Genomic DNA, 60,948 nt, shown 5'->3' with positions numbered 1-60,948 from the left:
TCAAAGGTCGTATGGGACCCATACAACCAATGTAACACTGTATCCAAGGTACCATGGTGATTGACGAAAGTAAAAACATGTCTGTCATAATCTACATCATATAATTTAAATGTTGCAGCTATGATGATGAGGTGTATGTAGATATTGTGACGAAAAACATTGCTTGTATTCAAGAAACTCGTAGTTCTGACAACCAACCTCTCAGTTACATACATATTAAATGTTACTTCATGCTCTAAGTAATTTTATGTTTACAATGCTCTGCTTTTCCATCAAGTACTTTAATTTCATGAAAAGATATCTGTATGCTTCGGTGTTATATATATGTGTGTGTACATATATATATATATATATATATATATATATATATATATATATATATATATATATATATATATATACCGGTATATACACGTACATACGTACACACATATATACATACACACATACATGAATACATACGCATGCATGCATACACACTGTTGAATTTCAATGTGGAGGACATGGACACTCATATCTGCATGCATACATGATTCATAAGTGTACAGTACACTCATGCATGGTATATTGGTGATTCTTGTACATGGAAATGAGAGCATGAGCGGTGATGAAAATGTCAATGTCACTTTCAAATTATCCACCACTGATTGGGTTACAGCTGCAGTCATTGTTGAAGGTTGTCATGGCAACTGATCTCATTTTTGGCTCCCTTGGACAGCGGTGCCTTCTCTATAAATATCATCAGGTTCAGACTGGAATGGTAGCTTTCGCAGTTTATACAAGAATGAGATCACCAAGGCAACTAGGAAGGCCTAAAACACAGATGAAAGAGACAGCCTGTTAATTTTGCAACCGACAACAATACAAGGACAATCTCGCTCAAATGTGTTACCCAGTCCGAGTTTTTCTTTAACAAAAACATAGAGAAGATATGTGTTCTCTGAGAATTAATTAATGTATTGTATTGTATTGTATTGTATTGTATCGTATCGTATCGTATCGACTATCGTATCGTATTGTATTGTATTATGGCGCTTTATGATGGGAATATGTCAATAATGTTCTTTCTTGTAGCATCTTGTGTAAGTAGGAAAAAGTTTTCTTACCTTAGATGGGTCCACGATGAAGGCCGATAAAAATAAAGACGTGCACTCAGTAATGAACCATTGTCTTGAAATCACCGGACCCCACTGTCGGCTGTACAGAATAACGAAGAAGATTGACGCCGATGACGAGAGGACCACCAGAATCCAGGCAGTAATTCCAAAGCAACGAGATTTTCTACTCGGCGATTTCTCTGTGCCTGCGTTTTGATCATCAGTCGGCGTTCCGGCAGTTTGAACGCTGGTGGAGGGAACAATCTTCAGATTCCTCGCCGACTTCTTGAACAAAGCAACCATTGCAGATGAGGCCGGAATGGTAATGAGGCTGCTGATGAGCGCGACATACACCGTGCCGAAGGAGAACGCACTACTGCCGATATTTACCGACTTGGTCGCCTGCACGTCATCCTCGGTGCCGTAGAACATGGCATTAGAAATCATAGCAAGGCACAGGATGGCCATGCAACAAGACAGGCGTTGGACTCGGGTGAAGTTACTGGGCATTTGTCGGCTGATCAGGGAACCCCAAAGGTATTCATCAAAGATTTGAACACGAAGATGGCTTGTGAACAGGTGGGCATATGTCACCATTGTCTTTTCATCAGAAACGCTGATTGTCTGTACTGCTCCCTCACCGACAGCGCCCTCTCTGATCCACTTGTAGTGAAAAAAATGATACCTGTAAGAAATATGAAAAGGTGAATCGAATGAACCGATGTCGTTGCATTGTTAGAAGTTACAGCATAAATTCAAAGTTAGTCTGCATGGCAGGGCTGTATGTTACCGGCTACGCCTTCCACTACACGCAAAGCCCGTACCATACCATCCTGCCATGGTCATGCTGAGGTGTTACTCAAAGTATGCCGGTCCTACCATAGCAGCTGGCATCCTCTTATTATATTGGAGAGCGAATCCAGTACTATAAGGACAAACGACACTCATCGTTGGCCAATGAAGATACATTTTCCAGAACCTGCCCTTCTCTTTCCAGGTCTGGCATCCCCATCTAGTTGTCGTATGGAGATCATGTAAACTGATATTTCAACTTTTCAGTCGTTGAAATAGCTTAACATGTGTTTCTATGGTTGATCGTCGTTATCGACATAAAGTGATGCCATGCTACGATACAAACGTACACAACATCATGGAGGCACTCTCCAGCTTGTCAAGTCGCCCGAACACAAATGATGTTGTATATTTTTTTAATGGAATCAATCAACAACAAAAACATCAGTTAAAGCTATCTAGGAGACATTGTTCCGCAAGAAACAGGATAAAACATGGCGTTTTACTGTATCTACATGAACAAACGTACCAGAACGACGACAACCAGCCCGGGAATGTGAAAGTCTACGTTTCACTTCTCAGAGCCAAGAAATCGAAAGATAAAACATTCAATAGTGGATGTCGTGAGGCCTCCCATGACTACACAGAAATTAAGAAAGTCTTGATTTGTCATGCCAACAGAATCTTGTTACAGAATTTACCAACCTGTCTTTAGTTAACATGTCGACAACTTCAATACTGTCCAGGAACCATTTGCCGTCATCCGCACCTTTTTCTCCAAGAAGTCTGATTTCCACAGACTTGATACCTTCAAGATGATCTCTTGTAGACACAAGAAAGCTGCGTACACTGCCGGTTGTCAGGCGCTTTATAAATTGGAAAATAAACGATGCAAGACGTCACTGGCATCAAGTTAACGGCTGTAAGGCGGAGGGGTCTTTCTGAATTTTTGGTGACAATTGAAGCGGCCCCAACGTTCAACAAGCCTATATGAAATGCCACTGATGTGGTTTAGTTGTGGACACAAGAAAGCTGCGTACACTGCCGGTTGTCAGGCGCTTTATAAATTGGAAAATAAACGATGCAAGACGTCACTGGCATCAAGTTAACGGCTGTAAGGCGGAGGGGTCTTTGTGAATTTTTGGCGACATTTGAAGCGGCCCAACGTTCAACAAGCCTATATGAAATGCCACTGATGTGGTTTAGTTGTTCATTTTCACGGTTTTTTTTCGGTTTGTAAGGGTTTCATATTTCAGTAGACTGAAAGATCCGTCGCTCGAAGACGCTCTCTACGCTCCCCTCTTAGGAGGGGAGCGTAGAGAGCGCCCTCGAGCGACGGATCTTTCAGTCTAATATTTCAGATGACAGATACAAAAAGTGACGTGGATAGAAAGACTTGCATTGCATTCATGAGCTCTTTCATTGCATTCAAGGTTTCAACTTTATTTCCTGATATACGAAATACCAATTTCGTAAACGTAAGTGAAACAAATACATGACGCAGTTTTACCGAGAACCCTCATAAGCCAAAACAGTATTCGCCACATCACTATCTTTAAGCATCAAAGTTGACTTAAGCTCTTGTTTGTACAGAATGCTTCTACAGGCAAGGGGTTAAAGGGCCGTTGAAGCCAATTTATGCGAGAGAGAGAGAGAGAGAGAGAGAGAGAGAGAGAGAGAGAGAGAGAGAGAGAGATTTTTTACCAGGCGTTTATTTGTGTCGACAAGTCTTATAATCCTGCTTTTGTCGTCGTCATTAAAGAGTTGAAGGGCAACTTCATTAGCAGTACCAGCACCAGGTCTCAAGCCAGTGAACACCGTTATGCGATAATAGTAACTTTCGTCGACAGAGTTGAACGCTTGAGGCGCTGACCTCCACTAAATGATTGGTCAAGAACATGAATAAGGGTAACTAAACTGTGTAGACACTTTCGTCGAAGTAAACACACACACTCACACATACATACATACATACATACATACATACATACATACATACATACATACATACATACATACATACATACATACATACATACATACATACACACATACATACATACATGTAAACACATACATCATATATACATCATATATATATATATATATATATATATATATATATATATATATATATATATAATATATATACAGTGTGGTGTGTGTGTGTGTGTGTGCTGTGTGTTGGGATAGAAAGGTAGTTAGTAATTAGGTAAATAGATGTCGTTTAGGTGAATGAGACAATTTATATGTACATTTTACAAAACTGACAAATGAAGCACACCTTTTGAGCGTCTATTAAAATATGATATTTGAAACTTTACTTACATTCAGCAGGTCTTGTTTGTCTTTTTTGCGCATTAAGATGACCAGCAGTATGTAGATGAGTAGGAGTACGGTTAGTGTAACCAGTACCAGGATACTGTTCTCCACACCCGCATTGAAAACTGTTGTAAAATCTATCTTGTTGACGGGTACTACGAAATCAGCCGCTGTGAATGACGTCAGATGGTTGCATTGGCAAATCAGGTACTCGTCGGTTGATCGATCTAGATCAGGCTAAAATATAAAACGATGGAGACGCGAGCAGTGAATCCATGGGGTTGTACAATTTCATCAAGACTGCGATTGCCTTTACATGCGCTTTGCACGGAAAAAATCAGACACGTGCTTTAATGGCATGTCACTTGGACAGAATTTTGATCGAATGCATCGAGAGAAATCGACAGTATTGATGACTACAGAGAAGTAGGAATGTATGGGGAGAGTCTACCATTAGTTTGACCAGAGTATGGTCTACCTGGTTGGTTTCAATGTGATAGTCTATGCCATGGATGTTAACCATGAGGATACTACCATCTGAAAAAATGTCGTTGAAATGGTTCTTACTCAACTACGTACTTTACACACGAGGATTATCAGAAATTCTTACCCAACATCCGTCACTTTGCCATCTCCTGTTCGTTTTATTCCAGTACACACAGGCAGAATACGACAATGCGACGGCCAAAGTATGGGTTGTCCCATTTTCAGCTGGAAAAAAACGAGATGTCCTTTTGTCAGAGGGGTTAAAAGAAAATTAATCTATTTAATCTATTTGATGTTTTTTGAGCTAGAGTTTTGCTTGAACACGTTTCATTTGTCCTGGATTGTCGAAGGTATTTTTAATTTAGGGGAATTTATTGTGGTACAATAGCTATAATAGGTCTCTAATTATTCTTTTGATTTTGAAGATGATATGTACATATTGTAGACGCGACAGTACAAAAACAGCGCTATTTAACAATGCATGCTGGGTAAGCGATCGAGAAAGACACCTATCTTGTGTGTGTGTAATTTTTGAAAACCTTCATGTTTGGTGACGGTTCATGTGACGGTAGTGTTACGTACATATTTGTGAGGAAAAAAATTAAAGTCTTCACTACATCCTCGTAAAGAAGTAAGCTTTATCGTTGACTCTCGCGAACATAAGTCATTCTTCAAAGCTGTTTTCTCAATATCTTGCAAAAAGGGTCTACACATCGTGGCTGTCATTGACATCATATTGGCGGAACATCAAATGTGATATTATTAATTGAAATACCAGAATCTAAAGAACAAGTTAATGTGCGTATAAAATAGACATCAACAAAATTGTAGTTCATACAATACTTTGTGAGCTGTATTGATGTTTATGATTGGATGAACTCGTTTTTTTCTAATTCATATCTATTGTATGATCGAAGCCATGCCTTCAAGGCATTGTTAGAAAACCCTTATACTGACAATAGCATTCTCTCTAGCTGTCTTTTTACTTTCGTCAATATCCAAGATACAAGAAGGCATAGAATAAGCTGTATCCAAGGCGATGGCTATTGTAGGTTTGTTTTCAACGAAATAAATTATATGTAATTGCAATGGAGTTCAGTCTTACTTGTAAAGAGGCATATATCTTGTCTTTGTGGATGCCACATCAATTTGGTATGTACCTATTTATATGCAAATTAGTTGGTAGTTTAGGTTGCACTGTACTTTATTAGATCCTGGTATTTAAAATCATTAATATCGCATTTGATGTTCCGTCGGTGTAGTGGCAACGACCGCTACGGTGTGTACACCTGAAAGTAAGATATTGAGGAGAAAAGGTTACCTCGAAACACGATATTTACTGCAATCGACGGCTATTACTGTATGCGTTTTTAGCTCCCATAGCCATATGTATATATGGCAATGGAAGCTATTCTTATAGGCTAGGAAAATGTCTGTATGTATGTATGTCTGTATGTCTGTATGTCTGTATGTCTGTACGTCTGTATGTCTGTATGTCTGTATGTCTGTCCGTCAACATCAAAAACTCCAAAACCGCTGTACATTTCATCTTGATATTTGGTGTGTACATGAATGATGGGCTGTAGATGAGATTTTGTTCAAATGAAGTTGTCATTGCCAAAAATATGCAAATTAAGTGAAAAAATGTAAAAACAGTCAAAATTGAAAAAACTCAATAACCACTGAGCAGATTACATGAAAAATTAGCATGTAAGTACTTTGGGCTGACATGAAATGATTGTGCGCATCTTGGGTCAGTATCTTGGACTTGCTATTTTTCATGAATTTTTTTGTAATTTTCTCCCATTTTTGGTCAAAAAATCTCCTGCTCTGAAACCACAAGTCCGATTGATTTGAAACTTGGTATGGAAGTGCATAGGAGTGACCTTTCCCAAATTTGGGCAAATCGTGGTGAAATTTGCATATTTTTAGTTTACACGTCCATAGACTCCCATGTATAAGGCAGATCTCCATAGACTCCCATGTATAAGGCCACAAAAAATAAAAATTTAGTTTCTCATCGTATTCATATTGCAAAAAGGATGCAGTGACACAATTTTTAGTCCCCACGGATGAAGTCCAGTGAGCTTATAGATTGGGTCATGTCCGTCTGTTCGTCCATCCGTGAGTCCATCCGTTCACGCAGATATCTCGGATATTTTGACAAAATGTCATGTGACCTTGATGACCTTTGATCTCAAATATACATATTTGTCCATAACTCAGTAACCACAAGTGCTACCACCCTTCATATATGGTATGATTGGACAGCTTATGACGCCACAAATTGTACCTCATTAATTATGCACATATCTAATTTTGAGCGAGCCAATAGAGCTAGAGGTCTGATTTTTGGTATATAGGGATAACTTAGCAAAACAATTTTTTTGACAAAATGTCATGTGACCTCGGTGACCTTTGACCTCAAATATACATATTTGTCCATAACTCAGTAACCACAAGTGCTACAGCCTTCATGTATGGTATGATGGGACACCTTATGACACCACATATTGTACCTCATTAATTATGCGCATATCTAATTTGAGCGAGCCAATAGAGCTAGAGGTCTGATTTTTGGTATATAGGGATAACTTAGCAAAACAATTTTTTTTGACAAAATGTCATGTGACCTCGGTGACCTTTGACCTCAAATATACATATTTGTCCATAACTCAGTAACCACAAGTGCTACAGCCTTCATGTATGGTATGATGGGACACCTTATGACGCCACATATTGTACCTCATTACTTATGCGCATATCTAATTTGAGCGAGCCAATAGAGCTAGAGGTCTGATTTTTGGTATATAGGGATAACTTAGCAATACAATTTTTTTGACAAAATGTCACGTGACCTCGGTGACCTTTGACCTCAAATATACATATTTGTCCATAACTCAGTAACCACAAGTGCTACACCCTTCATGTATGGTATGATTGGACAGCTTATGACGCCACATATTGTACCTCATTAATTATGCACATATCTAATTTGAGCGAGCCAATAGAGCTAGAGGTCTGATTTTTGGTATATAGGGATAACTTAGCAAAACAATTTCTTTGACAAAATGTCATATGACCTCGGTGACCTTGACCTCAAATATACATATTTTTCCATAACTCGGTAACCACAAGTGCTACACCCTTCATGTTTGGTGTGATTGGACACCTTATGACGCCACATACTGTACCTCAATAATTATGTGCATATTTCATTCTGAGCGAGCCAATAGAGCTGGATGTCTGATTTTTGGTATATAGGGATAACTATAGGAGAGAAATTTTTTGACCAAATGTCATGTGATCTCGATGACCTTTTACCTAAAATATATGTTTATGTCAATAAATAAGTAACCACAAGTGCTATGTCCTTTGTATTTAGTAGGATGGGAGACCTTATGACAACACACGCTTTACCTCATTAATTATGTACACATCTAATTCTGGGCAAGCGAATAGAGCTAGAGGTCTGATTTTTGGCATATAGGGATTAATTTGCAATATAATTTTTTTTTTCCAAAATGTCATGTGACCTCGATGACCTTTGACCTTGATTATACATATATATGCATAACTCAGTAACCACAAGTTCTATACCCTCCAATTTTGATAGGATATTAGACCTTAAGATGTCACATCTTGTACCTCATTTATAATGCGCATATGTATTTCTTGGCTGGCCAATACTGCTAGAGGTCTGATCTTTTTTCCCGATTTAGAACCATAACTTAGACATGCCTCATGTGTTTCAAATTGGGAACAACGACATAGACCTATGTGCCCATAGATCTCAACATATACACTCCAGTGATACTTCTTATTGACCACATTTTCCTGCCCCATCAAGACTAATACTCCTATTACAAGTGGGGACTATGTCATTGTAAATGACTTGTTGAGTTAATGGTTGTATCACAGTATTCGATATATCTAATTCTGTATTTTTTCCATTTTATATTCTGAATAATTACATTAAACATATTTCACTGTCTCCAGTACATTTCATTTAAGTATTTTCACTTCATGCACTTTATCCCTTTCACACATGTTCAAATATCTGACCAGAGAACAAACACTAAATAGTCAGGATGGGAGCTACAGTGTCATTGACGCTATTTTAAATGTCTTGGATATTCATTTGGGTGTTCAAAGATTAGCATATCTGGTTTCCCGTTTTGAAGTGTCCATGCGAAAATCTTCAGTAGCCTGTAATTTCCACAAATTTTCCCAAAGAACTAGAAATATTTGCAAGAATGAGTTATCTCCGCAACACGACACTTAATTAATGGCAAGCTAATATATGCGTGTGAAAATTTTGTTTTGCACATTTATTTAAGTGTTCAAAGATTCGCAGATCTGGCTACCAGTTACTGAAATTTAGTTGAAAGTCTTCATGCAGTTCATGAAGAAGTCGGTATTTCCCACGCATTTCAGGAAGAAATATTACCAGCTAATTAAGCTCGGATTCGGAGATGAGTACATCAAGAGATATATGTCGTTATATCGTTGGGTAAATACAAAGTAAACAAGAAGAGTTTTTGTTTGATCCAAACTTCATTCTACGTTCGCAGGGGTCTATTGATGCAGGACGTTAGTTTTCACAGTTTGAGGTATAGTCAAGTGTTTATGATCATATTTCAGAAGTGTGCACTTGTAAATCATAAGGACTACTTTTTTTCTGGGAAGTAGTTGGTAAGAAACATCATCAGACATTGTAAAGAAATGAAGAAATTGCTTAGCTTTCGCCATAGGATAATTTTGTTTGACAAAGCTTTGATGTAGCCTTATTGAACGGGTATATATTATTGAAGAAGATTACCTATGTCAAGCTGAAAACTGTAAGACTGCTCATTGGACGTGTTCAAGTAGCCCAGTGTCTGTACTGAACCGCTAGAAACAATCCTTCGCCTTGATTTCGCGTCACCTGGACGAGTCATGTCATACTGCATACCAGTAACGTTAGACTGAAGAAAAACCTTGACTATTTGGACAGGACCGGTCACATCGAAGGAAAACTCCACAGTATTGCCACTGGATACTTCGAGATACTTCGCTTGAGGTATTGAAGAATTCACCTTGGTTACGTTGACTGTGATCATGTCCGCCATCTTGACAGGCTGCCCACTCAGATCAAATATCTCAAGGTCGACGACAGGTAACCTTGTCAGCTCTTCCGGAGAGTTACATTGGTGTGGATTCACCATTGACCCCATGAACTTGAAAACGAAATTAAGAAGGAAAGAGCGCGATAGCAAAAAGGAAGATAATAATACGTGTACTGCCTCCAGCCAATATGCAAGCGGAGAACCACTAACATATACATGCAAAGTATTCTTAAATTCTAAATCGTAAAGACTTACAAAAATATAACACATCACATAATATAACACATCACATTCTCTTACGGAAAATTCCCGAGAGTTGTGTTTCTCAGTGTCATTGCTTTGTGGACAAATTTGCACAGATTTGTTAGAATTTCTGTATCTGATGAATCCATAAGTCTTTTGAATTTATGGAAGTTCGGAACAACAAAACTCTCGGTAAACATTTATTCCTAAAACTTGCATAAAGTGGACATATTAGTAAAAAATGGTATTCATCTTCGATATCTTGTGACTTACAAATACTGCATGAATGTGGTCAGTACCCAGATGTCGCCCTTCCTCAATTGCTAAAGAATGACCCGGACATCTAAGTCTAGCAAATGACTGAATATATTTGCAGTGGCAGCTTAAAAAGGGTATTTTTCTGGTTCGAACAGACGAAAAGATTTGCTGCTTTGTGTATGATTTCTGATTTCTGTCAATTGCTATTGTCGTGTTCGCACTGCCCATGACAAACTATCAAATGCATTTGTGGTTTGACAAATGGGTTTGAAAAGGGAGACTAACGCTTACTATAGAAAGATTCCCGATTTTAAACTTCGGTATACTGCCTGACAAATCTCTTTATTCACTGAGACAACAGAAATGACTAATGGTTGGATTATATTCAAAGTTTGCAACTGCTCCTGATAATTACTCTTTGCTGAAACAACCCTCTTCTGTATCAGCGCAATGCGATATTCAAGGATAACCAAGACTAAATACAGAAATGAAAATTGTTGCTTTCGTAGAAAAATTGTATGTAGTACTAGTACCATACTCTTCATAATTGATAAAAATAATATTCATTAACAATTACTTGTGGTTTCCAAAAGGATCAGGTAAAAAGGATTGACATCATGTTGCTGTCTTAAAACCAAAGGAAAGTAAAATAATGACACTTCTCCGATGCCTCTTCAATATATGGACAAGTTGTAAGTGCTTTCAAATATATTTACCTTGCTAAATGCAACGGGTTCTGAATTGCCTGCCTGTCTGCTCGGTAATATGAAACCTCCCGCCGTCGAAGTCAGGTGTCTGTCACAGAAACCATCCTGGTCGCATCGTGTAACACTTGCTTGTATAATGGGAGACGTATATCCGACAGAATCGGGGGAGTCAAGAATTGATAAGGTTTCGTCTAGGCACGAATCCAGAGCGCCAAACAGTGTGTTTGTCAGGCGAACATCCTGGAATCACAAGAGTGAGGAAAATTCAGTAGATGCACAGGGGACCCGGAGATCTGGTTGTTGTTGTTGTTGTTGTTGTTGTTGTTGTTGTTGTTGTTGTTGTTGTTGTTGTTGTTGTTGTTGTTGTTGTTGTTGTCTGTGTTGTTGTTTATGTTTATTAGTCGTGTTGTTGTTATTGACAACAAAATTCAACGGACATAACAACAGTTATGTCCGTTGAATTTGGTTGTCAATAACAACAACACGACTAATAAACATAAACAACAATACAAACAACAAACAACAACAACAACAACCAGATCTCTTGGTCCCATGTGGTAAAAGCACAACAGTACAGGCAGGTACATGATATTTAGCGATGAGCGTACCGACTAGGACATGTACAGAGAAGTGAAATTCATGTAGAAATCCTCATCGATTTATATGATTAATATTGAGTACTGGCTATGTATGGAGAATTGATAGATTATATTAATTTCATAAGGGTACCCACAGTTTCACTGCATGACAACGGACGGCCATCTTGGATTAACAAGTGCTGCCTTGTCTCGATGACGTTGGAAACGGCATGAAAAATATCTGAAATTGAATGGAATTATTGTGTTACTGATAAGAAATAGCTCAGATGAAGGTAGAGTAGAGAGAGAAAAGGTTAGAAGACATTAGAGCAGTGGAAAAACATTACACTTAAAGTTGCATATTTCTTGGTTTTGTTTTCGATGGTTCTGACCGCTCATACATGTCATTCATGGTTGGTGTACATAAGACTGATTCAATTTATACAATGGACAGTATTAGGAGTGTTAATTTGTCGTTGAACTTATTCGCTCATCACGAGGGATGCCTCATTGACAACTTAAATACGCCATCCTTTTCAGTAGACAGAAATAACTAAATGCTAAACAAAACAAATTACCTGTTGTAATTTTCACCACCAAAGGTTTATAATTGTCGATAGTGTTCGGAATTTGGCTTAACATGACAATCACTTCGTCTATGAATTCCGTCCCTGTTACCTGTGGAAATTGTGAAAAAATACGTTCTCCAGAGTTTACCTGTTCACGGATCACAATAGTGCTCAACTATATTCTGTAGTTTGAGTCTCGCTGCTGCAGCATACTGAAGTCCATTTGAGTAATTTTGAAAAGAATAGGTCGACATCAAAAGTTTGTGCAGGGCATTGAGGTTCAGTAAATTCATACAAATTTCAGAGAGAATGAAATTCACAATCCGCAAGCGGTTGTCGACAACACAGATAGGATAAGACATTGAACTAACCAATAGGTATATTGCATGAAATTCACAATCCGCAAGCGGATATAAGGGTACAGTTAGGATAACACATCGAAGTAACCAGGAAGTCTATCACATTAAATCTATTGTTACCCAACTTCAAAGTTAAGTGTTTTCCATTTTATCGGTATTTACTATCCATTGTTGGTAATAATTCAACTATAATGACGGCAAATTAAAGATAATGTTATCCCTACCCAGGAAGGCGATTAATTGTCTTAGCTAGGGATCATTCTAACGTCATGCCATACTTACCTGTGTTTCTGGGAGAAGTTCTTCGAACGAGGTGACCGAAGTAATACCAACAAGAGCCTGGGCAGCTTGCTCGACAAATACTGAGTCTTGGGTACTGATGCTGAATGCAGGGCGTGAGATATCCATCAAAGATTCTCTTAGCTGAAGTGTAAAACGCGTATTTTAGCGAAACAAGGTTCATGTAAGCGAGTCACGATCATATAAGAAAATAATTTTCATCATTTCACGGTGTTGTGACAAGTATCCTCGGACTATTACAAGTCCGCCGATTGTTTTCTTAGACGTAGAGGGACAGTACCATGACGGAGAGTAATAACGTAGAACCTCACCTCACGTAAAGCTTGTCATTTAGCTAACTTAATTCAGCAGCCATTTTGAAGTCATGCGTAAGTTAATTGTCGATAATATGACTACAATACATTCTATAGCTAACATGCAAGACGATATACCGAATCTCACCTGTTGTATAGTTTCCATGCTGATTGCAGTTTGGTTCTAATTTGAAAAAAAGGGACACAAAATAAATTGTATTTCGCATTTTGTTCCGGCGCTCACGTTTTCTTGCGTATCTATTCGGCACAACTGACTTAGGTACGTCAGGCCTATTAAAGTCTTTAGCAAAGAAAGCCATCTATAAAACGAGGATGTCAGCGTAAGAACCAATCAGCTGCTAATAAAGACATAGACCGCCTTCACTATTATTGTTGTTTTTGTGTCCACTTCCGAAATATCGCCATTATTTCCGTTCTACATGTAAAAATTACCGACATTGCTGCTACATGAAGAATGGCAGCTTGGTAGAAGCTTGTTTTGATATGATTGAAGTAATCTCCGACTATAATGACAGAAAACAGACTGCGACAAAAAATGGATGTGAGTTTATGGCGATGAACGACATCGATTGAAGCAACAAGTCATACTGCTGGCGCTCATACCTGTGATTTCCTTAGAAATTATAACAATTGTCTTATTAACACCATTGCTTGTAATCTTAGATATGTATACGATGCCGAAAGTGTTCGTCGGCGCACTTACCTTAACCCATTTATTCAATGTACAAGTGATGACGTCAATTTCATGGAGTACCGCGCTGATGTCGGCAGAAGTGAGATTGCCCGCGTTGATTTCGGCTGCGAGGTCACTCACCATTGTTTGCAATAGGAGAAGGTTTTTATCGTTTAATTCATCATCTAGGACCTACATTAAACGAAAGACCACAATCAGCTTAGTCGACATGATAATTTTTGTACCGGCTACAATAATTTCACCAGTGGACCTTGCCTCATCGGCCTGCGTGTACACGTCTTCGGGCACTTAAAGGCATGGGTTGGCACCAGATTGTCTCATCAGAAATTTACCGACCAGCTTACAATTTCAATGGAAAACAAAAGGCTATCACACCTCCATAATCCTCTTACAGACTAGAACAAAGGCGATCCCAGGGATCGAGAACAGTGCCTTTAAGATAGGAAACAAAAGCCATTGCAAGGCTTACATTACGGCTGATTTTGTCTGTTGATTAACACCTTGCAATTGATTGAAAATACGCTCTTTGACGGAGACGGTGAGAAAATTTAATTTACCTTACACAGATGAACAAGATATCCTTTGTTTGCATGAGAAGAGCCGCCGGAAAATAGGAGTTCCGTCAAAGGGTCACGGGGTAAATTATTTGAGTTCTGAAGGTCGGATCAGGGATTTGGGAAAATGTCGGTCATTCAAAGCATCCAAATGTTGATGCTATACTTTGAAATGAAAGTAATGATATGTAATACTCTTCTGAAAATCGGGGGAAATGTTGTGAACTCTTGAGTTTTCTGAGAAGAAAGTCAGATCCTATAGTGGCGTTACGAACCACTGCCTGTAGACTGAACATCATTTAGAGCTCGCTTGGCTCTCCTCGGGCTGTAGTTACTGGCCATCACCATCGCCTTTATCCCACGATCTACGCAACAGTCTGCCAGAATTTCTTCAGTTCATTCTGTTTTTACATTTATATGCCCACAGTTTAGTGCAAGTCTAAGCATTTACTATAAACCAGATAATTTTCGCAAGCAGGTGATTAATTCGATATTCAAGATTTCTGTCGCGAAGAAGTTAGTTTTAAAGAACAGCGCTTTACAACTTGGCTTTACTAATTTTGGCTGAAGCAAGCTTGAATTTCGTTGATGTAATCACAACATGAAAACTTCTTAAGCGATCAAGAATGGGGCTACACAGCGCCGATTGTAAGACAAAATCGTTTCAATAAAAAAATCCGCTTCCGTTTGCATAGGAATGAGCAACAACTTGAATGGTTTCTTTCTTTATGAGTTATATTAGAATACCTGCACTGTGGTGGTGCTAACTGCGTACGCTCCGTATACGTCATAGATTTTATAAATCAATTCAACGTTGTGTGATGTTTCCTCGGCACCACAAGGCAGTCGAAGATATACCGTTGAGTTCGTACCCCTGTGAACGAACCGACCAATGTCCGTAGACGACAGATCGCGTGCTCTCAGTTCATAGGTCAATCCATCCGTGTTGCCGTCTATTTCGTCCAGGCAGTAGCACGCGTGTTCTACCGACGTCATGTTTTTGCCATCTTTCCAGTCGTGACATGAAGCTACAAATGTGTCTAGCAGGGCTGAACCTACGTAGAAAACACGGAGGACGATGTCACAATTTACTTACACTTAAATCATAAAAAAGTGTGTATGATTTATATTTTAATACTTACATTTGAGTTGAAGACTGAAGAACTAAAGTTTCCGAAACGCTTCACTTTCCGCAGACGGGATGCCTAACGAAAGATATGCCTTTTGTGCAGAAAAGGACGACCAGGAGGAGCTCTGGTAGGATTATCCAGGCCGTTATGACATCCCGCGCGATGCAATACGAGAGTTTGCCGCCCAAGTTGAAAGTCTTACCCGTGTACATTCCACAATGATTCATTGTCAGGCAATTTCTTGACAAATTGAGGAATTTTTACCGTTATACCATTGCAAGTTCAGGTTTTCTTTGGACATGGGTCCGGACATTCCTATGTTATGAACCCATATCTACTTATTTCAGATGAAAGTCGATCTATTATTAGGATTTTTTTTTCGCGGCCGGCAGGCAAATATCCCAACATCCTTCAATGGATTAAAAGCCCCTCCCCTTGTGGCTGGACAGTTTAAACGAAATGCTTGCACACTAAGTTTGAAAATATGTTGACTTATATTTCCAATATCAGCACTAGATCATATGACAGAGTATTTCGATGTAAAACTAGTTGACTTTGAAGCGCAAATTCAATATCAACAGTTCCTGGGAATGCGTCGTGTCAAAGTGGTGTCATTCTCAAAGGTCTGGCCCTTGTCCAGACAGTTAATTGCTCCTGTAGCGAGAACATGACGTAGAGTGGCTACGTGCTGTGGGTCCATAGCTGTGGTGTTTTCGGACGGGATTCCTGCCTTTTACGGGCTGGTTTTGACTTTTTACGATTTTAACCCGTGGTGGCGGGGTTAAAATCGTAAAAAGTCAAAACCAGCCCGTAAAAAGGCAGGAATCCCGTCCGAAAACACCACAGCTATGGACCCACAGCTAAGTGGCTACGTGTTCCGTACGCGGAACGTTCTGCACAGACGCGGATTAAGACTTGACTTGCACCGTCGCTTGGCTTTCCTCGGCAGCCTTAACTGGCTGGCTAAGCAAGGTTCGCATGTCCGTGTGCCATCGCTTTCACTTAACGATCTACGTGACAGCCTACCACTGATGCGATAGTCTGCTGAAGATTATTCCTTTGCTCTGTTTTGATTTTTATATGTCCATAGCCTTGAAGCAAGTCTAGATTAAGACGTGCCGACTCACATACCCGATTCAAAAAGTCGCATTGCCCAAAGATTTTTCTCTGAATACGATTGGAACTAATTTGGGATAATTGGATCTTCATCTTTTTCAAATTTATCAAAATTCTTAGGTGCCCTATCGCTGACTGTTGCAATTTAACAAATTACTCATAAAAACAAGTGTGTAAGCATAAAGCTGCAATAATTGTAGACCTGGTAAGACTTGGCCATGCGGCTTGGGCTTCTGTCTTGCGGCTCTCGCTATGCCCCAACCACAGTTGCGAGTGGAGTGATACGTACCGGCCGCCGCGTACTATGCATGCATAGTACGCGGCGGCCGGTACGTATCACTCCACTCGCAACTGTGGCCCCAACCAGGGCCACAATACAATCCAATACCTGGCCACGTAAAACCATCGGTGCAGATCTACACTGAACGCTCAAGGCACACACGGGGCCGCATTATCCCAGAATCTCGCCTTACCGTGTGCAAATTTCACGATAATCCTGCTTCCGGATAATGTTGGAATAGTTGTAACCTAGCATCGATGGTCAACTGTACTCCTTGCAGCTGAAAAATGACAGTTTAATGACTCGGGCACAAAGTCAAAAGTTCTTTTACCGATTCCATGATGCAGTGCGCGCCAGGGTATACAAAGCGTACGTTACGCATAATAAACACCTATTACCTGGTCATGAGGGCTGTAGCGCCCGTTTATTACCCCGAGGGGCCGTGCGTTTCAAGAAACACATCGCCATTCCCCGGGCCGGAGGCCGAGGAGTATAGCCATGTGTTTATGGCAACACACGGCCACGAGGGGTAATAAACGGGCGCTATAGCCCGAATAAAGACCAGATTATGGGTGTTTTATAACGCAGCACACGCTCATGCTGTATTATGTGTAGCGCATATCGACACGATCATCGTGTCGATAGAGAAAAATGTTTTATCGACACGATGATCGTTTGTCGATAACCAAATTTTGTGTGTTTTCAGAATTGATATTGAGCAAGTTGAGGGGAGAATGAATGGACATGATGGCGATCTCGTTCCAATCTCACACTGGGTTCATAACAATAGCATGGCAATTAAAACCACTAAAACAAAATAGATGATTTTTGCGTCTCCCCCCAATATTTTTCACTTAGCCGACTCTGATATTTCATTTCAAATAGACAACATTTTAAAGTGAAACCTAAGTCCAGCGAATTTCATCACTCGTCCCTTTTGATAGGACCCTTGAATAAAATACAGCTCGAATTTGCGACATAATTGCATGCGCTGACGACTACGGCCCGACGAAAACTGAAGTTGAAGTAGACGACATTTATGATAGTAATCTCGGAATCCCATGGGCGCGACAGGGCTCATGGAAGGAGCGTGCGTGACGTCGTCGGCGATACAGACGATCGGAGCTGGCAGCTGGAGGAGTACGGTGAACTGTTCAGCGCGTTCGTAAGACGACTATGGAGAGTTCGGACAGCGATATTTCTTACATCGAGTACTACTTTTCCCCGACTGAAATCAAACAATACCAATTTGAACAAAGATATGTAATAATGGGAGAGCATCTTCACACATCGTTCATATCTTGGTTGTTTGCGTTTTGTGTATGATTATGTTTATACTGTAAGTGTATATTATATTATATTATATCATGCTACCGTGCGCCATTCTGATTGGACGAGAGCTCATTCCACCGATGCTAAAATACTGTTTTAGCACTGATAGCAGTGCTAAAACGGGCCCCTAAACCAGCATTTTCGAAAATTGCCTGGTCGGTGCATTTGAACGGACCTATCTAAACCATAGACCCTCGAGAAAGACCGAATTGAAACAGTCCACTTTGTTTCAAAGACCGAAGACCGAATTTTGATACACAGATAAAGCGTGGGTCTGTAACTCACCTCTTGGTGTATATAAGTTGGGATCGATGATGAAAGACATCTCTGAAGCAGCACGTTTGGGGTATGATGCACACAAATATTAGGGCGACAGCGCACCGTGCACTTTCCGGGAGTCGAGACGCGATATATCCTAGTACCGCTCTTTAAAATGAAGATAGTATTCGTTCATACACAAATAAATTGACATTTCCTCACAGTAACGGTATGTCAGATATTATTTACCAAAGTTTGGGCTATAAAGATCGGGATGTCCGATGTAGACCAAGAAGTTCAAAATAACAATGGGATGACTCCTGGCGACTGCGACGATATTTGACATCAAATGCAACGAGCAGTGTCAGCGTCCAGATCTCCCTGCATCGGGCAACACACTCAGAATCTGCACAACTGTTCATCACAGTTGCAGTCATCGCAAGTCTGGATTATTTTAAAACTGCTTGTTTTCTGGTACAACTTAAGTCCAAATTATCCATCAAAAATAGATCCTGCCTGTAACTTCACTGTGCCACCACTGAATGTCGCGACGGTATGCGGTACAGAATGAGACAAATCTATTTTTAGTATGCCAAAAAAGCCAGGACTATTGTTCTTATGTAAATTTACGAAAAAATTGTTACTTTTTTCTTTTGATTTGAACTCTTGACCCATTTTCTTTGTGTGAGTGCAGCAGGTATAGTGTTGCATGCGAATAAAATGCAATGTCGATATGGACGTAATGCGTACTTATCGTAGGATACTGTGTGCCTGTACGGGATTCCAACTTATAAAAATGCTTGGTCTCGGGCGCAGAATTTCCGACGTTCGATCTCTCAGACGTCCGTTTTCTTCATTTGGCGCTTACAGTGATGAAAATATCCAAATTAGACAACAAATACACGCAAGTTGATATAATATAATAGCAATAACCCCTTCGCAGGAGGGTATACACTCGATTTTGGTACAATTCGCTCCATATAGCACTCGCCTATCGGCTCGTGCTATATGTCGCGCATTGTACCAAAATCTCGTGTATACCCTCCTGCGGCGTGGGTTATTACTTAATTTGGCTGCTTTATGTAAAGAGTTAATTATTTATGGCTAGACGAACCAGCAATCTACTCTACGTGTCTTGCACCACAGTCCGTGGAAGGACTGTGCTTGTACAGACCCCGCACTGGATTTGAGAGACTAAGTGACACTGCGATCCTTCAACGCTACGTATCGAAAAGAGTTATCTTAATCAGTAGCTTAAAATTAAATTTTGGTTTGTGAATGGTACGAAATGATTGACTAATTGTATGTGTTACCATGTAAGTCGAGCTTGGCTAGATCTTACAGTATAAGGTTGCGAAATCTCCGATATATATCAGATAATATTTATTCGCGATTTACAAATCTGTCGTCTATTTTTCGAAGTTGGGGTCGAACTGAGGAAGTCGGTTTTGGTCAGATCTGTAAAGTAATGAAATTTGCGATATATATTGGATATTTACCCGCGATTTGAAAATCTAGTATCGTCTATTGTTGTAAAGAATGTATTTCGTGCAAGACCAGACAGAACTCCAGATGATGTCCGATTGGTCATCTGTCTAAGTCCAGATTTTCAAGTAAAAATGTATTGCCTTCCCAAACTCCCGATAATATCAGATCGCCCAAGTTGACGAAGTCCCGATAGTAAAGTGTTCGGAAGTTTTGTGCGGACATTTATTGAAAAAATGCATTCAATGTAAAAATATTTCGTGCATGAATACATCTAATAAAGTAAACATGCAGGATTCTTGACCGGCCATGGATGCTATTTTCGAACTACGATTCGGACAGAGGTAGTCGGGTGGTCAGATCTGTTAGGTGTTAGGTTATTTGTCGCCTACTTCAACTTCTCTTCTCGTCGCGCCGTAGTGGTTGGCGCGTGCAAGTATGTTCGAGCTGTATTTTATTCAAGGGTTATTTTAGAAGTGATAAACGGTGAAATTCACTGGACTTAGGTGAAATTCTTGACCACATAGATAATTTGTACAAGCCTTTGTCTGCCAGAATTAGTGTTATAAGATGACCACGCCCCTTTTCACACAGGAGTGTTCTTTTGTTAGTTTATAACGCTTTGTTCTTTTCTGTAATTGACTACTGTTGCATTGTTTGGGCTATTACGTATAAGACCAATCTCCAAAGATTGTACAAACCCCAAGAAAGGGCTGGTAGGGTAATTCTTAGAGTTGACACAGCTTTTCCTTCACGAACAGTTTTTGTTAGTTTGCACTGGTTGCCCGTTAATTTACGTATTGTAAACTTACTGCTATTATGACCTTCAGAGCTTTAAATGACCTCGCACCAAGCTATGTAAGTGAGCTATTGCAAGTTCTCTCAGATATGGATTTTTAAGATAAGTGTAGTTCTAGTAAAGGTAACTTTTACCCACCAATGTTTAGGACAGGCATGGGTCAAACATCATTTGTGTATCGAGCTACAAATTTGGAATTCCGTTCCCCCTTCTATCCGTCACTGTGAAGCGTTGTTGACGTTTAAATTAGAACAACATGGTTATCTTTTCATGAAAATTGTAATGAAGGCTCTGACTTAGACTAACCTGTTTTTCTTTTGTCTTCGACATCATCTGATCGCTCACTCAATTTGGTTTTGGTTTTTTTGACGATTTCTTGCTGTACTTTTGCCGGGCTTTTTGCCTCTTTACTCAGGAGGGCTGTGATGGAAATTACAATTACTGTATTGAAATCAGATTACCCTCTTTAAATAAATAAAGAATAAATGGTCATGACCATTTATTCATTTCTCACGATGGTTTCATTTATCGTGTCTAAAATCGGGGCCCAATATATGCATAGTCACCCATCATTCAGTATATTTCAACATGTCAAACAATATAATAGTAGTATCTCGTATCAAACAAATTCATGAAAATGGCCGACTTTGTCCCTTTAAATACGTAGTTGAACTAAGGCAAAAGTACCTCTCTTTATTCACCAAGTGTTATATATTTTCATGAAAATTACCCACCCCTTTATCTTTCCCTCTGATCGATTCCATAAGCTAGTCCTACGAGTATGGCGAGAGTGTCCGGCTTTGGCTCCGGAGCAAGCGTAGCCAAGGCCAGACGCTCTCGCCATACTCGTAGGGCTACCCATAAGTATGCTCATTTATGCCCTCACATATGTTGGCCAACCCTAGACTAGTCAAATAGTCGCTTTGCGTGCTTTTTCGTTTTTGACATTTAAATAAAGATTGTCAGCTTATATTAAGTCATTCCCTCTCTCCTATTGCTGTTTTTACCCACGTTCCGCATGTGATTTTGGCCAGGTCACGTGATCGAGGGGCTTTGCCTTCGTGCAGCTTTGCACTCGTCAAGCCATGCGGGTCCACGCATAGCGATCACACTGTCATTAACCGATCACACCACGCACGTAAAATTAAATCAAGGCAAATTTTGCTGAAATTTATTTATTTTATTACAACATAATTAAGCCACAGGCCTTAGCCCACAGACTTGGGGCAAGTCTAGGCCAACCCTTAAATGTAATGTTATATATATATATATATATATATATATATATATATATATATATATATATATATATATATATATATATATATATATATATATATATATATATATATATATACAAGTGTCAGTTCTCAAGTGTGAATAAAGTATTTTGAATGAGCTGTAAATGTATTCCACACTTTTTATGCATAGCCATGCAGATGTCGAGAACTGTTGTAAGAAAAATGTGATTATGAAATATTAGTGCATGTTGATTTCTAATGCTGAATGCTCATAGAGAAAACAGAAAATTATCAGGAACTTGTCATGCTTTTCATATGAACTGCAGATTTCATAATGGTTAATATACCTTGCAAAAAAGACTTTCAATTTACAGACATCGAGATATTTCTAACATATATCGCTCTTGCAGGGGGATCTGAAAAATATGTTTCATTATTATTAAAGTTACGCGCCCAAAGGGCGCGCCGAAAAATACAACTGAATGATGAAATTTGTGGCTTGCACGATGCACTTTAGGCAAGTATGAGCCCGTGTAGAAATTCAAAAACATCATGACTTCCCCTCCCCTATTGGACATTTCAAAAACAGGGTGACCCCCATGAATCCACCGCCCCCCAGGCTGAAGAAACTGACCAGTCCCTTTAAAACCATACATCTGAAGTTTTTCATTTTGTTACTTTTATGACAACATGTCAATAATGGTTTCTTTGTCATATACATGCTTAGTATTTCCTACTTTTATGCCAGCTGTGTAAATTATAGAATTCTCGTTTATAATTCATAATGTAAAGGATGTAATATGCTTTTATTATCTTATGTTTACATCCAAAATTACATTGTGATATCAAAATCTAGTGGAAAGAAATAAGCTAACAAACAGAACAAGAAGTTTAAAAAGCCAAAAGTTGCTACATGTACTGACCACAATTATACCCTTGGGATTGAGCTATATGAGAAAGACATTAAAATCTAAATATAGCACTCCCCAAATGTATTTGGCCAAAGAACCATTGTGTATCTGACACAGTCTTCAATTTGCGCCTGAAGGGCGCCCCGAAAATAAAAAAATGTGTTCCTGAAAGTAACTTTTGATGGATATTTCTTTCATCTTAGTGAGCCATCTTTTTTTTTCCTAAGGCCCCCCCACCCTCTGGCTTAATTTTTGTTTATTGACATTCGCTGGGAATTTTTTTTAATCTTCCAGACTCCCCCCCCCAGGATACCAAATGGTCCACCCCTTACTGGTCGGCCAGGTACAGAATATAAAGAAGGCGGTCTAGTTTGAATTGACTTTGTGCCGAGTCAATAAACTGTCATTTTTCAGTTGCAAGGGGTGCAGTTGACCATCGATACGGGGCTACAACGATTCTAACATTATCCGGAAGCAGGATTATAGTGAAATTTGCACACGGTAAGGCGAGATTCTGGGATAATGCGGCCCCGTGTGTGCCCCATGTGTGCCTTGAGCGTTCTGTATTGTAGCCCTGGGTAGGACATAGCGCAAACCGCACGGCCGGCCCGGCGCACACTAATTTGCGGAGCGGAACGGAACGGAACGGAACAGAATAGCCTCACCAAATAAAAGATGAGTTTTCTCACATTCCTGGCCACTGGGAGTGTGGGATCGACAGTGCGGGAAAAAAAAACGATCCAACACTCTCAGAAACCGTCCCACACTCTGCAGTATATAATACATGAGCTCTATATAGCCTTTCGTTCCACGCGCAAAATATTATCCAATGGCACGATGAGTAACACACGGACCGAAACTAAAAAGTAAGCAGGTCAGAGTACGGGGGCAGACGACAGCATTGTCACGATTTTGGATAACGTTGTACGTTGTTTGTGATCCCGGGATGGTGACAGACTCACAAAAAACCGGACGAATTTTCTAAATAACTGGTGAACATAGGCTACTTGGAACATATGGCTATTTTTTTTTCTGTTGGACATCTCGTCCGTAGCAGAAGTTGAAGTATCGGCAGCGGAACTCGCCACAGAGTTCGCGTGTCCACGAAGTAGGATAGTAGCCTATACAGTGAAATATTCAATGTTTCTAGTAAGAATTTAACGCATTTTGTGGTCATGTGAGAAAAAAATCTCACATCCCCAAGGACCCGGGATCAGATTTCTCACACGCGTTTGGAATATATATATATATATATATATATATATATATATTATATATATATATATATATATATATATATATATATATATATATATATATATATATATATATTATATATATGTACATATAAATATGTATTTCTTGTTACTCTCTCTCTCTCCCCCCCCTCTCTCTCTCTCTCTCTCTCTCTCTCTCTCTCTCTCTCTCTCTCTCTCTCTCTCTCTCTCTCTCTCTCCCCTTTTGTTGCTGGTGTCGTTTTGTTCTGTTGTAGTTGTCGAACCTTTAGTGTATTTAGATATCAAGATCCCTAAGGGGATACGGTTTCAGTAAAGGCTTCACTGTACCCTACCTGAACTAGGATTTACTTGACAGTAGCCACCACGAGGGGGTAGATTTAGTCTCTCTGTCAACAAATCATAAATAAGGGTCTTTTTCAGTAGATATTACCGTGTACAGTGGTTGCAAAATAACGGTGCGCTGAAGTATCCAAAACGAAATTTGCACATGTTGTTAGTGCCACACACGCATTGTATCTTTGCATAATTGCCAAGAATGAACTAAGACTTTTTGTGAAAAACCTCCCTTTCATTGTAGTAAGTTGACCTTCTCGAATGTACTCTACAAAACAACCTCTGTATTAAGGGGGTGTTCCATCCAACACAGCGTTTGTTTGCTCAAAAATCACTTTTTTGCAAATATTCATTCAATTTTAATAATTTTTTTAACCTAAGGTTAAAAAGTTGGTTGGGTTCACCCTTTAGCTTTCGTAAGTTGCGTATATAGAGGTGTCAATTTGTGCAAATGTATGCAAATCACCCGATTTCCTGGTTTCTATTTCCTCAAAATTTCAAAATTTCCAAGGAATTTTACTCCACTCTCGCTGGGTCAATTTTTCTGAAATTTCCCATTATGTTCTTTAAATGCTATATAACAAAACGGTCATTTTGTTTGGCAATAAAATTCTTACATTTCGAATAAGAGGCATTTGCATTTGCTAATCATGATTTAGATAACTTTTTTGAGTGTCAGTCTTTCAACCATTGCCATTTTAGTATAAGGATAGATAATGCAAAATAAAATAGTTGCGCAGCGGCGTTTGCCATCCACTATTGTTGTATTCACCGTGGAACAGAGAAGGCTGTCAATAACTAATTATCCTTCTGCTTCTCGTCAAAAAATATAAAGAAAAGAACGTTCACCGCAAAGATTTCATGATAGGTACACTTGCCGATTCTTGAAGAAAAACTGTCAAAATGGCATGGTAACAGAAAGGAACAGAATGTCTGCATCAAAAAAGTACCCGTGAGTTAGATGATATTTTCAACATTTTTTAACACAACAAATGTGTTTTCTTATTTAATAATACCCTCTTAAAGTATGTTGATGCACAGATAATTAGTTTACGAACCACCGTCTGTACATTAAGCAGCTGTAATTGTTGACGAATGAATTCTTGTCCGGACTAAAATACAATTTGTCAACAACCTGGACATACACCCGTGGCCACTTTAGTGTTGATTAAGCCTGTCTGGTGCAAGCAGAAATTCTGTTTGTATACACGAAACAAAACGTGGTGGTCGGTGTAATAAATGTAAGGTTCACTATCGGCACCCCACTGTTAGGATTGAGATAACATTCTACTAAAATGTCTCGCCTGCCCAATTCAAATCGATCACAACACTGCACTGTAGACACGCTGTAAGTCTGCACTCCGACAATGAACATCAATAACAACGGTCGCGAATATCATACGGGAAAATCCTTCAGTAAGGACGTGGGCAGCTTGATTGTTCAAAATATAAGACATTGTGGTGGCAATTTGGCATCTAGCGAGGTACCACGAGGAGCTACAAAATAACAAGCAAGCGACCGTTTTAAGATAAGCGTGGAGGGAGCCAGAAAAGTTTGGAAGAGATATACATGTATCAGGACAGGTTCCCTTCAACCGGGATGAGAAAAGTGCCGTTCATGGTTACACACATGTGAATACATGTACATGTAAAATGCTACCTCGACTGTACTTTACTCTTACCTTTTCCCTCGTACCAAGTGAAATTGGAGTAAGTTTATTCACGGTTTGTAGGAAAGAAACATGGCTTAGTGCAAGTGAATGTTTATTTCGAAAGTTTTGCAGTCAAGACGGGCGATGTCTATAATTTAATTGCTAACATTTTCAAAGTGGCATTTTCCCAATTCCCGCGTCTGAACAAAGTCTGAACACGACACTTACGATATACGCTATCGTATCGTTGGTATTCATTCACTGCAATATTGAAATCGGCACAAAATGTGTGATGTTCTGTAACACTGACTGCATTTGAAACACATGAGTTTTACCTGAAACTAAATACTGATAGGGCAAATGCTGTGGTCAATATCATTTGTATACAGTGTATTTTATAATCACTCCGTAATTTCAGGCTAATCGGCGTGTCCATGAGGTACCGATAGTAGGATCATTATCACCGCTGATACAGGGTAAAGTAACCGTTTTATCACCCTTCTGCAGACAGAATTTCTGCTTGCACCAGACAGACTTGATCAACACTAAAGTGGCCACGGGTGTATCACGGATACATGCATTCGACATGACGTTTGAAGTAGGACAAAAAAACATGTAATGTTACAAACTGAATGAATAAATTGGAAAATATGCGGAAAATCGAGATTGCAATAAATCGCGTTTTAAATCAAAGCTACACATACAATCATCACCTACCGATTGCCCCGGACACCAGACCATGGGCTGCAGATGCAAAGTCGGCCGTAAACTTAAGCCAACAGTTGGCCCAAGCTTCACTGTTGGGTACAAACGTGAACGCTCCACAGTTAGTCATATTCCAGCACACCGAGCAGCACTCAGCGGAATCATTGGTCCATATACCGCCAATGTCCCCGCCAAAATAGTCTGTATCATTTTGTATCACACACCCTTTGTACAAAAGAGAAACCATAGCATATATTATCTTCTAGGTTTTCCCATGATAATGCGCATAAAAGTGTACAAAAGGAAAAAACTCGTGACTTTCGATATTTTCATATGACATAAATCTAAAGATGACACCGTTCAATGAATGGCGACACGCTGTCCTCATTAGTTTCTTGGCAAAGCAGCATTTATCGCTAAAGATAACGCATATCCTGCCGTGACTCGGGTCCATTGCTTCCCTTTCTGGCTGGCGTTACCGCTAAACGAACGCAAAGACTGCGACTTAAAACCTTTTACCAACACAATATTCAAATGTTTTCAGATCACACATCCTGACGGATGATCTCTTTTTACTAAGTTTTATTCTTGCGATTTGCTATAGTTTATTTGTTCGTTAACTTTTATTTCTGTTGATTAAAATTTGTCCTATTTCTCATTTATCGGTGCTGTTTTTATATTCTTTTATATCTGTTTTAAAGTGTATTTCATACAGTTTATCTGTCGGCCCAGACAGTAAGTCAATATCATAGTGTACTATTGCTATAAAGTGAATCACAATCGTAAATCAGCATATTTTCTCATTATTTTCTCGAAGTCTGTTGAAATAGAAAGTAAATGTCTTTTAGACCCAACGCTTTTGCGTACTTTGCATACAATATATCATGACATTGTCGACACATTCATTCTTTACTGGAATAAAGCTCACTTTCAACGAAAGCTATTATCCCCTCGACAAATGAAAGTAAACCATCACAGGATATACCGAAATGTACATTTAATTGAATTTTTAAAACTGGATTTAAAACACTCTGGAGTAATTGCAAAGGAATAAAATATGCGAGAAAGAACCTACTCTTTTCTAGCTATGTATTTTACCTATTCTTTATGTTTCATGTGAAGACTAAAATAAGTGTAAGCTGGTTTAAATATTTGAGTAACGAAGTGCGTCTTTAACGCTTTCACAGCCATAATTTCGCCCAATACCATGATTTCTATGGAAAAGTTGGACCTCTTTACATGAAAACGGCATGAAAGCGGTAAGAATCCTTGTGTAGTTTTGTAAGTCTTCTATTGGGTTTTTCACATTCGAATTCATGAACGGATAGGTTGGTGAGTGAACTCTGCACTTTCATTTTATCTTGTCTATCAGCTACTTTTCGAAATAATAATTTCAAATAATGGAACAAAAGCTTTCACTTTTTAAAAGGGCTGTGAGATATCTATTTTTATGGGATAATTTAGAACTTAACCATCTTCAGCTAATATGCTATTATTGTGAAGATAGTAATTGATTGTCGTACAAATGTATTTCGCAAAAACAAACAACATCTTGTATTAGATTTCGTAAAAGTTAGGCCTCTTTCATAAGAAAGTGTGAAAACGGTCTCGCTTAAAAGAATGACTTACCATGGCAACAGAATGTTTGGATGCAGAGTATGAAGAAGAGAAGTAGGTATGCTTCGCGCCAAACCACGCAAGAGATCCCGCCCATGATGCGAGGGTGTTCTCTTGTATCTATCTTCTTAGCAGTCTAGCCGTCAGTGTCTGTTGTTTGTTCATATAAAGACGTAGATTAAAATTTAGAGTGAATGTTCAATCTTTTTGAACAAAGGGATAACAATGCAAAACGTCTGTATTCCCGCTGGCAATCCTCGTTGATAACCTTTGGGACTAATTAATAAATGATCAAAAATAACGCACCAAAAGAGATGATCTGCTTCTTATCATGATTAAATGTGATTAAATGGTCGACAATTCAGCTGACATGGCAAATAGAGCACCACTCTTTTCTTGGAATTTTATCAAAGTTATACTGATCTGCTTTCATTTATTATTTAGTTGAGAATTCGAGGGAACGACAGGCGAACAAGCAAGTAATTTTCGCTACCTTTGTTCGAGACATGAAATGGTTTTTCTTGTTCAATGCACTCAAATAGACTAATATTGATACATATAGTGCCTGGTGGGTTGTGTCTCCCGGCAGCTTCGGTCGGCTTGGCAACTCTTAAAACAAATAAAAAAAATTTTCTGCAACATTCAAAATCATGTCATGTATAATTTATCCAGGTTGGGGACATATAATTTAAGAAAACTACTGTATGCATGACATTTATTATAGAATAAGCAAGTTAAAGTAGTACAAGAATGTGTGTTCACTATCATAGGCAGTTGGTCGTCTCCTTGTTGTCAACGAGGGAATTAATATAATCTGGTTCTGTTAGAGGCACAAGTCACTGCTAGGCGAGCGATAATTATAACCCTGAATCTTTGAACATCTACATCCAACATTGTGCTTTTCATCGTACAATGCAAGTTTGTGGATAATTTTTCGCATGTTTTTAAAACATGGGTCTGAGACTTTTAACATTTCCGAGTAGCTGAGGATCAACTTTTATGAAGTTCTGATTGTAATGACTTAGAAATTGGCAAGAATACATGTCTCAGTATCTGGAAACGAAATGTGTGCTAATGTTTACATTTGCATTTCGACCAAGTCACGTGACTAGCAGACGATATTTTCCAGTAAAAGTCACATTTGGAACATAATATTTCAACCACTGGACGAAAATTTATTCAAACCAAATTGTTAGTAGGTATGAAACAGAAATAAAGCTCGTGCAAAAACCACTATCTCAAAAATATTTAACTTTCGTAATATTTTTCTTCAAAAATCTAAAAAGATCCGGCAAATTTTTGCATCTTTAAGGACATTTTAAATATTAATTATATATGTCAAATTATCTTATTTAGGGCAGCCGCATGGTACCTCTTATGTTGAGTGATAATTACTCTTTCTGTATATGCAGAAAAAGATAAAAAATGAGTTAAGAAGTCATGTTTGAAACGGAAAACGAATACGAACAGTGCTTGCACTGAAGTCCCTAAATCACTCTACCCATCGTGTTAATCCATTGGATGTTAATAACAAGTTGTATAAAGGTCACGGCTAAATCTATGACTATTATGCAGATGTATGCAGAGGTTCAACTTGACTTGTGACGCTAGATCACAGGGGCACAAAAGTGGACACTCAAATACGAGAAGGAATAAAGATAATACTTCAGACCTTGTTTTGTGTACGAGCCTTTTTCCCTTATTCTCTCACTTCTTGCCCTACGATTCCTCGCTGTGTGAATTGAGGCCTGACGGTTCAGTGTTAGCATAATGTATACAGTATGAAGTGCACTCTTTTGTCACATGCTGAGACACACAATATTCAGTTTGTCGACAAAGCCTGTATATATTAAATATATGGTAATTGAAGTAGAGTCCAGACTGAAAGTCTAGACTCTACTTCAATTCTCTACTTCAAAGTAATATTTATCCACTTCAATATATGGGATATTTTGCTACCAATTGCAGGCATGATAATATCGAAGGTTTTGTATATGCTTGTGAACTTTGAGCGATGGTGATAGAAACATTTTGATAGCCCAATGCTTCCTCTATGTCAATAAAGCCACTAATGATAATCTATGCTGCTATTCATTCTCAACTTTCATTTTATCGATCGCACAATATTGCACATGAACTGTATTACTTGAATGTGATGAAAAGTTATTTGCACAGAGACTTAATTGTGGATGTTGTCAGAATGGCATGGTTTCTAGATCCTTGAGGAAAATTTCGGCAAAGTTTTGAGTCTTGTACAATTGCGAACTACTTTGACGTGCTTTCTGCACTCGTTGAGATCTCACTGTTTTTTGCTAGGGGTCGTTGATCATACAAGCTGACCCTCTGGGGACGTAATTCTTCAGTTTGGTGTCAACTCCCTCCTTCCTCAAAACCAAATTTCTTAATGCCAAATCGGTTATAGGAAAATTGTGTTCTTTACTATGCATGAAGAACTTGAATAAAAACCTATCTTGAACTCAAACTGGTGCAAAATCTACATATGAATATAGAGAACGAAAAGTTACGTGTTTACACGTTTTCAACGTAATAAAAAGAATGGTTTGACCACGAATAGGTGTGATTTTCTTCATGGCAGGATACAATACGTGAGAACGTCTAAAAGAGTCTTGAAAATATCGATCTTTCTATCATGTGACTTTTTCCGGAACAAATGTATCAAAACGTGTCAAAAAAGACGCGTTTCATAATTGTCCGACAGACAGGTCTATTACTCGAGGTCAGGAATGTTAGCGATTTCATGCATTGCAATTAAAATATCGCGATTGTTATGGTTGTACGGTTTAATTTTTATTTATTTTCTGTTACAGCAGAATGCTTATTGCTATTTTGAAGCACTCACAACGAATTGGGGTCTTACTCACTTCTCTCCTAAACTAAGGAATTACTTTTCTAGTGTGTCAGATTTTATGATCGACGGCTCCTAAATCTTGTGAGGGTAATTATTCTATGCCGTTAAAAATCCCCCGCTCTTTCAACGACGTTGACGATTCCGTTGATGGAAGATTGTAGATAGCTTTCTGTACGCCACGCATAGAGGCAGAGTTATATATCCGTGATAGAAAAGACTTATTTGGCTTTGCATTCTATTTCAGATCCCTATGGCTGTCGATGTGTGACAACAGGTAGGCCGTCTGACTTTTAAAGAAACTTGCAAAAAAGCAACATAAAAACCCAACTTACAGTGTATGAAAATCGGCTGCTCACTGCCCCGTAGACGCTGTATTTACTTCGGTCATTCACGGTCACTCCACAAAGATTATTTGTCGATCTTTCATTACAGTAACAAAGGAAGGATCAAGAAGTGTCTCACATACATGAAATAATCACATAACTAACATCTGATGACAATGTGATATGAAAGATCTAAAACACAATTTAAAGTATAAAGATTCATGGAAACAACCGTCATAAATGATGCTAGTCTAGCGCCATCATGCATGTTGAGAGGCGACTGCATGGTGATCTTGTTTACAACATTTAGATCCTTGACGTCATAATTTTTGAAATGAAAAACCAGTGCACAGTGTATCCAGTGTTGAACTTTTTAAAGTTTCTTTAAATGTGTTACTCGAGTATAGGTATTAATTATATGTTGTGTATAGGTATTTGCTATATAAAGGGTTTTATTTTGCATATGTATGCAGAGGTTCAGCGATTACAGAAGACTGGTAGACCAACATTTTCTCATATAACCGGATTATCAACGCGTTCTCGGGTCATCTTTTCTATATTCAGTGCGTAGACATACGTAGCATTGCGAGATATAATTTCTTTCGGTGTTGTATCTAAAGGGGTGGTGCTTTAGTAGCTCCGGCCTTATATCTGGAACCTATTCACTGGTAGGCCTTGTATGTACTGACGGACAGGTACTACTATTATCTTAATAATGGGTTAATAATAATGGGTTGATAGAATTATTGTGGACATTTTTCTAATTCACCTAACAACATAAAATGTGACCCATCCTAAGTCTAAGTTTGAAAAATGTGACCCTCCCCTATGGGCGAATTTGTAAAAATGACTCTCCCCATTCCATCCTCTGTAATTACTGAAGCTTTCCATGTGAAAAACAATCCTCGACTCATGGACAAGCTGGCTAGTTGGGTGCGAGATGATGTAACCGTAGAATAACCGTTACTGTTACGGTAAAGTAGAGAATGTAAGAGAAAACGTTGATCATAATGCACATTAACGAAAGGAAAGTCAGTAACCATTACTTCTAAAGGTACGGCTCTAACAGTCTAGATCAATTCTAACGATGGCCTTTGGTTTTTCGCAAGTCACTAGAGCGACTGTTTTATTTGTTTTGCTCTTTGAGTTTATATTTTTGTTGACTTTATTTTTATCTTTGATGACTTTATCTTTCCAAGGGCATACTCTATCTGTGAGCCTATTGTATTTGTGTGCCTGAGTTAAACCACATCACTCATTTCTGAGCAAAGAGGATTCAATCGACGCCCGGTCCTGACTAACACACGATTGAAATTATTTATCTCCCTGCCGGCGGTAACACCCTCATGGGTGCGAGACTTCGCCGTTTTGTCTTTTTTTTCGGTCTATTATTTTTTCTTACGAAAGGCAAACTAGTCTAAAATAATACAATAAGAGGAAAATTAAAGATATGTATATTCTTAACCTTCCACAGTACAGTTAATTTGTAGTTTTTTTGCTCATACATAATCTAAGGTAATACATACAAATAAATAAAATATAAATACAAAATAATCTAAACTTTTGATATAAACATATAAGATGCCTATCACTTCGCATATTATCGCCTATGCATTGACACTAAAACGTTCACACGTCCGTCATCAAATTATCTGTTGAGATGACAATTAATGAAGTAAACTGTTGTCTATTAAAACTGGTATTATTTGACCCATCTGTACGCAAAACATGGCCAAACCTTTTGATACCCTGCCAAATTCTACACCAGACCTCTTCTAAAAACTAGGATGCATTGCTGACATATTCTGGCTTGACCAAAAGTTCGGAGAAACTCTGGGAATAATAATAATAATAATAATAATAATAATAATAATATTTAATTCTTAAAAAACGCACTCCACAAACGTCTCAGTGCGCTGAACACAAGTATTTAAAAGATACAAAAACAGCTATAAAAACTCAAAAAACTACAATTATGAGTAAAACTTGGTAATAATGCCAGCAAAGAAAAAAGGTCGCTGATCTTACTTTGAAAAATGTTGTTGGAACTGTACTAGCTGTTGCCGACAAAGTAGGACAATTTCTAATCACAATTTCTAATCACTGTACAATTTTTTAAAGAAATGTGACCAAGAAAATGTACAAATATTGGACTCCTGTATTTCTAAATTATCTATATATTGTAAATATCAACATTTTACATGAAAATAAACATATTCAATCAGCATGTTTAACGTGGTTCTCAGCATCGACCTAATCCATTGCTTCGATTGCCAAATACAGAGAATGGAAAGGTAGTTATTGGCTGGGTTAGGTGGACGTTTATAAATGGAAGGGTGGAAAGGGCGGTGGATGGATCCACTAAAAGACTGGTAGGTTTGTAAACTGAAATTCATTTGTGCATTGACAAGGAGTGGTTACATAGCTTGACCATAGTGAGCTGATAGTCAGCGAGGAGACAGAGCTGTAGAATGACAAACAGAATTGTTTTTCATGTAGGTGGCAATGTGTCGTTGTACTGACGGATTGACAACACGTGAGTATGTTGACCAATTACGAGAATGATTAGCAGAAACACAATGAATGTGAAAGTTTTTATTATTTTATAAATAATCGGTATATTAAGAAAACAATCGGTATAAGAAAACAATCGGTATATTAAGTATTTTGAAAACGTCGACTTTAAGATCTAATTATCGTTACAGAAACGTACAACGTCATACGTCTACAGTTTGTCTTGGATGCTTTTTGTGTAAATTGTAGAAAAGTTCAAGGTGTCTGAAAATACATAATCATAAAGTAATTCATAAATCTAACAATTCCAGTATGAGATACAACAAAGGTTGTACGTAGTGAATACTGTTTCTGAAATCTAAAAAAAGGTGCAGTGTGGTTTCCCTCCTTCAGAAGCGACGCCATATCAAAGTACAGAGGTTGAGGTCAAGGAGAGGACAAGTTCTCAGAAAACAGTGTTGGTTAAAAAACTGACGGTTGGCTTATTCAGCCTATTAACCTAATCTATAACATTTAAAATTATTCTTAAAGAGAATGTACTGGTCGTGTCCGTAATACCTAGAAACAGGACTACTCTCTCCACCACGTCTGAACTTTGCATATTTGACATTATTTTTATCGCTTTTATGTATGATAAACACATCCCGACAACTCGCTATTCGTAAATGACCGAAAGCATCAACAAAATGTTCGGTGTGACCGACACGTTCAAACTGTGGATCAAATCCTACAGCTCTCACTGACAGTGTCTTCGCCATGAAAAAATTTGTGACTAGATCGACAATCATACATTCTGGATACTCCTCAAGATATCTTTGGAATCCTCGATTTCGCATCATGCAATCACCATCCTCGTCCCCAGCGTAAATTTCTATGTTTTTGAAAAACAAGCTGAGAATGTACTTTGTGCCGTTGACGTCTTCAAAAAAGGCCCCTATCATATCCAACTGAATACGAGGATCTTCAAACTTTTCAAGAAAATTTTCCAGTTTTGTATTTTCGGTAAATATGAAATCGTCATCGACCCACACGAAATATTTTGTCTTTACTTGGCTGAGAACGAGATTACGACCTGCAAACCACCCTTCTTTGTAAGGCATTATGAACTGTTGGACATTTGAACCGACGATTTCTTCCGGTATTTCACTGTCGTCTGCAATAAGGATCTGCATGCCTGGATAGTATTGATTGACACTGCGTACAAGTCTGTCAACACACTCGTAACGTTCAAAGGTTTTGGTCACAACTGTTACTTTCTTAATGATATCGTCATCATAGTGTGTTCCGTATATCTTAGGACGACGCTCACGACGTATTTCAATGTGAACGTTGATGTTAAAATTTGAAAGTTTCACTTCTAAAATTTCACGTATGTGAATATCGTAGTAGGTACTTTTGAACACTAGAGTTTGAAGGATAGAATTGATATCGTCAATAGTTATAGACATTGCATTAAATGCTATTTCCAGACTATCTGTGTCATTTCCTTTAATCTTACAATTCTCAGATACCGTAAACGGCGAGTCAACAGTCAATGTACCCAATTTTTTGGTCGAGTAAATCGTCAGGATTTTATCAGCATGATCTTTAGCAGGAAGGTCAACTATGGCTTTCTCTGCGACGGACAGGCCAACAACTCGAACCATTTTAAGTGGTTCCACGGTCAAAACGCCCCCGACGTAAGACAATGGAGACAGCATTCTACAGGTCACCAGTGGTTCTTCATTCACAGCTCTTTCTTTCCTCCACTTTTCCATCTCAGCCGCTCTGCGAAGTTTTAAACCTTCGGCCATCTGTCCTCCGTGTATTTTACCGGGGACATGGAGATCAGAACATGAGCAGCTACCGCCCTCTGTCACCATTTTTTGTTGTAATTTATCACCTTCATCGGTCAAGTCTCTTTGTGGTTGATTTTTCCACTCTTCAAACGGTAAATTCCAAATGTGATTAGAGTCACTTGTTGAAGAGCTGTGCGACTGCATTGCTTCTAACATGAAGACATCGCACACTACAACTGCAAAAGCTACAAACACTGTAATGGTGGAATAATTCATTTTCAAACATACAAGACCAACCCTTGACGCAATAACTGCTCACCCTGAACGATTTCTACCTCACATACCACCAAGTTTGCACCTTCAATCTGAAAAGATAAGATAAATATAACAATTACGACTTGCAATGCAAGAAAGACATACTAACAGCGACTAGCTGCAATATTACAGTGAAAATTCGATGAGAATTTTACACTACAAGAAATATTTCTCACGTCATTGAGTAACGGACGATTTTGTTATTCTATGCCAACCTGTTTGGTTTATATATGGACATATTCGGTCGGTAAAGCTTATTAAAATTGGCATTTTTAAGTCATGTCATTGAAATTTTCAGGGGTGATGTACAATTTCCAAAAAAGTCACAAAACTGCCTCAGTTCTATATATGTAGCGAATGTCAATGTCATAGAATGACGACAAATCAGAATTACTCGCTCCCAGTCCAAATAGGAACTATTGCAGTAAAGTAAGTTAGTGTACTGTACTATTCATTGCAGCTAGTCCTTGTTGTAATGTCTTTCTATCGTCTTTATAAACAGATTGGAACTAATTTGAGATAATTGGATTTTCATATTTTTCAAATTTCTCAAAAGTGTTAGGTCAAGGTGTCTTATAGCTAAATGTCTCAACATTACAAAGTACTCATAAAAACAAGTGTGTAACTGAAAAAGAAAAGCAGGTGAGCTTTGTAGATGAAATAGACATTACTTCATCATCCAATTATCCCAAATTAGTTCCAATCGTGTTATAGTGAACGCATGTAACCTTGACACAATATATTGCCCTAGAGATTAAAAAAGCTGTTTGTAAAGTTGAGCATATTTCAGTAATTCCTTGTCTCTTTGACTGATACGCCGTTCTACTTGTATCGCATACGTTTGGTGTCCTCTTAATTGGTATCCATCAAGCAATGTTCACCAGCGCTTTACAAAAGGTCAAAAGTAAGCTTTTAGAAGAGTTTAGATCTGAAGGTACGAGTGTTGGGAGCTGAAATGAGCTGGTAGTTTGTTCAATAGAATCGATGAACAATAGGGGAAGGATCTGTCGCCATACGATTTTAACCGAGTTCGAGGAACTTTTAAGTGTCATTTGTAGATCTGATCGGAGAGATCTGCTATAGGCTGACTTCAATGATTTCAGCCAGGTATGAAGGAGCTAATCCATGTATCGATTTATATGTGAGAAGTAGGATTTTGAACTGAATTCTGTAAGACACGGGGAGCCAGTGAAGTTCCTTCAGGATTGGTGTAATGTGATCCCCTTTTCCTTGTTTTTGTGATGAGACGGGCAGCCGAGTTTTGTGCTCTTTCTAGTAATCTGATGTATGAGTCTGGTAAACCGTAGAGTAGGGCGTTGCAGTAGTCTAGCTTGGCAGAAAGAGTTGAATACATGAGAGTCAGACAAGCCCGTTGTGAAAGACATTCCCTGATGAATCCATACAATGTATGTTTGTATGTTCTCACAGGTCTGAATTATGTTTTCACAGGTCTGAATTATGTTTTTCTTATAATTGTTGTTATCTGTAAGATAGGGAATGCAATTAGCGTGCTGTGTCAGCGACTTGAATGAAGCTTTTATACAACTTGAATGCTGTCAATGGCGGTTGATCAACTCATGAACGAATAAGGAGGATTTCTGTTTTGCCATCATTTAGTTATAATTTGTTTGATGTCATCCAATCTTTAGTGTCAACCAGATCTGCAGATAGTCTTCAATATGAGAAATTGCTATCGAAATATTGATTTTGTGAAGGCTGTGTACAGTTGGTTGTCGTCTGCATATTGGTGAAATTTAAGATTGTGATGGTGCATTATCTATCCATAGGGTGTAGTATAGAGGGTGACTGAAGGCGGTCATAGAACTGATCCCTGTGGAAGTGGAGTTGATGACCTTGATACCATGACTATATGGGGATAAGGATAATAATGGTCACGGTCAAGAACAACTGCGATCAGCTAGCACCAAATTAAATATTTTAAATTTAATCTTAAAGCTCGACTGATAAACACAGATTCAAGGCTATGTGTGCAATTCCCATAATGCATGTAGCATGCTAGCCAACACTCGAAATACTTATTGTTGCGCACGTGCCTTTAGTCGTGCTCTGTTAACTCAGTTAAAATTTTTTCTAGGAACGACACGATGTGAGTGTTTATAAAATTATTTCCTCGTTAAGATGATTTCACGGATCCAATAACATGGAAAGAACTCTCCAAGTAGTGTGCACCACATGTGAATTGAAAATGACATAGGGAAAATACACACATGTAAACAAATCGTATAAAAGGTAAACAAAGCATCACGCAGTGGACGGACGTATTGATCACTGAATGTGAGGTAGGAGAGCAGTGACTGCAATTTATCCAATACACATACATGATAACAGTGAAATATAAACGACCATTTACACATTACAACTATAAAGAGAATGCTCCATGTAGTAGCATAGTTTTAGCGAAGACAGACGCAGAATGGCTGATCGTTCGAAGTCCACGCGTACATGACTAAGAGTAATATTATGAGTACCTACCACAGACCAAATACATTTTTGACTTCCAGTCGATCCAAGTATTTCGTCAACACCGTCAAAACTTTTTTACAGTTGTAAATGTAAACGAGGTTGCTCTTGAATAAGTACATACTGTGATTTGACACGTTAAAACTGATGATAAATGGCCTTCATATCCCAACGTGTCTGTCTTACCAAGATCAAAATGGCGGCTACTGCTGGTTAAAATTTAACTTTTAATATATGGCTCATCGCTTTGTGGATTGTCATGTGTATTTCGGTGTATAGTCATAGGTGTTGTTCTCTGCTTTACAAATTACGAGAGGATGAAATTCGCCTTTTGGTACCACCACAGTCCTTCGTGAGCTATTCAGCTCTGGGACTATTCTCCCCATAGACGAGTGTACATAAAGCGGGTGTTTTCTCGCGTATGTACACTCATCTATGGGGCGAATAGTGCCAGAGCTGAATAGCTCACGAGTGACTGTGTATAAATCTTACAAAACCTTCCATCTGCATACACTTTGGTTTCACACCTTGACCTTCGATATGTAGGTCACACTTTGACCATGGATAAATATTTACATTTTAACAGCGTGATGGCATTAATTGTGTTCACATTTCATGAAAAGTGTATCGATAGACAAAACTACAGTCGCCAAGTAACACATAACATCTGGAAAGATCGGGCAGAAATGGTGATGATATTATGGGATGTGAATTTAGACGTACACTCATAAGGGGGATGATGATGAGTAGATAAGCCTGCGGTGAAAGAGGTGAAAATAAGTTGAAATGGACAAAGACTTTGACCTTCAACTATAGTATTCCTCATCATTTATTTATTGAAGTAAATTTGCCGTCGAAATTAATGCAAATATGACACAACCCCGATTCGGAACTTATTCTTTATCGTGAAAAGCTCTCAAAAAATCCGTTTCCTAAACTACGGCGCTACTTACATAGAGCTGGTAGATACATTCTCAGATCCGAATATCTCGATGGTGTCCGATTGTCATCGGCGTATTGGAAATTAGTTGATAAAAAACAGCATAAAGTCAAAGGTCAAATTGGTAAAAATGGACTGAGAACCTTGCTGTCACCAACAATTTCAAAGCTTCTTTATTCAAGTTACTTTAATGCGATAGGGATTGTAAGCAGTTCAATGAATGATTTAAACGGAAAATATGTACAGACGACTAATTACACAAAGCTTGGCCAAAACTTTAATTCAAATGATGGGAATAGCCATATTTGTGAACAGAAAGAAACCCTAGAACACATCTTATTTGAGTGTAAATATCAAAAAGAAATCAGGCAGAAATAATTTTCTCTTTGGCCAAAAAAAGATTGATAACAATACCACTTTCAAAAGATTAGCAATTGCAGGAACTGAAAATGCTAATAATACAACATCAGACATTATATACTCTTCCATGTAAGATACATATTTGGAATATTATCTTAAGCAACTCGAATGCTATCTTTCTTCATGGATGAATACATTGTATTTCACTAATAAGGTAATGAACACGAAGTTTCCAAGCCTTGTGTGGCTTGAAGAGAAGGACGCATCTTAAACGCATACGATTTTAGCGACATTATTTTTCTTCTTTCTACTTAAATGACTTATTTTGTCAGAGAAGTGTAATTTTGCTCATTTGCTCGACTCATCATAGTTATAAAGATTTGTTCTATTTTCCATTTATTGGAATAAATTTATCCTTATCAAGAAAGGGTTCTCGACAAAAACTGAAATTGTGTTTGCATGTGAACACATGATGTTACTGCACAATTTATATTGCTTAACTTCGTGTAATTATCGAATTTTAGAAAAACCTGACGTAGAATACCACAGCTTCAAATAAAACAGAAAAATGAATGGTTTAGAATGGTATGTATGATTTTAAAAAAATAGTCATTGCATCGTTTCGTAGAGTGTTAAAAACAAAAATTCTCCTCTTTTCGAAAACAGTATCAGTCTAGAGTGCAAATATGTTCATGCTCAGTACTTGACATAAAGTCTTAGAAAGTTTAAAGTTGAAATCGTTAGAAAGTTTGGATTTTTCCTTGGCGGCAAAATTCATAATTATCTCCCGTCGATTCATTGGTATTCTATTTTATCGGATATCCTAAATATTATAATTTACTTCTTCTTCTTTCAAACGGCTTCAACTGAAATTTAGTTTCTTTTCTGGTTATCTCACCACAATTCGTCGTCTGCAATATCAGATTTTGTCGTTCATTTTGGATACTGTCGTCTTGTTCTCTTAAAATACACAAAAAATTCCTTGATTGTTCCCTGTCTGTTCCTTAACATGAAAGAAAAATCTGATGCTATCGGATTCTGTGGATCAGAGTCTTAATATTTCACTGCCTTTTTGTTGCCTTCCAAGGTGTTGTATTGCGCGCCCTCGACGATATGACCTGGCGAGGTGGCGATTTGAGGTGGCCGATTTTTTCCAGCAACGTTACCTTGCTTGACTGTATCAACCGATATCGTAGAGAATTTTATCGCCAATTTCTATTTAAACGAGACATTGCTTAGTGTATCTCCCGACAGAGTGTTGAGAGAACTCCGATATTTGAGGAAATTACAGGTGGCATCCTACCTTTTAGAAATCAAATGAAATCAATATTCATACATTGCTGCCTATCGAGGCATATATCAAAAAATTGGCCTTGCAAGATACTGGCGATAGAATCGTCTTGAATTGTCTCATATTTTGTAGACGATATCTTATCATCATTGACAGTATTTGACATGTTGTTCAGACGACAATTAGTTTCGTCATTGTGAAGATACCAGATACTATTACAACTATTCTAGATGTACTACTTTGTCGGCAACAGCTAGTACACTTCCAACAACATTTTTCAAAGTAAGATCAGCGACCTTTCTTTCCTTGCTGACATTATTCCCAGAGTTTCTCCGAGCTGTTGGTCAAGCCAGAAGATGACAGCAATAAATCCTAGTTTTAGAAGCGTCTGGTGTAGAATTTAGCAGGGTATCAAAAGGTCTGGCCATGTTTTGTGTACAGATGGGTCAAATAATAGCAGTTTTAATTGACAACAGTTTACTTCATTCATTGTCATCTCAACAGATAATTTGATGACGGACGTGTGAACGTTTTAGTGTCAATGCATTGGCGATAATATGCAAATTGATAGGCATCTAATATGTTTATATCACAAATTTAGATTATTTTATGTTTATATTATATTTTATGTATTTGTATATATCATTTACGATTCTGTATGAGCAAAAAATTACCAAATAACTGATGGTTAAGAATATATATCTTTAATTTTCTTCTTATTGTATTATTTCAGACCAGTTTGCCTTTCGTAAGAAAAAAATAATAGACCGACAAAAGACAAAACGGCGACAACGGATTTGATAGTACACCGAAATCTCGCACCCCATGAGGGTGTTACCGCCGGCAGGGAGGGGAAAGGCTGCTCCTAGTCTAATGCCAAACCCCTTCTCCAGGTCAAAGGCCTGGTAGCCCCAGCACGAGACTGTCAGGTCGTGCCTGGGATACGCCTGACTATCGCACAGTGTCTCACCATTGCTCCTCTGTATTTAAATCATTGTGCGAACAGCAAAACTCTAACTTCAGTTTCTTTCATTTTTAGCGTTGAACATGAACGTTGAAACTTTGCATAAGTCTGAATGGCCAATTAGTCCCAAATTTGGCCCTTACATACCGCATACCTAACACCGAATTAATTAACACCTTGAATGGACACTTTCAATTGTATCAGTGTATGCACAGTGCACTAATACGTACGTTTTTCTTTTTAAAGATCACGACACCAGAGGAAAGTAAATCTTCTGAACAAGATCGCTTACATATATACTGTCACCTCTCCATTTTCATAAAGCACTAGATACCATAATATGTTACAATCGTTATCTGTTCTCAAGAGATTAATAATTTCAATCGTGTTTTAGTCATGACCGAACGTCGATTGAATCCTCTTTGCTCAGAAAAGAGTGACGTGCTTTAACTCTGGCACACACAAATACGAATTATTTCAAGTACAAAGTATTTCAATCAATCAATTTATCAATCAATCAATCTTGAGTTGACAGCAATATGAAACTAATCACCAACCTAGATATTGACAGATGCAAGGAGACTTTATGAAAGCAGTTTGGCAAGCAAACTCGTGATAATAATGAAACAGCTTGTGAGTTAACATGACAAAATCACATAGAATCTACCTAGAAGCTACAGTTGTACAATAGCACAAAATTAACAAAGTCAATGGCCTGCACTACAACACTGTCACTTTGTGTTTTTTTCTCCTTGTCTGTAGTTTCAAACATGACATCAAAGGAAATTACATGTTGCTAACAAGATCACTGCTCAGTCACTTCTTCATTTGTATCGACTTTTGATTTGTGTTCATAATTTTATTCTCCCCGTAATTTACTCTTTTTGGTTGGAATATAAGGCTAGTCAGTGGTACTAGAATTGGTCTCTGGACAGTAAGTATGTTGATTTTTCATAACATAACATAGTTGTAAATTGATTAAAATACATGTACTAGCAATGATTATTGATGAATGTCAATGCGAACTGTTCTGTTACGCCTTTCTAACAGCCATGTAACCTCATTACCATATCCTGCAATAAAAATAACAAGTCATCGTTGATGACACAGTCCCCACTTGTTAATGGGTGCTTTGATTACAGGTCCTCAGAGAGGATAGAGTCCTCTTCATTAGGTCTGTGATAAAAATACTTTTGAATAAATTCGCTTGATACATGTCTGAGTTGTAGTTCAGGAGATGAAAAAATCGTAATAAAATGGCCACATGGTGGCCATATTGGATCGAATCACAAAACAAATCAATGTGCATATGTATGACATAGGTCAATGTCCTTGTACCAAGTTTGAATAAAATTGGTTGAGATATGTCTGAGTTATGGCTCTGTACATGAAAAAATCGTAACAAAATGGCCGCACGGCGGCCATATTGGATTGTATCACAAAACAAATTGATGTGTATAGCTATGACATTGGTCAATGTCCTTGTACCAACTTTGAATAAAATCTGTAGAAACATGCCTGAGTTATGGCTCTGTACATGAAAAAATCGTAATAAAATGGCCGCCTGCTGGCGGCCATATTGGATCGTATCACAAAACAAATTGACGTGCATATGTATGACATAGGTCAATGTCCTTGTACCAATTTTGAATGAAATTGGTTGAGATATGCCTGAGTTATGGCTCTGTACATGAAAAAATCGTAACAAAATGGCCGCCTGGCGGCCATATTGGATCGTATCACAAAACAAATTGATGTGCATAGCTATGACATTGGTCAATGTCCTTGTACCAACTTTGAATAAAATCTGTAGAAACATGCCTGAGTTATGGCTCTGTACATGAAAAAATCGTAATAAAATGGCCACCTGGTGGCCATATTGGATCGTATCACAAAACAAATTGACGTGCATATGTATGACATAGGTCAATGTCCTTGTACCAATTTTGAATGAAATTGGTTGAGATATGCCTGAGTTATGGCTCCGTACATGAAAAAATCGTAACAAAATGGTTGCACGACGGCCATATTGGATTGTATCACAAAACAAATTGATGTGCATAGCTATGACATTGGTCAATGTCCTTGTACCAACTTTGAATAAAATCTGTAGAAACATGCCTGAGTTATGGCTCTGTACATGAAAAAATCGTAATAAAATGGCCGCCTGGCGGCCATATTGGATCGTATCACAAAACAAATTGACGTGCATATGTATGACATAGGTCAATGTCCTTGTACCAATTTTGAATGAAATTGGTTGAGATATGCCTGAGTTATGGCTCTGTACATGAAAAAATCGTAACAAAATGGCCGCACGGCGGCCATATTGGATCGTATCACAAAAAGAATCGATATGCATATCTATGACATTGGTCAATGTCCTTGTACCAACTTTGAATAAAATCAGTTGAAACATGCCTGAATTATGACTCTGTACATGAAAAAATCGTAATAAAATGGCCGCCTGGCAGCCATATTGGATCGTATCACAAAACAAATCGACGTGCATCTGTATGACATATGAAGTAATCCTTGTACCAAGTTTGAATGAAATCGCTTCAGGCATCTCTGAGATATCTGCGTGAACGGACGGACGCACGCACACACGCACGCACGCACGGACGCACGCACACACGCACGCACGGACATGACCAAACCTATAAGTCCCCCCCAAAAAAATATACGCACACAAAATAGTCACAATTTAAATTCAAATATTTATTATCTTTCTGTATCCTTTTCAGTTGTTTTTACATGATATACTGCAATAAAAATCAAAAGCCAAAAGCAGGCAAATTCTGAAGTTCCAGTTACAAAATTTGTGCACATTTCACAGTATATCATTGCAAGTCTCCAAACTTTGATTTCTTAACAACCAATGATATGCCTCCCTATCAGTTTTAAATTTGGCTGTATGAAATTTCATTGAAAATAATAATTAGGTAATATATATATATATATATATATATATATATATATATATATATATATATATATATATATATATATACATACTCCATATTCACACACATTGTAAAATAGGTTATGAATGAGATCTATACAAATTTGTTATAATATACCTATTAGATCATTATCTCCCCAAAAGCTTAAAATAATTTCATAGCTTTAGAGTACATGTCACATGACCATTTCAAGGAAATTGCTAAGAATAGTCAGTGTATTGCAGTATTTCTTCTCCAATAGTTTTGCTCTATAATTATTCAAGACTAATTTCCTGTCATTTTTTCAAACTTCTGTATCAATGCAATCTGAGTTGACACCGATATAAATCTAATCACTATCTAGATATTGACAGATGCAAGCAGCCATTATGAAAGCAATTTGGCAAGCAATAGCAAACTCATGATAATAATGAACCAGCTTGTGAGTAACATGACAAAAATCATATAACACCAAGAAGCTACAGTTGTACAATTTGTGATTGTTTCTTTGACCCAATTTTCTAGTGTTTATAGGAAAATGGCTGCCTACATTATCAGTAAACTCATCGTTGCTGATATTATGATTTACTTCACTAAAGGCACAGAGTCAGAGGTTTTATGTCAAGAAAAATGAAAATCATATTGATGCATGATGTGAGTAAACTTTAAAGTCTGTTTAAATATTATTTGGCTCATTTGCATAAATTTATAATAAATACAAGAAATTATCCACCATGTTTTTGATATTTGTACCATCTGTGACTATAGCTATCAGTGTTGTATTGGGACTGATCTTTCTGCATTGGTGTTTAGATATCAAAATGATAAAATATGCTTCCATAACAAAATTAACAAAGTCACTGGCTGTGCCAACTTAAAGTTGCAGTGAAGAAACTGATAAACCCTGTTTGGGTTCCCCGCCAATTATTGCAATTAACGCAGAATTTTGAAACATAAATTTTGCTCAACTTAGATACACTGTACATAAGTCACAAAAGGTTATTTCCCCTGTCAAATTTCAGCACAAATTTTCGCTGTTTCTGTTCAAAATTCTACAAGACACACATCTACCGGTACCTCTCTTTTATTTAAAATAAATGACAAGGATATGCATCTAGCAATCGTCGATCCTCTTTCTCCCAAGGGGTAAAGTTCATAAATGCTGTGTTGATTTCAGTTTGGAGTGAGACTAACACCTAATGAACTAGCAGCACAAAATACCAACAGCATATTCACTTTAATTTGTTGCGTCTATGTAATCCATTTAATGCCCAATTGCCTGACAGAATATGGATGTTTAATTTTTGAAATATCAATTTTACACTTGAGATTTCAAGTTGCTGAACACGTGAGTTTATGACAATTTCTGTGTGAATGGCAGAAAATTGGCCTTTAAAATTCTTCATTGTGAATAAGTATATTTGTCAGCATAAAAATTTTTCCTGCAAAATATCTATTCCAACCATACCTTAAAAGGAAGAGGTAACATTTCGATTGGATTTCTGAGCAAGAAAACACAAAGCAAATTAGGATTGTGATTTCAATTGAACTTCACAAGGGTATGAAAAACACCAACATGTAAAATTTGAAGGTTTTCTAAGGCTGAGGCGATCAAGTGATAATTTTAAGACTTGCGTGTGAAACAGCTTGTCAAAACTGTTTTTTTTATAAATGTTTACAGATCACTTTCAGCATTTCCATGCTGTAGCTGTACAAGTTCGTCTATTCATTTTTCATTGACCTGAAAAGAGTCATTTTGGGTCAAAGCACACATCATTTTATGATCACCACAGCAATTGAATTGCCTCATGGGTAATACAGCAGAGATCATCAAAAGAGAAAATTAATTAAGTTGGAAAAACACATGTGTGTGCTAAATACCTTACAATATTTCCAGAATTTTGTCAGGACTCTGTATTGACACTGTACAGCTCAGCTGTACTACTAAGCACCATGCTGTGGACTTATAACGGCACTTATGAAATATTTGTACTGCAAGTGAACTAAGACAGGAGAGTGTCAGACTTGCAAAGAAACCCTACCTTACTTCATGTTTGGGAAGAGACTAATGCAGGAATAACTGTATTCCAACACACCTTTTAAAAGTAATCTACCTGGAATTAAAATTCATACTTGTTAACTACATGACTGATAAATCTCTCTATGGCATTACAAAGCCTTTCCTACACAAAAGAGTTTCATGCCAAGAGTGGCCAGTAGATTTTGTCTGGGCTGATACAAAGAATGAACGTAGTGAAGGCTTCATCTGTTTGTCATTATGCAAATAGTTTAAACCTATCAACAACTTGATAAGGATCTTCTCCAAACAGCTGTCTTGCTGTTTGGCTTGCTGTTGTGTAAATTCCTACACAACAAATACCTGGCAATCTGATGATGTTAATATTTTTACCTCCAGCATAGACCTGACAAAATCTACTGGTGGTATTTTTAATATTGTCCTTCCTTGTACATGATGTAGGAAGTAAGTAGAATCTACAATTTCACAGCACATTGTTATGCTTGTAGACTGTTATATCAGTGATATTTTTCAAAGGTTAACATTCCATATGTATGTATATCATTGGTTTTCATTGTTGCTCAACAAGACTCAATTCATTCCCTTTTCTATTTCACATTTTACTATAATTTCCACCGTTGTTGTTGCATCACCTTCAGAAGTATACTTACAATACTTTGTTTATTACGCAGTGTGGCAATACATTCCTGTGAAATTTATTATTATAAAATTGTCCCTAATATTTTCATAGTATGATTTTTAAGTCTATATTATACATTTTTGTGCGATCACAACTATGAAATGTTATGACAAATGTGAGGAACACTGTGTCACATGAGAGATATTGGTGCTCGTCTTACTGATAGCTTCAATAGGGAATGATATACCCTGTGATAAAGATGAAATTTACTGCAGCTTAGCACAGACCAAGTATACGGAAGTCTTGCTAGCTTTTTTAAGATGATAACTCAAAATATTTTGCTGTTCAGATTATATGCTATTTAAGTTTATTATAATATATTACACCCTGTCAAAGGGAAGTTTTCTCCAGCTCAAAAATCATCAATTGCTGCGGTTGCTATATAAACCACCATTGTGGTTGCCAAGCGTCATCATCATCATCTTCATCATCCCCATCTCCATCAAAATTTTCCATGCCTTGAAAGAGTTGATTGAAGCACTCTGATCCTGGAGTATTGAAGTGAGTGTATGGATTTCCCCTGGACAACATGGCAAGGCACAGCCAGCAGAAGTAAGCACGGCACTTGACACACGTCATCTTGTTACAACCATCGATTTTCTGCATGAAATTAAACACAACTATCATTACACATCAAGAACATTACCCACAGGTTGAGGCCTTACTTAGTGATCAATTTGCCCTTAAGGTTGTCCAACACATATATTTGTCTGACATTTTGTTCATAGATTTAATGAACTTGCTGCACACATTCAAAATTTGCTATACACTGAGAAAAACAAAAATACTATAATTTAGCAGAAAAACGTTTCCCAAAAAATTGTGCTGAACAATGCCTAAACTGTAGTGGATACTTTCAAAACTGAGTCACAGTGGATGTAGATCAGCCAGGAATTGTAAGCTTTAGAGCTGAATTAGTACTGGTTATAGGGGTCATCGTGACCTTTTCACCACCATGGTTTGACCCAAAATCATTGTTATCAATGCTGATTATGGACCTATTTACTGGGAAGTGGGTGGTGAACAGGTTAACCCTCTGAACCATGAAGTGTTCCCCCACCCCTAACCAAGTCATCATATGGACATTTACAACCAAATGAAAATATTAATTCTCTTTGCTGTGTGGACTGAGCAAGTTGCTGAAAATGTCAAGGGACTTTGTCAGTTTTGATGATTCACTATTTCTTCTCCTCATAGACCTTAAAAGATATCCATAAATTGAAATGCCCCAGAACTAGAGTTGTCTATCTGACCTGTATGTGAGTTCCACAGTTTGGACACTCCTTGCTGTGGCTACTCAGCCATTGTTCACTGTAAGACTCTTCAAGGGCTTGTTTCAAGACATTCTTGCCATAGCGTTTCTCAAGAAACCTACGCTTCTGCTCATCACCCTCTTCGTATTCTTTCCTTAACTCTGCAAGTTCGTCTGGAAAAAAGAAATACATTTCAGCTGACTATGTATGCTGCATGGAAACAAGACTTCAAGGATTCACAGAAAAAGTCCTGTTGAAAGTAGAGTCGCGCATCCCCCTCTATGGTTATGTAATGTGGCTGTACTCTTCTGCCTGTGTATGCTCCCAGCAATAGATCTTTTCCCGGTTATCCCACGATGCATTGTAGTGACTTTATCAAACACCGTATATAAGCTCAAAACAGCGACAACATACTGATTTGTGTTGTACAACGGATTGTTATAGAAGAATGACACAAAGTTGCAATGCCAAACAATGCCCCGTGTATATTCTAACCATCAGCGACGAAAATATAGGTCAGGGTGTAATCTGCCATAGAGTTCTATGAGTAACGTACCCTGCGTGTACCCTACGGCTAAAAAGTTCTATGCGTAACGTACGCTTTGTATACCCTGGTGCGCACTGCATCATGGAACCGGTAAAAGAACTATTGAGCATGGTTAAGGCCTGGTCAGTTTAGCAAGCGGGCAAAACTAGTACAATTGCAATGTCTGTAGGCCTCTCTCTGTCAAACGATAGAAGGCGCAGCTGTGTAAAGCACAGATCAGAAACTGTTCATCAATGTTCATCAATTCTAAATCTTCCTTTCTAAACTACCAGACCATTGCTAAACTATCAATAAATGTTTGACTTGGTGTATAGACTGATAAACTCATGTGCTGGTAAAAGACAACGTTGCCAAGATTCACTCTCAGAGAGCACACAATAACTCTAATAAAATTAATAAGAAAGTTGTAAAATAAATGGAAATATAAAGGTATAGACTATGTAGTTGCATTATGACAAGACAAAATGTTACACAGGAAAGTCTATGCTTGAGGGCGCTCCTTGCACTTTCTTCCTCTGACTTTCTCTCTCTCCCATGAGGAAAGGAGTGCACAGAGCGCCCTCAAGTGACAAAGCTTCCAATCCAACATAATGGTAGATGTAGATTGTGAATCAATATGCAGCATTGCAGCATTGTTGCAAAATCTCCCACTGGAAGTTATGAGCAGCTTTGTCTTCATTCTTTGCCAGACTTTTCTTCAAGATGTTTAATTCCAACATTCAATCTTACCTTTCTTAAGTTTACACGGTGACAGACCATGATAGGCTAATTTACAGAATGTACAGAATGCATACTGGCATGCCGGACACACTCCCATGTTGGAATCTTTCTCCTTCATCACCGCACACTCACAGTTCTTGCGAGGGCAGTATACCACATCTGCCATTCTGTCCAGTGAGGACTGCAGCAGTAGACGGTCATACCTGGCAAAGAGCTCTTTGCCAACCAAGTCATACACCTTCAAGAGTGAAAACAAGGGTTCCATGAAGTAACTGCTATAGTTTTAAAACATTATGAGCAGCATCCAAAATCATTGTTACAAATCTGAGACCATTATTTGAAATTGCAAAACAACTCCAATTACATGGAGACAGTACTCACAGTCTACACATTATAAAGATTATAAAGACATTAAATCTGATGTACATGCTCTTTAGACCAAATAGCCTAACTTTCAATTTCCAGGAGTATTAAAAAATGTAGAAAACTATGATTGTAAATATGGTGAGGAGAACATATTTTTTTGCCAATATTTGGTACCAATATTTGGCACTCAACTGGTTACAGCCACTGCAATGTCAGTTCAGACACCAAATTCTAATTTATTTTAGGAAGTTGCGAGAAATGTTTTCATATTCCAGCAGAACTAGTGATCAGCATCAATGAACAACCAAGTGTTTTAGTTAAAAGTGTTGAATATTTTGTTTCAATTGTGGGCATGCAGAGATGACAAATACAGAAAATTTACTTTGCATAATTGTCCCAGGTACATTCCCATAATGATTGATAATCATGAGGGAATATGACAAAATCCCGGCTGCTTTACTAAATATATTGAAACCCTACTGTTTGAACTATTATCAGTATTAATACAATGACCTTTTTTGCCAGATAGTCATGTATCTAAACTTCTCACAGCAGTAAAAATTTTCACTATTCAAATTCTTTCTACACTATTAAAATTTGGTATTCATCTACAATTTCTTACACCAATTAATTCTATCAACTTCACCCAGATACAATGAACAAAACTCACTTGAGAAGGTATGGCTTGCGACTCACAATCAGTGTCCGGACAAGTCAAGCATTTCACATTGCCTTCGTTGATCTGCACTTCAAAGTAGCCCTTCATGCAGTCTTTGCAATACACATGACTGCAGTCAATGAAATTGATGCAGTCAGCACCCCTCTTTTCACTGAAGCAGACATTGCAAGTGAAATATGATGAGTTGAACACCCTCTGCTGTTCCTGTTTGTTGTAATCAACCAGCGTGATCAGCAAGAGCGAAGGCGATGCTATATCTTGTACGGCCCGTGAATCGATGTCCTTCAATTCCTCCTTGTCAGTCGTGTCATCGTTTTGCTCTTGCCTATCACCATGGCTAGTTCTTGCATCCTCACTTTGTCTGTTTCCTTTCTTGTTTCCGACTGATGTCAATTTCAGTGGCGACTTGATCTGAAGGAAATCAATGGCTTCCTCCGACAGAAACTGAGTCCATGAGAACAATACCACACCACCTTTGTTCTCTTCCCAGATTTCATCCAGTTTAGCACAGAGTTTTGACAACTGTTAAGAAGCAAAATGTGGCCTGGTTATGAAATGTTTTATTGGTCAAAAACCAACGCAAATTCATTCCCCAAGTACAAGGCTTTTCTTTAGTCCCATAACTTTCACTCTTCTGGTTGGGCTAATCTATTGACAAACAGGGGGTGACAGAGTTGAGTGAATGTTTGACCAATAGTGAAAGGCCCATAATTAGGCCAAGAAAAATAAAAAGTTTGTTTCTCATCCTCGCATGTGTCAATTCAGACCTAACACATCAACTTTTTTTTCTGCTCATTAGGAAATAAAATGAAAGAAATTAAATGCAAAAATATGCGACAATAGTGCATAACACAGTTCTGTATAAAACAGAACTGTACAAAAATAACTGACACTAACATTCCATTAAGAACTGCACACATGTGTCACTGTTATATTAAGCTGTCAAAACTGTGCATTGCTGCACTGAAAGTCAAACTGCAGAACTGTTGCTATACAAAAATACTAAAGCAACACTGCTGTGCATTTATCTCTGCGTGCATTCCTATGTTGTTTTCATGTTTTTGCATGTTCTTGTTGATTGCAGGATAAAAAAATAATTGAGAGAAAAAAACTGCGTCACCGCATCATTTTCTTGGATGAGAAATAAACTTTTTTATTTTTCTTGGCCTTATCTTCAGTTTTTATCACATTTTTTTGTCTTTCAGCACAAATTCACACTCCTTCCTGTACATATTGTAAATGTCATTTCCTCATATTCTATTTCCCTGTAGAATAATCCACAGTCCCTCAATCATGAGGGACCGTGATCGATTAAATCTTCCCTATGGAAAACATTTGGATTTGGCAAAGTTTTGACAGGGGAGGGATGTAAAGCTTATATTTTGGATAATTCCTGTTCAGATCAGTCAGTTTGTGATTACCCTTGTTCACTGTGTTTACAATGTTTTTATTGTAGCTATTATCCAACAGGCACAATGACAATTGTAGGATAATGTATTTGTCACTCCTGGGTATGGGAAAGAAGAAATGCAAAGTAAAGTGCTTTGATCGACAGTACAACACTACGGCCATCCTCTGATTAAAACTGGCCGTCCACAGATGGTGGGTATGGGTACCCTCGTCGCATCTCAGTCTCCATGTCACTATCCTCTGATAATGAGTGGAATATTGTACCAAATGCACAGAGCAAAGAAATGATACAGACACAAAACGTGGCCAATAGACTATATTGCACGACTACAGCTATTATCTCAATGCAGATCAAGAATACTGAGTGGTATTACTCATCCTTACAGTGAGAGAGACTCTGCGTATTTACACCACTTGAACATATTTGAAACAAACTAACACTAAGCCTTAGGAACTATGCTCACCACACAATCACTTTGAAGGGTAAATCTACACATTGCTCGAGGTGCCTAAACAACTCACCTCTGAAACACTGAGCCACTTGCATGACAGAGTGTACTGTGGGGCACTGCATGATGGGTAATCTGGAGGATACTGGAAGTTGAGAACTATGGGAGGCAAGTATTGGACTGGGTACAGGGTATGACCATCCTCTGTTTCAACTGTCTTTACACCTGGAAGAGACGGGAAGTCATGAATGCACACAATTTAATGTTTTCTAGAAATAGCAGTGTATTTTTGAGCCACAAAGCCTCATTTTGGCTCTCCTAAAATCAATGTTTTGGCCTTTAAAGTACCTACATACTTCATTGTGAAATTAACAATGTTGTTTATCTTTTATGAGTTCAGCATGGGTGTAAAGTACTCTATACTGTCAGTTCTGCTCTGCAGATTGCATAATCTGTATTAGCCATGGCAGTTACTCAAACAGTAATACACTGGTATAGTGTACTAAGAATGATGTCAATGAAATTAAATGATTTTGTTGAGCCGCATCATCTGCTATTCTAATCAGTGGTGTCATTCAATAGCGATGTTAAAGGTTTGTTACTAAATATAGCTGCACAGGTGTGACATTGGACACTGCTGGTTGAAATGCGGACAGATTTTGTCAGTATTTCATGCGTGGCTGTTTTTGCAGCTAAGTCTGAACATCGTCGTAAACCACGCGCCTCTTTACGGCAACAGCTTAACGCTACTCGTTAAGAGGCTGTGTTTGATTACGCACAGATTCGCAGATCTATCGCTGGTTTCCAGCGCTAGGTGAACAGAGCCAATCAGAAAGTGCGTCTTATAAAACCATATAAATTATTATATTAGCAATAGACAATGACATGGCTGATCTTGGTGCTCACCACGGCGCTACGCTCGCACTGTCAACGAAGAGCGCGCAATGTGTAAATGTGTAATGTTTTTGGACTCAACCGCTTTATCCACACCAAAAAGACGTCATTGATATTTTCTTTACAAGGAAAGACTGGTTTCTTTGCACGAGGACCAGGCAGGCTGTCCCATCGTGTTTCATGAGCATTATATCGAAGGGTATCGCATAGCGGGCCTCACGCTACGCTGTGCACAGTTGCCGACCCAGGCATAGAACAACACCGCTGTGTAAAACCTGTTGTTAAAACTATCGATAATATACTACATATAAATTTCCTTTACTATAAGTTATGTATAAACGTTTATATATTGATCACTTCATTTAGGTTCACATGGACAGCTTTCTTATCGTGCTGTAGGTATAATCATAGAGGAAGAAACGTATGAATGGTAAAATTGGGGCACTTTCTATAGAGATAGTGCATCTGCTCCACCATACACTAGGCTCCCACAGTCCTCGGCAAATTGCACAGTTGTTCAAGTCCAATTATGTTTCATTAATTCATTACAAAAGTTACGCCAAAAACGGAATCAAACCAAGAGGTTTAGTTTGCCCATGGGTTTGCAGTTCATGAATCAGGGTACGTACACGTAAACATGTACAGGCATGATGTTGAAGTGGGGCTGAGCCAGGTTTGTTGCAGGCTGTGGTCTCTTGTGTTTATACTGAAGCCACAGTATTCACGCGTGTCGCCTCTCCTCTCGATCATGACAGAAAAAGTGTCAAAATTTTGAAAGCTGTATATATATCGGAAGAGATGCAACGGAACCAGAGGATCTCAGAGCCTGCAAAGTTCGATCATGTACACACAGACAAAGGACTTTGGCTATGGTGTACGACCCGACATGACTTTGTAAAACAAATTGTGATTGGCTAAATGTTCTCATGAATAATTAATTAACCCCCATTCATACTTCCACGGTTTGCCAGCGTAATCTGCCAGAGATTGATTTTTTCATAGGTCAGCAGAGCGGAAATTATGATCTGGCTCGCGAGAATGAGTCTGAACTATTGATACACACTTTTAAAATTTGCAGTCACCTTTTAAATTGTATTTTTGCAATAGTACTATTTGCAAATTACATCATTCTTTTTTAATTGACATACAAAATAAATATTTGTCTGCATTTTCCGCAAAATAATTGAAAATAAAATCTGCTAGTGTTACAATGGATACTAAAAGTCACAATAATTTATGGCTAAAACTATAAGCTGCAACAACAGCCTCGCATGTAACATAAAATTTGTCTGAATTTTGAGCAGTGGTGTCTGATGTGGTCCATGCGAGGCTGTATTTAGTAACCAACTTGAAACTGTGAATAGCACTTATAATTCTTGAGTATCTTAAAAATCAAATTTTCTGACAAACATATATTTTTGCATATCAATGAGAAATGTCATTTGCGAACAGCCATATACAGCTGATTTATGATGATGTCAAAGTTCTGTCGTTGATATGCAAAGATAAACACTTGTCCAGAAATTTTGATGAAACTTTTGGAAATTAATCTCACAGGAATTGTGACAATGGTATCTTGATACACCTATGTTCTGTATTCTAATGAACCTATGAAACTACAAACATTTCAGTGCCAAACTATGTGACTGCAAACAACAGTTATGATAAACACAAAACAGTGCGCAAAAAAAACAAATTTGTGAGAATTTGTGAGAATTTTTGTTAGCATAAGCAAAATGTTGAGCATGCCTTGATTTATATTGTAACAAACCGACACTCATGATCAGTGCTATTTGGAAGAAAACATTGTAAGAAGACTCTTGTGTTCCAGTCAACATATTATCTGGGTATACACTGTATCTTAAGGAGCTTACCACCAGACCTTACTACAACAAAATGCATGGAGATTTAAGCAAATCTAACCTTTTGTGACCAGCTGTGCTGGGAGTGGTCCCTTCACTTGTAAATAAAATGTGTCAGGTGTTTGTAGTTTAGCATTGAACTGACCACCAGTGTTATCTTCCCCAGCAATGAAGATGTCATCATCTTCATAAATACTTGCTAGAGCCAAGATCTCATCCTCTTGTTCCTCCTTGTCTGATGATGCCATTCTATCAACAGTCTGCTTTAAGAAGGAGTTGGACAGATGGGGAGGAAGGGGGAGAGAGGGGAGGGAGAGAAGGCATATTCGTTATATTTCTGCATATGGTAGACTTTGATCACTTATTATTTGCCATACATATACTAATAAGACATTGTAGAGTCAATCTCATCAAACTTGTGGTTTCTTTGATGGAGCAACAACCAATAGTTATGAACTTGAAGTTTTGAAAACTCACTTAAATCATGGAGCTAGATATTTAATCGTATGTAACTCAGAAGTGACGAATATCTCTCATTTAAAACAGCTGCATCAGGAGTGACTGTGATTCGATGTTCAAATCCTACTGACATTACCTGTGTACTTCATAAAACACTCACATACCCCAACTTTGTACATTAAATATGTGCAACCTATGTCTCTCCGAGAACGACTGCCAGTCAAGGCTGGAATATTGGAAATGGAATCGACGTACGAGTCTCGCGTCTGTGGTCTCGAATGGAGCAGTGGGTTCAAAAGAAAACCTTCCGTCAAAGTTACTGGCTAAGGAACAGCCGTACACATACTTCCGGTTTACAGCACTGAGAACATAGTTTCGATGCATTACTAACGTCTATTAATAATTGCACAACTCACCTTCTGCGTGTGAAACTCTGATGGGAGCAGCCATTTTGGCAACTACGCCCTCAATGTTCGTGTCAGGAATGAAGACGAGGTTAGGGGTGGACCATTTGATATCCGGGGGGGTATGGAAGATTTTCAAAAAAATATTCCCAACGAATGTCAATTAAAAAAAATCAGCCAGAGGGGGCTTAGGAAAAAAAGATGGCTCACTAAGGTTAAATAAAATAAAAATCCATCAAAGTTACTTTCTGGAACATATTTTTTTTTATTTTCAGGGTGCCCTTTGAGGACTGTGTCAGATACACAATGGTTCTTTGGCCAAATACATTTTGGGAGTGCTATATTCATGCATATAGCTCGATCGAAAGGGTATAGTTGTGGTCAGTACATGTAGCAACTTTTGGAGTTTTAAACTTCTTGTTCTATTTGTTAGCTTCTTTCTTTCCACTAGATTTTGATATCACAATGTAATGTTGGATGTAAACATAAGATAATAAAAAGTACAAGGACTCTGTGGCAATTGTATTTGCCTAAATTTTCCTATTTTTCGGCCAAGACTCATCGTAAAATACCAAAATGCAATCTGTCACCTCCTCGGTACAACAAACCACCAAACTAACAAGACTGCAGAGCAAAGCAAATATTCATCAGACAAAGAAAATTAGTCGTGCAACAAATCGAAGTTGGCGATTCGAATTACATAAACCGACACTCTACTCAAACCAAACTAATTTGAAAGGCCGTCTACAGCAACTATTGTTAACAAAACCACGAAACCGGGGAAAGGCTGAAAACAGAGAAATATCTCAAAACAGCCTTCCACAACATGCTTTTAAACACAGGAAAGGAGGCGCTAGTATTGACCCGAAATGTATATAAAACAAAGTAATCATTGATACAACGTTTACTGTTAACGTAACGAGCACTGATCAGGCTCAATAATACCCCAAAACCAAAAACCATAGCGTCCATAATTCTGATTGATGCTCGGTCAATTTATTTCAAGTTGACACCACACACCGGATCGCTCACTATATAGAGTCAGTCAATAGTGACTAACTCTCCTAATAACGAAATTCAATCTGGCTTCTCCTCTTTCGAGGACGAAGATGACTTTTATACAACCGAATGGAAGGGATACAAAACAACATAGCGACTGATGAAGGAACCTCGCGGTCGGTTCCGAAACGAATCACACGAACATAAAACCGGTTTTACCGGGGACCCAGATCACATGACCAGGGCAAGGCACTATAGATTCACCGGTTGTCTCGCCATGTTTATGAAACCTCATTGATCGACCCACAATATCGTATATCTCTAACAACGGTAGAAACGTTGTGTGAAGTAGCCCTTCATTTCTTCAATGTACAAGTATTGTGTTACAACTGATTAAGCTAATCTAATGTGCAATATTTTACTCCACACACAGTAGACGACTGTACATTTATTGTTGGGAAAAAACAGTATCCAAATGAAGAGTACGAGAAAAAAGTTACCAGTGTTCAGAGAGTGAAAACAATTGAACAGTGGATCAGGTACGAAAAAAATGCAATCTCATAAATCTTCCAGACCCCCAGATATCAACTGGTCCACCCCTAAGATTGACCTGAACAAGGATGACTTGCATAAACATAGTTTAAAGGTTGGATTCACAAAAAATGATGAGGGGGCCGGGGGAGGAATCGCGATTGACATCTTTTTTACAGATCCCCCTAAATACCCTTCAAAATGTTCAAGACCCCCTCTATATGACCAAATGTTTTCAAGTCCCCAAAATTATCATAACAGCATATTTATTAGGGATATAGGCCTACCACAGAAAAATAACATGTATTGCGCAGGTCTGCTGACAGATATTCGACACTACCTGTTATCAGCAGTTTGTAGAGCCGTATTCATAAGGCAAGTTTTTAAATCGAATAAAAAAATCGGTAGGTCACTGTGCTCAGTTTTTTCACAATTGAACAAAATGTAGCAGGAATTCACAATCTGCATATTTTATCGTTACCGTCATTTTGTGTGCTATTCAGCAGGTGCTAAAGCTTACTATTGACCAGGCCGGAGGTGGATTAATTCAAGTTGTCTGATCTGGGGTTTTTTTGTTTTTGTTTTTTTGTTATTTTTTTTATTTATCAGTTAAAATATTGCATCAAATAAAGTTTTAATCTCGTAAATTATGGGTGTAATAATAGCAAATTCCATACAAAAATAATTTAGTCAGTGAACACTTTTTTTCATTTACTTTTGTCTTTACTGTTCAGAGTTTTACTTTTGTGTTATTGTACGATCATGAGAGTGCGAAAATTTCATTCACTTCATGAAACTGAAATAAATGCTTTTATATATTGATTTTCGAGAAAAGCAGTCACTTTTCATCTAACATTTGTAGAGAATCAAGCATGTTGTCGCCATCTTTTTTTTCTTTAAGGGCGTGTAAAGAAAATTCTTTGTTTGCCGTGCTTGGATTTTTGAAAAACCTACCAACCAGCCAGCAAAAAAACAAACACTAAAGAAAAGCACAACATAGATCAATTGCATAAACTTTAACTTTTCCGTCGGTTTATGGGCCATAAGTATGAAAAATCATCTGTTACATTACAATGCAGTGTTTCTGGTGTGCTTGTATAAGTACAACGAGTATACTTAGAGTTAGGTGACTGTGAGTCCGAACAAAAATTACATAATAAATAATGGCAATAAACACTATACTAGTACATAATATACCACACGGTGTGATAGTAATCAACTGGTTGTGTTACTAAGATAGTTTGTAGGTTTATGCACTAAGCTGGTCATAGGCACCAGCAAGATCTCAATTATGAATACAAAGCATATTTGCGACAAATGCAAAAAGACGCAAATTACATATTACAAGGATGTTTACGAAGTTTTGAAGAAAACAAGAATATATTTGAATTATATTAAAACTGCAACTCCCGTATAAAAGCGCGAGAACCTACGAGAGTGGTCATAATGGTGGGATATTAAAACGTACTCTCAGGACGTCGTCGAGAAAAACCATAATTATAATTTAGAAATCTACCAATTAATTTTTTTCTCGGAATTGAAGGGTATGTGTATAAGTATTTTGAGCACAACATACTTGGTTTCTGACAAAATGAAATTTGAAATTAAGTCTTGAACCAGAAAAGGATGAAATATTCGCCGGTATTAGGCAAAAAAAATAATAATAATTGTTGTTCCGATAGCATGGTTTTCAAATATAGGGTAGGTAGGCAAAAAGATTTTTCCAAATAATTTTATTTTTAAATATGCATTTTTCAGGGGTCAAGGGCGATCAAACTCTGGCCAATTTTATTCAGAAAAACGTATCATAGCATATAAAAGAATAAAAAAATAAAGGACATCCTTGTTCAAGCAAAAATCAACGAAACACGTGATTTTATGGGGATTTTTCTTTCTTTTTTTTACTTCCGCGTTTAGGTAGCTCTTAAAAGTCCAGGGTCGGCAGGTAAAAAATAGGTTAGGTCGGGTTATCGGAATAGCACAATATATTTTTTTGCCTTATTGCCGTATAACGTTCGATGTTCACTTTGAATCTGCGTAATTGACGTGATATGCAAATTGGAAATGAGTCATTATAATTTGTTTGCTTCTTACGTAGCGTTGATTGTTCAGCGCGAAAAAAAACACCAAATACTTGGAGCGTACCGAAATATATAAACGCACACATACTGTGTATAATTTTTACATGCAAACCACATTTGTAGTTCTCTTTTTGGAAAATTTGTTGGTCCTGAAAAGGACCGTTTGCATTTACGTACTGGGCGTACACGGACAGGAAGGCCAATCTAGTGTATTTACGACCGACATAAAGTACGTTCTGCAGGCCTGTGTTCGGGTGGAGACCACGTACAAGTAGCAGCACAAATTCTGGCATGATCTCTCGCTTTGTCTATACGTATA

The 60,948-nt window shown here is 38.0% G+C and overlaps 3 protein-coding genes across 6 annotated transcripts; all 3 read right to left on the bottom strand.

Annotated features, from left to right (window-relative positions):
* Window positions 1–570: 570 nt before the first annotated feature.
* On the bottom strand, window positions 571–28,601 carry LOC139131906 (polycystin-1-like protein 2). Its single transcript, XM_070698219.1, has 17 exons — window positions 28,491–28,601; window positions 26,874–27,086; window positions 24,504–24,557; window positions 15,129–15,436; window positions 13,837–13,998; window positions 13,261–13,296; window positions 12,802–12,942; window positions 12,170–12,269; window positions 11,747–11,832; window positions 11,023–11,253; window positions 9,520–9,916; window positions 4,822–4,922; window positions 4,218–4,448; window positions 3,594–3,767; window positions 2,595–2,755; window positions 1,107–1,782; window positions 571–812 (listed from the first exon to the last, which is right to left on the bottom strand). Exons 1-17 carry the CDS (start codon window positions 28,573–28,575, stop codon window positions 696–698), a joined length of 3,273 nt encoding a protein of 1,090 aa, XP_070554320.1. The 5' UTR covers window positions 28,576–28,601; the 3' UTR covers window positions 571–695.
* A 5,636-nt stretch (window positions 28,602–34,237) lies between these two features.
* LOC139131905 (beta-1,4 N-acetylgalactosaminyltransferase 1-like) lies at window positions 34,238–38,973 on the bottom strand. 2 transcript variants are annotated; one of them, XM_070698217.1, is made up of 2 exons: window positions 38,771–38,973; window positions 34,238–36,327 (listed from the first exon to the last, which is right to left on the bottom strand). In XM_070698217.1, the coding sequence occupies exon 2, from the start codon at window positions 36,236–36,238 to the stop codon at window positions 34,679–34,681; it is 1,560 nt and encodes a 519-aa protein (XP_070554318.1). In that variant the 5' UTR covers window positions 36,239–36,327; window positions 38,771–38,973; the 3' UTR covers window positions 34,238–34,678. The 2 variants fall into 2 exon arrangements, with proteins under 2 accessions (XP_070554318.1, XP_070554319.1); XM_070698218.1 differs by having other exon boundaries at window positions 34,245–36,327; window positions 38,785–38,962.
* Window positions 38,974–46,000: 7,027 nt separating this feature from the next.
* Window positions 46,001–57,134, bottom strand: LOC139131903 (E3 ubiquitin-protein ligase RNF14-like). 3 transcript variants are annotated; one of them, XM_070698215.1, is made up of 7 exons: window positions 57,031–57,097; window positions 56,217–56,415; window positions 53,473–53,624; window positions 51,532–52,062; window positions 50,505–50,733; window positions 49,229–49,401; window positions 46,001–48,575 (listed from the first exon to the last, which is right to left on the bottom strand). In XM_070698215.1, the coding sequence occupies exons 2-7, from the start codon at window positions 56,401–56,403 to the stop codon at window positions 48,354–48,356; spliced, it is 1,494 nt and encodes a 497-aa protein (XP_070554316.1). In that variant the 5' UTR covers window positions 56,404–56,415; window positions 57,031–57,097; the 3' UTR covers window positions 46,001–48,353. The 3 variants fall into 3 exon arrangements, with proteins under 3 accessions (XP_070554316.1, XP_070554317.1, XP_070554315.1); XM_070698216.1 differs by having other exon boundaries at window positions 46,926–48,575; window positions 56,217–56,418; window positions 57,031–57,134; XM_070698214.1 differs by lacking the exon at window positions 57,031–57,097 and adding an exon at window positions 56,779–56,808 and having other exon boundaries at window positions 48,251–48,575.
* Between the last annotated feature and the right edge of the window lie 3,814 nt (window positions 57,135–60,948).

Source organism: Ptychodera flava, chromosome 4 (assembly GCF_041260155.1).
Source record: "Ptychodera flava strain L36383 chromosome 4, AS_Pfla_20210202, whole genome shotgun sequence".
In the NCBI taxonomy this organism is placed as follows: domain Eukaryota; kingdom Metazoa; phylum Hemichordata; class Enteropneusta; family Ptychoderidae; genus Ptychodera; species Ptychodera flava.
This window is presented reverse-complemented; position numbering and strand designations above follow the sequence as displayed.

Coding starts and splice junctions, on each gene's coding strand:
- LOC139131906 (XM_070698219.1), bottom strand. CDS start 28,575: ATGGGCGGGATCTCTTGCGTGGTTTGGCGCGAAGCATACCTACTTCTC. Junction 13,999..15,128: donor TTAGCACCACCACAGTGCAG/GTATTCTAATAT, acceptor CGTTTAATGTAG/GTCCTAGATGATGAATTAAA. Junction 12,270..12,801: donor AACTTCTCCCAGAAACACAG/GTAAGTATGGCA, acceptor CAATTTCCACAG/GTAACAGGGACGGAATTCAT.
- LOC139131905 (XM_070698217.1), bottom strand. CDS start 36,238: ATGAATTATTCCACCATTACAGTGTTTGTAGCTTTTGCAGTTGTAGTG.
- LOC139131903 (XM_070698214.1), bottom strand. Junction 52,063..53,472: donor AGTGGCTCAGTGTTTCAGAG/GTGAGTTGTTTA, acceptor GCTTCTTAACAG/TTGTCAAAACTCTGTGCTAA. Junction 49,402..50,504: donor ACCGTGTAAACTTAAGAAAG/GTAAGATTGAAT, acceptor TCTTTTTTCCAG/ACGAACTTGCAGAGTTAAGG.